At 36.3% G+C, this 64,195-nt stretch overlaps 1 protein-coding gene and 1 long non-coding RNA gene across 3 annotated transcripts; both read left to right on the top strand.

Moving 5' to 3' along the window:
- The first annotated feature begins 1,177 nt into the window (after positions 1-1,177).
- On the top strand, positions 1,178-2,237 carry LOC136251910 (uncharacterized). The gene is made up of 3 exons (XR_010699258.1): positions 1,178-1,722; positions 1,873-1,957; positions 2,138-2,237. It is a non-coding gene; the product is annotated as an uncharacterized lncRNA (long non-coding RNA).
- Positions 2,238-14,010: 11,773 nt separating this feature from the next.
- Positions 14,011-47,856, top strand: LOC136251911 (uncharacterized). 2 transcript variants are annotated; one of them, XM_066044303.1, is made up of 11 exons: positions 14,011-14,382; positions 18,222-18,338; positions 18,392-18,451; positions 18,537-18,598; positions 18,843-18,927; positions 33,919-33,937; positions 34,944-35,147; positions 38,570-38,758; positions 39,028-39,222; positions 42,962-43,093; positions 47,570-47,856. In XM_066044303.1, exons 1-8 carry the CDS (start codon positions 14,062-14,064, stop codon positions 38,707-38,709), a joined length of 1,008 nt encoding a protein of 335 aa, XP_065900375.1. In that variant the 5' UTR covers positions 14,011-14,061; the 3' UTR covers positions 38,710-38,758; positions 39,028-39,222; positions 42,962-43,093; positions 47,570-47,856. The 2 variants fall into 2 exon arrangements, with proteins under 2 accessions (XP_065900375.1, XP_065900377.1); XM_066044305.1 differs by lacking the exons at positions 42,962-43,093; positions 47,570-47,856 and adding an exon at positions 42,646-42,727.
- The last annotated feature ends 16,339 nt before the right edge of the window (positions 47,857-64,195 follow it).

The following is a 64,195-nucleotide window of genomic DNA, read 5'->3' on the forward strand; positions in this document are numbered from 1 at the left end:
TTTTACTTTAACAAGGAAATGATGTTACAACAACAAAAATTCCCTGTTGTTATTTTAATAAATGAAGTGTTTGCTGTTTTTTTGCAGCAGGGATAACAAGTTCTTTGTTAAAATGAAAAATCCTTTTTTACAGTGTGTAGATTATTTTCTTGATGTCTTCTGACTTTTGTACATATTGATTTATTGGCTCATCTAGCTGTCTACTGCCTTATTTGTCATGGATTTTCATCTCACATTTTTATAACAAATGACTTCATTTCTCCATAGTGGAAATGCTATTGATTTGAAAATACACAAGCTGGCATACTGTACGTTCTTTAGAATAGTTGAGTTAAAATGACCAGATTTGTGAAAAGGTACCTTTTCCACACATTTTACATACCATCAAACAAAATGGTGTAACACTTGACTCCTTACACTGATAAACTTGCTCTTAGTATCAAAATGCTGCTAGATACTATAGTAGCTACTGTACACTCATGGATAATTATAAGGTATATGTTCAAAAACTTATGAAACCCCAAAGTTCACGCATGGGTTAAATTTTGTGTGTGGAAATGTACATTTTTGCAAATCCGGTCACAAATTATCTAGCTGTTGCATAGTAACTGCACACACTGACAACATAATTATAGTAAATTTTATTTTTTGTTTCTTCTTCCACACAGTACATTTTGGCTGCAATTGCTACACATATGTTGCTTCCTATTGGATTCGTGGTCCACTGTTTAATTGATATAATGAAAATTCAAAACTAGGCCATTATTACATAATGTTATGTAGAGTTAATGATGTAATGTAATGATGTGACATGATGTAATATAATGTAATTTATGCATATATACCTGTAACATTAATATTGTGTATATTGTAGTTGTAAGAGTTAGTTGTTATTGTGTACTTTCAGTTATTGATTAATAATCTGTTTTGCCTATAAACGGTCTGCCCAAGAGCCTATGTTTCCCTACAATTAGAACAATACCCACACATATGTGTTTACAAATAGACCTGAAGATGGTCAAAGATTAGTACAATAATTAAAGACTATAGAGCGATATTACCCAAAAAACTCTACTAGGGGCTTCTCTATACTTGTATATATGGACTTTGTAAAAATGTGTTTGGGTTTAAAGGTACCCAATTATCCTATCAACATAAAACAAGAACAGCATGCTCCTTGCCTTACTCAGAAACTGAAATTTGAAGTTTGATCTTCTAAAGCATTATTTAGGACAAAAGACATTGATTTCTGTTAGGCTTTAGAATTGTGCCAGCATATTGGTATTCACGATTTTTCAATGAATATAACAGGAATGCATGGTGATATAAACACTAAGCCTGCAGTAGAGGTAGCATTGTAGCTAAATATAAACATAAGATTTTGATATAATTATCCATATAAATACACATTAAAATACTGCATTCTGATTGGTTAAAACATAGCAACCATATTAAATAATTTACATCCATTGGCAAATCAAACCATTTTTTTCAGGGCATATATGTATGCATATTATTTCATTAAATATTTTATTTTATTGTTGCTACATATAATCTATTGTTTACCTTTAATTTGTTACTTAAAAATGGATATTTATGCCTGGTGGCACTAAAGGAGTGTTGAGCAGACAATTACAATCAGATGAGCTCAAGAAGTACATTGTAATGATTGCTCAAACAGAGGAAGACCTGGAGAATGCTGATACAATAACATTGAGGGAGGTAGGAAAGAGATACAATAACTGTAGAGAAGTAATGTTTCAGTTTGCAAACCTACATGGCTGTAACTTATAGCAATTATATTAGACATGCTATACTCTAAGACTGATGTGCATAGCAATTAATTGTGCAATATTTTTTTTAAAACTGCAGTTTGCTGAATCTTTGCTATTGAATGAGGCATGCACATTGCCTAATGAGATGAAGTAGGAAAACATAACATGGCAAAGATTTTATGGTGAGTTTATGAGTTCTAATGAATAATTCAGTAATGCATGAATGTAGCATTGTTTAATTGTTATAAGTGTGTTGTATAGCTACTCACTACTTACTGTCATGCTTGTGGATGGGAAGACAATGTGTTTAGCTACTCTTATCTGAATTTACTCTTTAACATCCACATTAATTTTTGCTGTAGGTCCAGTGTGATGAATGTGAGTGGTGCATGGTATTATTTACAGTGTGTATAATCAAGAAAAGTACGTAAACAAGAAATTGGATCCTCAAAAGAAGAGTGTACATAGTATATCAAAATGCAAATACAGTGAGGAGCCATGCATTGCATGTTGCACAACTGATGACACTTACAAAGTTCATTTTTCAAGTTATTAGCTTTGCACAAGCAGTATATGTATAATTCAGTTAGAACCTACTATATAGCTACCATGCACATTGTAATTGCTCTCCTCGCTTATTTACCTACTTGTGTTGTAAATTGTCATGCAGTTATCCACATTTATACTTGAGTATGAGACCATCTGCATACATGAATGGTACTGTGTATGTATGCTACTTTATAGCTATCAGAAACATGCAGATGGTCTCAATGACATACTCAATTATAAATGTGGATAACTGCATGACAATTTACGTTTCTGATAGCTATAAAGTAGCATACATACACAGTACCATTCATGTGAAGTTCTGCATGCAGACAAAGTGAGATCATGTACATAAGATTTAGGTACATCAGTGTAGGACTATATAGTGGGAAATGCATGGGCATGGCAAGGATAAAATGCACGTGTGTGCTGATGAATAAATCTACATAGTTACAGCTCAGTATAGTAAGCAGATTATTATGTTGTGTTCTAAGTTTACTCAGCTAGAAATGTTTGTAAAGACAGCCCATTGTAGCTAGGTGATGGCAAGGCTAGAAGACACTGAGAAAAGGCATAATACGCATATGGTACGTACCATACGCGTATGTCCATACCGTACGCGTATGGTACGGAAAATCGTACCGTACGCGTATGGTACATACCATACGCGTACGGTACAAAATACGCATATGGTATAGAACAGTTACACAATGTTGGATTTTTCGTTGTATCTTCCTGTTTTTTAGCTCGATTTCTTTCAAACCACAAAAGGTTTGAGGATCAATGGTTAACCTATTCACCCACCGATTTTCATCTTCTTCCCATACGCGGTTTGCCCTGTAGGCGTGACAACATATTGGCGTTGTTTTTCGCAGCTGGGCTGTTTTTGGCACAGATACTTATTACTACCTACGTACTTAACTTAACCGGGTATCACTCTTTTCACCCTATTTCATAACCCTATAGAACTTAGAAAAATAACGGTGAACCAAAAAGTCGAAAAAAAAGTTTAGTATTGAAGAGGGATCGAACCCAGGATCCCAGTGTGATGGTCCAGTGTGCTACTGATTATGCTACCGCTGCTAGCTCCCTTGATTCCCTTCTTTTGTATCTTATAAATGTGACTAACGAAATAAGCTGTATATAGTAAGAAGAACCTAACCTGAAGGTGAAGAAGAAACCAAAGCTGAACTCTAACCCTAACCCTAACACTACTAGACGCTTCCCCTAAAGTCTACTACTCGTGGCAACTACTGGACGCTTCCCCTATTATATAAAAGTCTACTACTCGCGGCAACTACTGGACGCATCCGGATGCTTTTGAACTTAATATTACGTAAGGGTTATGAAAGGTGGTGAAAAGAGTAAAACCCTAACTTAACCAATGTTGCTCATGAATAATCGCTCATAACTCTTCAGCTTCTTCAGCTGGGCTGTTTTTGGCGCAGGTACTTATTACTACCTACGTACTTAACTTAACCAATGTCGTTCGTGAATAATCGCTCATAACTCTTTGCCTGTTTATCGTATTCCAGCCAAAGTTGGTACCGAGAAGCGCCTTTATAGCCCCTTCTGTGTGCCAAATTTCAAGGCAATCGGATGTGGCGTTCGCGTTTTATAGCAGTTTTTGTAAGTGTGCGACAAGAGGTAGAAAAAAAACGAAGAAACTGAGCCAATTTTTGAAGTCGCATATCTCGGGAACGCGTGAAGCGATTTCGCTCAAATTTGGAATGTGGAGTGCTGAAGTTGGAGGACATGTCCACAGCAAAAATCGTCTTGTTTCATCAAGGCAACACAGAGCTACGGAGGTGTGAAAATTGCGTTTTCTTTCTTCCTGTCAATATACTCACGGGTGTTACGCGCCGGCTTCTTGGGCCGCACGACGCACTACCGTGTGTCTTGATATTTATATAATTACTGATAAAATCAAAAACAGTTGAAGTATTAAAAATCTTCCGTCTTTTTATTCTTCCTGTGGTAAAGAAATAGGATAGGTTAAGAAAGCCTCAAAGCCAGCCTATGGTAGGGTCCGCAAACCGAAAAACGATATCTTCAAATCGACTTACAAACTATAGTCATGTGTAGGGGTAGGTATAATCAAGAAAACACTAGAGTGGCAGCAAATTTCGTCCATCTCTTCTAGTGAAAATAACGCGAAATACCTTGAACTCGATCGATTTTTCACCGTCGTAATTTGCAATGTTATTCTTTTGGGCCAAAACTCTCTCTCAAGCTTTGAGAGGTTGTCCACTCTTACTATGGAGTATAGATAGTTTAAAATAATTAATTAATATTTGGTGGTGGCGTCGCGCACATAGCCGATCGGCGAAGAAAAAGACGTTTCCTGATCTGGAGCACAGCAGACTTGCAGGAAATACTGCAACATTTACTGCAGTGATCACCTCCGAGTCAAGTACCTGTGTGCAGAATATGGTGTGGATTGAAGTTTGTTGACCATCTGGCTGAGACCAGCCTCACCCGATTTAGCGAAAAATTCCTCCATGATCCAACAAATACTGCAGTCTCGTGCAAATTAACGCCTTTAAGTGTGCTGGAGTATGGAAATGATTGCTCAGAGCAAGTATAAACTTACATCGATGGCTTGATTACTGACGGTAAATTTTACAGTTAGCTGATAATGCAATTTATTGTGCAAAACTAAAACTCTTGTAATGAAAGTTTTACGGCACTCAGCATAATATTGCTGACTTGATATGATTATAAATCACTGTGAGTACAGTAAGAAGATCATTTCTGTAGCAAGGATGGAGTCCAGAGGTTTGAGTGCAAGCCCAGACCTATATAGCTATGTACATGCAGGTCATGCAGCATAGTTATAATCATGCACACCTTTTTATAGTTAAATCAGAGCTTATGATTATTGATCATCTATTTTCATGTGATACTCAGATGCAGTAGCATGCAAGGTCAGATGGTATGCTCCCCAGACAAGTTTTTACATGCCTAGATATCACATCTGCATGAAAAACTATATTATACAAAGCCATGATATTTCCTGGTAGCTAATTTTGTACTAAAGTACCAACTTATTCAGTCTCAATCATGTATAGTAGCTATTATCATATCCTGTGCAAGACATTAAAAACATAGCATTACTTCCATGACACAAAATCTTTAAAACTAAAATTTAATTATTTGTGATTTGGAAGAAATTTGATTTTAATTGTTATAATGAGATACCAATCAGATGATTTGCTGGAACTTGAAAATTGACATATAGTTATAATGGATTAGATCAAACATTTAATAAGAGCAGTAGTGATATGAATTTAGAGTAATTATCACAATGACTTTGTTGTGTTAATATATTAAGATCTTTTCGCAAAATTCAAATAGTTCTATGGAATTGGAGCTACTATAATTATTTCTAATACTGCCCCCATGCATAAGTGGGCTCAGTATATACATACCAAAATAGTACATTGCATATCAAAATGAAAATGCAGATGGTATGTCTAGACTATATACCTTTTAGCCCTGTTGAGTATGAGGAAGAAGATATTTTTCAGAAAAAGTCACAATGATTTTATTATATATAGCAAGCAATATGCCAGCATTAAATTATATAGGTCAATATATACCAATACAACATAGCTATGTATAACTTGAAGGAATCTCTCCAATAAAGCAGTCAGATATTCTTATAGAACAGTCAGAAATTGATTTTTCGTACATAATGTCACTTAAATTGATCAACAATCACAAAAATTATTATTTAACTACACTCAGAGTAGTTGTCTAGTATATTCCACAATATTTTTGTAAAATTATATCTAATCAAAAACAGCCAGCTGTAAAAAAGTGTGCGGCCCTCAAAAAGGCTATGGTGAAAAAAGATGTGAAATCCAAGGTGGCGGCCAAGAAATGGCTGTGATGGTAGGTTAATGGTAAAAATTTTAATAACAACAATTCAGGTGAATTTTTGTGCCGCTTGGTCTTGGCAAAAAATTCATCTAAATTGCCGTTATTAAAATTTTTACCATTAACCTACCATCACAGCCATTTCTTGGCCGCCACCTTGGATTTCACATCTTTTTTCACCATAGCCTTTTTGAGGGCCGCACACTTTTTTACAGCTGGCTGTTTTGGATTAGATTTCACTTCTTTTTGTATTTGTATACCCCAAAGCCGGCCTATCCGGCCATAGGCCAGCTTTGGGACTTTTTTAACCTGTCTTTTTTTCTTTTCCACAGGAAGAAGAAAAGATGAAGCAGATGTACTTTAAATATTTCTGATTTAATCAGTAAATGTACAAATTATATATATAATACATATATTTATTACAGAACTCTCCATGGTGGTTTCTTTGTAACTGAACACTCTACAAAGTGACTTCTTCTTGCTGCTCTCTCTATAGGGTAAATTGTTTGTAGCTGAACAATATACAAGTAACTTCTTCTAGCTGATCTCTCTACAGGATGGTTTGTTTGTAGCTGAATTCTATGCAGGTGATTTGTTTGCAGCTGAGCTCTTTACAGAATGGTTTCTTTGTAGCTGAACTCTCTACAAGGTAACTTCTTCTAACTAATCTTTCTACAGGGCAATTTGTTTGTGGCTGAATTTTCTACAGGGTGATTTCTTTGCAGCTGAACTCTCTACATGGTGGTTTCTTTGTGACTGAACTCTCTACAAGGTAATTTCTTCTAGCTGATCTCTCTACAGGGAGATTTGTTTGTAGCTGAACTCTCTACAGGTGATTTGTTTGCAGCTGAACTCTCTACATGATGGTTTCTTTGTAGCTGAACTCTCTACAAGGTAACTTCTTCTAGTTGATCTTTCTACAGGGTGATTTGTTGTAGCTGAACTCTCTACAAGGAAACTTCTTCTAGCTGATCTCTCTACAGGGAGATTTGTTTGTAGCTGAACTCTATACAGGTGATTTGTTTGCAACTTAACTCTCTACATGATGGTTCTTTGTAGCTGAACTCTCTACAAGGTGACTTCTTCTAGCTGACCTTTCTACAGGGAGATTTGTTTGTAGCTGAACTCTCTACAGGTGATTTGTTTGCAGCTGAACTCTCTACATGATGGTTTCTTTGTAGCTGAACTCTCTACAAGGTAACTTCTTCTACCTGATCTCTCTACAGAGAGATTTGTTTGTAGCTGAACTCTCTACAGGTAATTTGTTTGCACCTTAACTCTCTACATGATGGTTTCTTTGTAGCTGAACTCTCCACAAGGTAACTTCTTCTAGCTGATCTCTCTACAGGGAGATTTGTTTGTAGCTGAACTCTATACAGGTGATTTGTTTGCAGCTGAACTCTCTACATGATGGTTTCTTTGTTGCTGAACTCTCTACAAGGTAACTTCTTCTAGCTGATCTCTCTACAGGGAGATTTGTTTGCAGCTGAACTCTATACAGGTGATTTGTTTGCAGCTGAACTCTCTACATGATGGTTCTTTGTAGCTGAACTCTCTACAAGGTGACTTCTTCTAGCTGACCTTTCTACAGGGAGATTTGTTGGTGGCTGAACTCTCTACAGGTGATTTGTTTGCAGCTGAACTCTCTACATGATGGTTTCTTTGTAGCTGAACTCTCTACAAGGTAACTTCTTCTAGCTGATCTCTCTACAGAGAGATTTGTTTGTAGCTGAACTCTCTACAGGTGATTTGTTTGCACCTTAACTCTCTACATGATGGTTTCTTTGTAGCTGAACTCTCCACAAGGTAACTTCTTCTAGCTGATCTCTCTACAGGGAGATTTGTTTGTAGCTGAACTCTATACAGGTGATTTGTTTGCAGCTGAACTCTCTACATGATGGTTCTTTGTAGCTGAACTCTCTACAAGGTGACTTCTTCTAGCTGACCTTTCTACAGGGAGATTTGTTTGTAGCTGAACTCTCTACAGGTGATTTGTTTGCAGCTGAACTCTCTACATGATGGTTTCTTTGTAGCTGAACTCTCTACTACTACTATAGGACAGCATTCCTGACCCTTGAATCTGGAAAGGAAGATGGGGGGAGGGGGGCACTTGGTATCAGATGCCCCACACTGGATCAGCCATGCCATTGCCATTGATTATTCTCTTGTCTTAGAATGGCTTTCCTTTCAAGACATGGGAACAATAAATGGCAAATCCATCTAGAATAAGTACCCCCTCCCACCCTCCATGCTCATGGTGCAGCAGCACTTTAAGGGTATGCATGGTACTATTATATACTATTTTATGATTAAGGGGTCCTGTTCAGCTTAACAAGGTCACTACAGTAAACAATTGAAATACTCTAATAAAGCATTCAGTGTAGTACTCTAATAGAGCAGTCTATCTAATAGAACACTCAGCTATGTATCAGTTAGCTACTATAGTTTTGACAAGTGATATTACAACCTTTTCTCATCATGACAAAGTTAATGATTTATTGTGAATGGCTTATCATATTATAGGTACAAAAGAGAATTTCAAGGGTTTCAGGAAACCCTTTTTGAAATTTAGGTTTCTCAGTAAGGTTTAAGCAAGAACCTAACACACTAAGTAAGTTACAGCATACATGCAGTACAGAACAAAAAATTATAGTAACATAAAACTTGCATTCATTTCTCAAAAAGGATCCACAGATAGGCTTTCAAAGATCAAGATACTCTAATAGAGCAGTCACCTATACTTATATTATATTGAAGAAGGACTGCCACTAGACTTATAGCATTATAAGTGTGGGTGAAGCAAAACTGAGTATGTCTATAAATTGAACCCAATGGTTCTAGTTTTACTGGTTGGGCCTGCAAGGACATCTAGTGCAGTGCCTAGACTGGCTTGGTTGATGGCCACAATGTGGGTGATTGTTCACTCAAAGCGGCAGATAGGCCTTGGCACATGCTATATAGTGCATCATGCGCAGTTCTATAACTGCTATATATATACACCTGATATAGAACTGTGATCTGTCAATGTGTTCTATAACTGCCCTATATAGAACTGTTGTGTTTTGTATGGCTATTATAGAACAGTTTTTGTTTTGATCCTCCAGGTTCTTTATATATATATTTTTTATTTTTTTTTTGAAACCATCAGAATAATGATGAAATGACAAAATTACATACAGAGCCTCGGACACATGCGACTACAAAGATAAGATCCGCGTAGGCATGGCAAGGATACATACAAAAATAATTAACTACAAAACTTAACTTAAAGTGTCCAGGTTGGATTACTACGTGCATAAAAGATTCTCTGAGAGGAAGTTATAGCCACAGCAGCTGCTCTATCAAGCAATGCTTTCGTCTTGGAAAAACTCAGATTTGAAACTCTTTTCATAGATGTTACTGTCTCTGTAAGGTAATGGCCAAGGCAACCAATTTCAACTGTGTGGTAATGACTAACAAAACCCGAGACAAAACCCAAGCGGTCAAGCTCAGCAATAATTTGCAGATATTCTGGCTTCTCCTGCTTACGTTCTCGTGCAGCAGAAAGGTCAGCACGAGAATTAAATGGGCAGGTAAGTTCCAGAAGTACAACAGATTTCATTTCTGCATTATATATAACAATGTCAGGTCGGTGAGAACACACTAGTACAGCAGGGGGAATGGTGGCAGGAGGAGAGTCAGACGCACGTTTGCCATCCAAATCAGCAAATATTTCTACATTATCCAAACAAGCTTGCAACTCAGACATCAAACATAATAAAACAGCATCATGACGAAAAGTAAACCTGCCTTGCTGCAAAGCCACAGGACACCCATTTAGCACATGGTGACAAGTTGGACGAGGTGACAAACAAAGTGAACAAGTTGCACCAGTTTGTATATGCCAGCGACGTAAATTTAACGGAGTTGGTAATGTATCTGATGAAGCTCGCAGCACAAACGAAAGCTGGCCTGGATGTATATTGGTAGTCATTGTCCTAGGCTGAAATGGGTATATGCATATCAAAGCATCACATTGCTACAGCTCTCTCATTGTAGTGAACTATTATAGTTATAACATGGTTACAAGGGATATGACAAAAAATATGCACACAACGGCACGAGTGCATATATTTTGTCTTATCCCAAGTAATCATGTTATAACTGTTATATTCTACACCCCAGTAGATGAAGCGATTATAGATATGTAGCAATTTATAGTGAAACAGCACCTGTTGAAGATCAAAATTATAGTAGAAATCCTTGATGGATCAGACGTTTTAGATTCTTTAGTAGTTCCACTCCCATCTACTTTCAATTAACGAATTATCCACGAAGGAGACAAGAGTTCATGGAAAGTTCTCCTTGCTCAGGTAAATAATTCTTGGTTTCATGCTCTCTGTTACATTATTTTCCAATGTGTAAATTTACGATTATGCATGTTAATGTTACTGTCTTAAGGCAAGAGGATTAATATACGTACGTATACTACAGGTATTTCCTGTAGTTATTTTTTCACACCACATAGTGAAGATCTAGGACTTCCTTCCCAGTCAACTGACAAATTTAAGAAGCTATTTGACAACTGCAAGAACAATGACATTATATACGTAAGCTTAGCACAGATATATTCTAGGAGCAGGGTGTACAGGCTCTGTCTCATTTATTTCTGTATTATTATACGTATAGACTCATATCCTGTACATGTTTATTCATATTCTAGAAATATATGTATGGACATTTCTGGCATCAAAACCATACTACGATACAGCATGCTTTCAAGCTGCATAATATTTTACATACATCATACACTCATACTTGCACTTAATTAACAGTTGCTTCAGTTTCATTGTATACCAAAGCAGGAGCCTTGCGGTGCTTATAAACTCCTGATCAAGTCATAGCTAATTTGTCTTGAAAATCTATCAATGGTAAAGCCAAGAAAAGTTAATAATATGTTTCTGGTTCCCTTCCTTGTCATTTTTTGCTGAATAAATTGTGCAATCACCATATAATAATCATATCTGTTGAAAGGTTTTCGTGTCTTGTAAACACTCTTTCCTTATAAGGATATACTACTTTATAAAATAACTTTGTTTTCCCTATAATTCCATGTGCTGCTATGAATGTAGTGTATCACATCAAAAAGTTGCCAAAAAAGCCTGGTCACCCGGTCAATTTTTGGGAATTGGTAGGACCAGAAACACATAATTAACTTTGCACTGCCTAATCATATTCATAACGATACAAGTTTCACACTTTCTTAACAATTCACAAAGTGTGAATTGAAAATAAAACAAGTCTTGATGACTCCAGTGCATCTGTCATTACCCAGTAGTGGAATTTGCAGCAAATCACAAAAATCACCATGGTAATGTTACAGCAAAGTATAACAAGAATTGGCAAAGAAAGCAGTAAACAACTGCACTTTTAAACATAATTGTGTTCTATTATGTGGCTATTCATTTTCTTAGCTAGCTATTGTTGATAACCAAATGTCTGACAATAGTGGAGGATTCTATTTTTGTATATACCTCAAGTGACTATACTTATGCACATTGAAGCAGTAAGTTAATGTCATAACCGAAATGTTATCATTATACTACACAGTACATAGGCTCTTTTGAACAAATTATTAATCTTATACATAGCTAGCTATAAAAATATGAGAAACATAACTTTTGGGGAATGCCACATCCATTAGTGCTTATCAATTGAGCTATGCATGTACTATAAATAGATACGCCAATTCAACACTTCTTTAGTTGTGACAAACCACATAATTGTGTAATTGTATTGGTTACACTTAGTGGTGTTCATTTATAAAATGTGGTGTTGTAGTTTTACTACTGTTTACTATAATTAGTTACAGTATGTGTCAGCACAGCACTTCTGTAATTGTGGCAAACCACATAATTATCAGTGTTGGTTACACTTGGTGGTGTTCATTTATGAAGTGTGGTGTGGTGGTACTTTAAGGTGATAGTCACAAAGTCCTGTTTCATTTTCAATCTGTTAAAGGTGACTCAGAATTACTGTGTTAATTTTATGGTTCAGTTGTGCTGTTGTGGTAGTTTATGGTGACAGTCACAAAGTCTTGTTTCATTTTCAATACACTTAAGGTGAATTACTTTGTTAATTGTATTGCAACTATATATTTTCTTTCAACTTACTGATGGCCAATGACTCTGGCTTCATATCAGCACACTTTACCAGCATACTAGCCATATCAGTTTACCACACAGTTTTGAAATGAGTTGTACCATAATCTAAGGTTGTACATTGGCGGTCCATTAATTATATGGATGGTAGTCACTGGCAGCCCACAAGTGCATGTGATGTGTTTATAGTTTTCTTAGGCTCATCTGAACCATCCAGTACTGACCACACATTTTAATTTAGAAGCCCTTGTGTCCCTGGGTTCTAAAAAAGCACTTGGCAATAATCTCCATGATTTCTCCAAAGATTTTCCAAATTTGTGCACTAGACTGATTTTAATTTGCTGTCATTACACCACCTAGCTATTTACAACATCTCTTTAACATGCAAGTATTCCTGTGAGCTGGAAGATTCACAAGATTGCCCCAATTTTTCAAACTGGCAACAAAACCTTGGTCAAGAACTATCAACTGATTTCATTACTTTCCAGTACATCCAAGGTACTTGAGTGACTGGTATTCAATGAAATAGTAAACCACTTAGTTACTCAAATTAGTCCCTATCGGTTTGGCTTCATAAAAGCTTTCACGTTACAACAGCTCTTAATATTCTTTGACTTCTTGACCAACAGTCCAACACAAATTGATACTATATACTTGGATTTACGTAAAGCCTTTGATACTGCTTCTCTATTTTTACTAAATGAATTTTGGTCCTTTGGCATCACTGGCACTTTGTGGTCATGGTTTGAATGTTATCTCACCAACCAAGTACAGCAGGTGTCTCATCAATAACACATTACCAGTCTATGTGGAGTCCCCCAGGATATTAGGACCCTTGTTAACATGAACAGTAGTCTAGCTGAGTGTTGAAATTTACTGATGACATGCAATTAAGAAATATTTCAAAAGTATTACGTCTGAAGAGGAGTGCGCTAAGCTGCAGCGAGGTGTTGATTCTATTTTTACCAATCTTCCTTCTCTCACCTAACTCGCAACTTTACCAAATGTGTACGTACATAATCCTTTATTCAAATTAACCTCCAACTCTATAGATATCTTATTTCATCTAATAAAGTAGAGTGTCATTAGACCCAAAAAGACTTAATTGGGACTGATAGGTCAATCATTAAAACTTAACAGTATCCAAAACATACAAATCACTGACTCCGTACATTAGCTTCAATCATTGTTTATTAGGTAAACAAGTTTGTCCCCACCTTACTTACTACTCACAAATATGGCGATCGTACCTAATTAAGGATATCTTAAATACTCAGTGCTGTGCAGCAAATACATTGTACACAACTACTTATAAATCCAGGCTACTTGAACTGCGGCAGACTATTACAAACTATTTTTTGAGATCCAAGATATTTTGTTTGTGATTTAGTCACTGAAGTCACCCACACAGAATTTTAATATAGCTACATTACATTTACTCATGGACACATCAGGTCTTCTTCCACAAGCAAATTTATACATCATGTATATACTAATAACCTAAATATAGGGGTTCCTATTTTGATTGCTTGCCTTGTTTGTGGAATGTTCTTCCACTTCGTCTATATATATTATATGCAAAACATAAACACGCGAAAATTTAAATGCGTTAATTGGCGTACAGTGTTTCTTTGTATGGCTTCGTAACAATGGTATAAAGTGTGGGTTTTTAAGTAGTTTCAGAGACCTCCAGCTAGATTCGTATAAACCTGTAGAAGATGACCTTCGTGCTGTTCATATCATTGATTTTTCTTGTCAATGCACCTCTTGAGTGTCTTAGTGGAAAATATGACAATATGAATGATAGTATGAGTGTAGATGTAGATGCGTCTGGATCAGGATCAGGGAACGGCGTAACTCCTTCCCTAGAATGTGTCAATGCCCAACTAGCTGTTGCTGCCAACCAGCCATGTTTCAAAGCTGTGATGAGCGTTGCAGAGAAACTTCCTAACTACCAACTACCACTGAACAGTGACCTGCGAGAGTTCTGCACACCAAGCTGCAGAAAACTCAACCTTCAGCTCTCAGATGCATGTACAGTAAGATACTATTGTCTACTGTACTTATATTATTATTATTATTAGATTACATTAATTACTGTGCAACAGATTATATATGAACAGGTGTGCTACATTGTACGTAAATTATTCAGTACAAAAGTGATCAAGGGATGGGGCCGAGTTAATTAACCGAGAGGGGTAAAGTGTTATAATAGGCATTCCAGCTCAATTTTAAATTTTGGATTTTTTATATGCTCAATAGCCATTGACTGCCAATCTCAGAAATACTATGGAGTTGGCTTCTTTGGCATTCACAGTGCTTTGGCTAACTGAAAAGGGTAATTTTCTCCAGCTGAGGGCTACCTGTGGAAAATAGAATTATGAAGCCAACTAGTAGCCTGGACTATCTTGAAATTACAGCTGCTTCTAGTAGTGTGGTTCCTTATGGATTTGAACGTGACAGAGTGGATTAAAGCACCAAATTTGGTACAGTGATTCTTTAGGATGTATGAAGTGATATCAGAAGGGGCGTTACCATGAACTCATCCTGCACCCCTTTGTATGGACAGCTAATTTTGACAATCTGCAAAATTAAAATTCATTGCATTTACTATAATGAATAACTTTTTTTCCTAACCACATTCCCGAAGGTTAATAGTTCCTGTTTGTAAATGAATAGTCCATGACATCCCATAATAGCTTTATAAAATATTATATCTATACATTTGCACAATCCTATTTGCTAATGGAATGCGCATATATTGCTGTTCTGTTATTGAAATTCTTTAAAGAGTTGAAAAATCAGATAAAAGTGGGACCACTGTTTTGATTTTGTCATCTCTTTATAAAGAATTTCAATAACAGAACAGCAATGTATGCTTGTATACAAATGTACAGCTAGCTATAGCAAAATTCTGGCTATAGCTATCCGTACCATGTGCCCTAGTAATCAATTACTGAAACATTAAGTGGCCATGCTTCATTTTCAGCTATGTTCCACAGCGTTACAAATGAAGAACAGTACAAGAAGCATCTCTACATTCGATCCATTCGCTACAAGCAATAAACATAATAGTCAGGGAAACCATATCATGCTACCATGAATTGACATCTTGTGTAAAGAACTGGAACACAAAGGAGGGTAAAGGGAAGTCCATAATGTGTGTATTGTACGTACTGCAGTTGGCAAAACAGCTCATCTCAGGACAAAACTACGTCGAACAGTGAAGAAAAAGCCAAGTGGAGAAATCAAGCCCATAGCCTAATCCATTATCAAGTTATGTTTGGCTGGAGGCATCAGTTAGTTAGTTAATTATTTATTTATTTATTTATTCAGTCAATCAGCACAGAAATTTGTAGAAAGGGTTTAAGGTCACTCTGAAGACGTTTATGGGCTTGTCTATGCACTGCCAAGCTGGGCTGTTTTTAGGGTGATATTGTTGGACAAGAAAGCCCAATTTCAAACTACCATGATCCCTAATATACAGTAAAGTGCATGCTAAAAATAAGATTTCCAAATAATTATGGACAAACATCATATCGATTTTTATTCCCATAGGGGTTTGGATGGTGAAGCAATTCCAAGTTAAACGCACAATGTTATTTTGTGGCGAGGTTCTATTGGACATTAAAAATTTTTCAGATCTGTAGAAAGTAGCTAGAGCTGGCCACCACAATCATGCCAGCCAACTATACAGAGTTGAGCTAGGAATAACTGTCCAAAAAGTAACTGAGTTACAATAGTAACTAGTAATCATGCTTTAAAAGCCAGGACACTCTTCAATATCATACATGCTACAGTCACGTTAAGTATACACATTCTGTGTACTGTTCTTCATAGTTCAGCTTGTGTAACAGAAGACAGAACAATAGTTAAAACTGAGCTGAAATGGCCACAGAATTATTATTTTCAGGAAGTGAATTTCTTCCCTTGCTAGGGAATATCTGAGTATAATAGTCATAAAAACATGTTACAAAAATTAATAAACAAGCACTTGAAAGTAACTAGTAATGTAACTTCTAGTTGGGATAAGAGTAATAAGTAACTAGTAACTAGTTGAAGTTACTACCCCAACTCTGTATATACATATACCATCACTGCAGGTACAATAACAACATATATTTCTGATATTGGCATGAGTCTAAGTATTTGTGTGCTATTTGTAAACTAAAAGAGCCTGAACAACTCTTACAATATTGTACAAATAAACTAAGTAACCATTTTATAAGCTCTCTGTGCTGTAGGGGACAAGAAACAGAACTTCGTTGAAATCATCATTCTTTTAACTACCCTACCAGTATTAAAATTCTATGGCTGCATATTAACTGCTAACAGTAGCACCTGTTAACATAACCAGCACAGCCCAGGCAATTACTGCTGTCTCTATAAGGACATGTAGCTACAAAGGCATTTCACAAAAGGTAAAACACAGCTATATCCTGAGTGTTACGCTCCTTTGCGCCTTGTGGCGCTTATGAACTCCTGGTCTTACATGCAATCATCATGTAAATCTGACATTTTCCTGCATGGAGTGTTTTACCCTCAGACCCCACAAGTTTGGCATGTTTTTCGTAGTGTCAGATCAACTTTCACTTTGATCTGACATATATGGTTTCCTTTTATAAACTAGTATCATAAACAGCTTGAAGGTGATGATGAAATAAACTACTGAGCAGCAGTGAATATGAATGCATTAATTTTATAGCTGAAATGGTCAGCCATTGTTATCTGATCCAGTATATAGGTAATCAAACAGTGTTTGAGTGAACTGGCTTTTATTCTGTGTGCATATTACAAGTTTTTGAACAGGGCTGTAGGACTGGGTGTGCTACAGACCTTCAGCACTTGTGCTTTAAAGCCTTAATAAATAAAATAATGTCCATTTGGTTCCACACGGGGGTGCTTTGAGATAATAAGTCACTCTCTATAGGTTCCAGTAGATACAAATACATGAGAGAAAACATCCTGACTGTCTGGCCGACTCCTGTAAATGTTCGAGCATAAATCGGATGGCTGCAGGATCGCGGCTTCCCAGGACCAGTCATTGATTTTTTCTCCTTTCTGCAACTTCTCTAAAATACTTAATGTAACACCTTTAAACAGGCTGTAGGACCAGATGTCTTACAGACCTTCAGCACTTGTGCTGTGAGGCCTTAATAAACAAATAAGTAAATATTCAGAGTAGCTATTTATTGAGGTAGCTAAAATGCTAAATTGCCAAGTTTTGAACCATGAAAACTTGATCATGAGTACAAACTGCTAATATCTGATTTGAGTTTTATAGTACACAGGTGCATTTACTCCCCTTCCTTACTGCATCACAGTTACACTGTAATTTCATTTGTGACAGCATACCTGGATGTTTTGGGAGGAACTGTCTTCCTCAATGAATGCATTATGCAGCTTAGTAACTATTGCTAGTTTGAGGTTGTAAACTTGGGTGTATTTGTAAGTCATTTAACTATACAGCTATCATGAAGCTAAATTAGAGTTCCCATCTAGTTGGTTATGAATTGCTTGTTGCCTTTGTGCAGATTCTTGTACAGCTTATTTGTGCTGTATATTATTTCTTTCACTTTCAAGCTCCCAAATTTAACGTTTGTGTAAAGTGTTTCTGCTACTAGCTTGTAAACTAAATAACAAGAAGAGGGAAGTTACAGAAAGCCCCTGAAACCCCTGATGCCCCTGATGTCCCTGAAACCTGCACTTTTATTTGTAATATATTCACAATGTAATGTAACATGAATAATACACCTACTAGTTACTTAATGAAAAGTTGAGCTAAGTGAGCAACTTAAAGCCATCATGCAATTACCAGCATCAAATACTGTCTGGTTTGTTATTGCAAACACTATTAATTTTATCTTTTACAATACAGTCTGATGATGACGATGACGATGATATACCTATTATGATGTCATTTCCTTCATCACTGGACTTAGTATGTACTGTCAGAGGCAGTCAAAGTTGCTATTCGTATCTCTTACAGCAAGTTGTAAGTTACTATCAATGATTGTTAAATAATTTATCTGCTTTATTTAATTATAGAGTACACTTGTTCTGTGTGAAACTGTTAGACCATCTAGGTGTTCCTTAGCATGTAAAAGGGTAAGATTTGCCGCACAAACTGTTATTTCTACATGCTTCATATTGCACATCAATGTGGCATTGTAATTATATTTCCTTTTTACAGAACCTTCAAAAGTTTGTAAATATAGCTGGTTGTTGTGCTCGTCATCTGTTAGAATTTAGCCGGTGAGTAAACAAATAAGCAAGAGTTTATCATGAACATTTGATACAAGTAACTCTCACTTTTTAAATTTTGTTTTGTAGTTAATAACTGCATTCTCCTTTTTTAATGCTATGATATGACATGCACTGTAACAGTTACAAATTGATTTGATACACATGCTCAGATGTTTTGAGTGTATAGTTACACAGTATGTGATGTACATGTTATGGAGCTGCTTGCTATTTGTTTTTTTCTTCCTAACATTAGTCAATCTGGACTACTCCAACCAACTGTTATTCGGCTCTTCTCAGTTTGTCGCATAAATGAGCGCCAGCGTCAATCAGCCTGTCAAGTATGTACTAGTATAGTTGCATACATACGGCCTTCAAAAGTCTGGGTGCAAAAAGTTGTGAAATTAAAGATGGTGGCCAAGAAATGGTGCAATGATGTTAATGCTTGCCTAATAAATTTTAAGAATGCACAGCCATTATTAAAATTTATATCATTGCAGCCATTTCTTAGCCACCACTTTAATTTCACAACTTTTTTTCATCTATAGACTTTTGAAAGCCACACCATAGCTTGATTGTTTTGTGTGGATTTCAGTTCTTTTTGTACTCTTCAATAATCATCATTGTGTCTATAGATAAGAAGAAGTATGAGTAAAAACAAATCTCAAAGCCAGCCATAGGCTATATAGAGTTATAATTGTAATGCATCACTTTCATACCTCAGATCAAAGGAACCACCTGGGCTACATTCGCAATATAGCCCCGGCAGTTGGCAAGGTGCCTAGACTGTAGCCTGGACTACAACTGTGTAGCGACAATGGTCATTGGTATGCACGACTTGGATTTGGTCATGAAACCACTCACACAGAAAGCAGTTTGTTATCCTCACTACAATACGAGTTGAAAAACATTGGCCTACAGTGAGAACTACTGCTATAGCAAGTGTTTCCACATGTTTTTGAATACGGGCCACACCCACATTACTGATAACATGAAATTAGCACTCTACAAGAAAAAACTACTTTACAAGTAAGCTTGCCCATCTAGGCCTTTAGTAATTATTATTATGCCATAAATCATTTAATAGCACTGATTAAAACATTAAACTCAAGTAACCAAAATAGTCCAATTCCATGCAAGCTAAAGTGTTCATGGTATGGTAATGAATACTAATTTATTACATGTTGTGCAACATCTGGTGTCCTTTGAAAGGCCTTAAAATGTATTGAAACCTATGGGACTAAGACCTTTACACTTCATGGGAGCCCAAACCATACTGTTTATTCTTATTATAAGAACATACTTTTATAGCAGCCACTATACTACAACAATGACGTAAAAATTGGAAAGATACGCTGTGTTATGATCGAGAAATCAGCGATTTTGTGTCAAATGATAGTGATGTCTTAAGTTTTAAAGGCTGCATCTTTCCTAAAGCGAGGTATTTTTACTCTTGTAAGTATAGAGGATTGTTAAGCAGCAAAACATCCACTAAACCGACTGTAACAGGTGAAATAATCGCCTAGAATTGATAGAACCACAGTGATGAAAGATCGCCTATTTCTGTGATAAAATTTTGCATAGCATTGTTTCCAGCCTTGTAGAAACGTAGTAACAAAGTTTATCTCACTAAGTAGACTTTCTAGATGCTGAAAACAATGTCACTGGAGTCTTTAGCTAGGGTGCTAAGACCTTTTTTGTGAACTTTTGGATAAAAGCATGAAACTTGCCACATAGTTTGTATGTATCATAAAGGTTATTTTTTGATAGGGAACCACCTCAGATTTGATCTTTGGTGACCTTTACACCCAATTTAATGCTTTAAAATGGTCAGTTTTTCATCTGTCTCACCTATAAATGGTTCAAAATTTACAAACTTGGTGTCAAATTAATGCTCTTGCTCTGAAGAGTACACTAACATTTAAAGAAAGTCCATAGCTATTACTATTGCTAAGTTATAGCCATTTATAAGAGCAAAAAGTAGCCATATTTTCTCCCGCCCACGCACATCATGCAGTATGGTACTTATACATAGTGCAGATTTATATTTCCAACATAATTATTAGATACTGAGTTAGATATGTGATATCATTTACAATTGTAAGGTGGAACCTGTCATATAGTTACCACCTATGTTAAGAGACCACATTTCTATAAAAGTTAACTTCAAGACATAGAATGTACATTGTACAGTAAAACGCACTGCATACTTGTCTACATAAGATAGAACACTTGGCTAAAATAGTGCTAATGCCTATGGAATATAAAATAGCCAGTAGCTACACTTAAGCATGCAGTATATGTTTAGTTGTCACCCTGTAACAATGCCCCATTCTATGTGTATCCTTAAGTTGTATATACAGTATACCAAGCATTATGTTGGTGTGTTGTGATTGATAGTACAAGGAGCTAGCATTAAGTAGTGCTTACTAACCTGGTGCAATAAGATAGTAAAGGAATTGGTAGTGTATTTACAATAGCAGTATAAACACCACTAGCCAAACAGCATTATAATATCTGTGCATATTGATCACCCCTATTGACATTACACAGTAAACTGTACAAATAAGAATTAAGAAAACTACTAAGATACTACATTCCAGACAATGTTTTTTTAATGTACAACATAAATAGTCACACTACTTTAATTTTGGACAAATGTTTTGATTTTAAAACCTGCACCATGACCAGTACCTATATATGGTATGTATGAGCAATAAATCAATTTTACTTAGTTTAGTTGCCTGTGTAGAATTTTCCTATTATATATCAGTTACCGTATCACCAATTATTTTGCTGAAAAACTGTGTGGGGATGTTGGATTATCAAGCAATATCAAACAGACAAAGTCTTATTTCATTGGTGCAGCCGGCAAACGGTGTCAGATTACAGAGATATTCTGGATTAGATACAGGTGTTGAATTAGAGAGACTTCACAGTAATAGCTTTAAAAAATATAATAAGAACAATGCTTATAATATGATATGCACTAATATACTAAGTTGCTATTGTATAGGGTGGTTTCAATATTCTTCAGTGATCAAGACACACGGTAGTGTGTCGTGCGGCCCAAGAAGCCGGCGCGCCACACCGTGAGTATATTGACAGGAAGAACGAAAACGTCATTTTCACACCTTTGTATCTCGGTGATCACTTATCTGATTGGAACCAAATTTGCTACACAGTTGTCCGCCAGCCAAGGGAGTCTACATTCCAAATTTGAAGGAAATCGCTCCAGCCATTTCCGAGATACGAGCTGCCAAAGTTTCGTTTTTTTTTTCTTCGTTTTTTTTTTTCTTCTTCGTCTTTTCGCACACTTGCAAAAATTGCTATAACACGCAAACGCGTACTCCGATCGCCTTGAAATTTGGCACACAGAAAGGGAGAACAAAGGCGAAACCTAGCATCAAATTTGGTACAAATCCGATGAATGGTTCAGGAGTTATGACCGATTATTCGCGTAAAACAAGATCGATTTGTTGTCACGCCTACAGGGTAAACCGCTTCATGGAATGAGTTGAAAATTGCTATGTAGATGGAGTAACCATCGTAGGAGTGCCTTTTGGTGGTTTGAAAGGAATCGAGATAAAGACCACGGAGATATGACACAAAACCCAACCTGTGTCACAATTACGCGATCGATTTTTATGAATAAAAAAGTATTAGTTTTCACGCCTACTAGGCAAACCGCTTAGAGCAATGAGCTGAAAATCGGTGTATAGCTGGAATAATCTTCATAGAAAGTCCTTGCAGTAGTACAGAAGAATCGGATTACAAACCACTGAGTTATGATTCGAAAGCCAACTCCGTGTAGCAAATGCGAGATCGAGATACTCTAATAGAACAGTCACCCTAATAGAGCATTCGGCTAATTTATTATAGAATTTTATTACATCACAAGTTATTCTGTAGGGAGTTCAGCTGCAAACAGTTAATCTTATAGGCAGTTCAGCAAGAAGACAGTCACCATGTGGAGAGTTAAGCAAATATATCACTATAGAAATTCAGAACATTATTACAAGTCACCCTGAAGAAAGTTCAGCTATAAACAAGTCATGCACTGTGTAGAGAATTCAGCTACAATTAAGTCACTCTCTAGAGAATTCAGTTACACAGAATTCAGCTACACACAAGTCACTGTGGAGAGAGTTCAGCTACAAACAAATTACCCTTTAGAGTGATCAGCTACAAACAAAACACTTTGCAGGGTGTTCAGCTGCAACAAATCAACCTTTAGAACAATCAGCAATGAACAAATCAACACAAATCTACCTGTAGAGAGATCAGCTAGAAACAAATCACCCTGAAGAGAGTTCAGCTACAAAAAATCACCCTGTAGAGACATCAGCTAGAAACTAGACACAATGTAAGGAGTTCAGCTACAAGCAATCACCCTGTAGAGAGTTCAGCTGAAACAAATCAACCTACAGAGAGATCAGCTACAAACAAATCACCTTATAGAGAGTTCAGCTACAAACAGATTACCTGTAGAGAGATCGGCTTCAAACAAATCAACCTGCAGAGAGATCAGCTACACACAAATCAACTTGTAGAGAGATCAGCTACAAACAAATCACCCTGTAGAGAGATCAGCTAGAAACTACACACAATGTAAGGAGTTCAGCTACAAACAAATCACCCTGTAGAGAGATCAGCTACAAACTAGACACAAAGTAAGGAGTTCAGCTACAAGTAAATTACCCTGTAGAGAGTTCATCTACAAACAAATCAACCTGTAGAGCAATCAGCTAGAAACAAATCACCCTGAAGAGAGGTCAGCTACAAAAAATCACCCTGTAGAGAGATCAGTTAGAAACAAATCACCCTGAAGAGAGGTCAGCTACACAAAAATCACCCTGTAGAGAGATCAGCTAGATACAAATCACCCTGAAGAGAGGTCAGCTACAAACAAAACACTTTGCAGAGAATTCAGCTACAAACATATCAGCTTGTAGAGAGATCAGTTACACACAAATCAACCTGTAGAGAGATAAACTAGAAACAAATCACCCTGTAGAGAGTAGCTACAAGCAAAACACCCTGTAGAGAGTTCAGCAACAAAGAAACCACCATGTAGAGAGTTCAGCTGCAAACAAATCACCTTATAGAGAGTTCAGCTATAAACAAATCACCCTGTAGAGAGATCAGCTAGAAACTAGACACAATGTAAGGAGTTCAGCTACAAGCAAATCACCCTTTAGTGAGTTCAGCTACAAACAAATCAACCTGCAGTGAGATCACCTACAAAAAAGCACCTTGTACAGAGTTCAGCTACAAACAAATTACCCTGTAGAGAGATCGGCTACAAACAAATCAACCAGTAGAAAGATCAGCTACACACAAATCAACTTGTAGAGAGATCAGCTACAAACAAATCACCCTGTAGAGAGATCAGCTAGAAACTAGACACAATGTAAGGAGTTCAGCTACAAGTAAATCACCCTGTAGAGAGTTCAGCTAAAACAAATCAACCTGCAGAGAGATCAGCTACAAATAAATCACTTTACAGACAGTTCAGCTACAAACAAATTACCTTGTAGAGAGATCGGCTGCAAATTAATCAACCTGCAGAGAGATCAGCTACACACAAATCAACTTGTAGAGAGATCAGCTACAAACAAATCACCCTGTAGAGCGATCAGCTAGAAACTAGATACAATGCAAGGAGTTCAGCTACAAGCAAAATCACCTTTTAGTGAGTTCAGCTGCAAACAAATCAACCTGCAGTGAGATCACCCACAAAAACGCACTTGTACAGAGTTCAGTTACAAACAAATCACCCTGTAGAGAGATCAGGTAGAAGAATTCACCTTGTAGAGAGTTCAGCAACAAAGAAACCACCATGTAGAGAGTTCAGCTGCAAACAAATCACCCAGTAGAAAGATCAGCTAGAAGAAGTTACCTTGTAGAGAGTTCAGTTACAAAGAAACCATCGTATAGAGAGTTCAGCTACAAAGAAATTACCCCGTAGAGAGTTCAGCTAGAAGAAGTCACCTTGTAAAGAGTTCAGCTACAAAGAAAACATCATGTACAGAGTTTAGCTACAAAGAAACCACCTGTACAGAATTCAACTACAAACAAATTACCCTGTATAGAGATCAGCTAGAAGAAGTTACCTTGTAGATAGTTCAGCTACAACAATTCATCCTGTAAAAAGATCAGCTAGAAGAAGTCACCTTGTAGAGTGTTCATTTACAAAGAAACCATCATGTAGAGAATTCAGCTGCAAACAGATCACTCTGTAGAGAGTTCAGCTACAAAGAAACCGCCATGTAGAGAGTTCAGCCTCATACAAACCACCTTGTAGAGAATTCAACTACAACAAATCACCCTGTAGAGAAGAAATTACCATGTAGAGAGTTCAGCTACAAAGAAACCATCATGTAGGGAGTTCAGCTACAAGAAACCACCATGTAGAGAGTTTAGCTGCAAACAAATCACCTGTAGAGAGTTCAGCTAGAAACAAATCACACCTTAGAGAGATCAGCTGGACGAAGTCACCTTGTAGAGAGTTCAGCTACAAAGAAACCATCATGTAGAGAGTTCAGCTGCAAACAAATCACCCTGCAGATAGTTCAGCTACAAACAAATCACCCTGTAGAGAGTTCAGCTAGACGAAGTCACCTTATAGAGAGTTCAGCTACAAAGAAACCATCATGTAGAGAGTTCGGCTACAAAGATACCACCATGTAGAGAGTTTAGCTGCAAACAAACCACCTGTAGAGAGTTCAGCTAGAAACAAAATACCCTGTAGAGAGACCAGTTAGAAGAGGTTACCTTGTAGAGAGTTCAGCTACAAAGAAACCATCCTGTATATAGTTCAGCTACATTTCAAGTCACCCAGTAGAGAGATCAGCTGCAAAAAATATCCTGTGGGGAATAATGGGCATGTAATAAATATATGTATATAATTAATTTTGTATAATTACTAATAAAATCAAAAAATAATTGAAGTACTAAAATTCTTCTTTAAGTTCTTCTTCCTGTAGTAAAGAAAAAAACACATGGGTTAAAAAAGCCCCAAAGCCAGCCATAGGCCGGCTTTGCAGTATACAATACAAAAAGAAGTGATATCTAATCAAAAACAGCCAAGCTGTAAAAAAAGGTGCGGCCCCCAAAAAGGCCATGGTGAAAAAAGATGTGAAATCCAAGGTGGCGGCCAAGAAATGGCTGTGATGGTAGGTTAATGGTTACATTTTAATAACGACAATTCAGGTGAATTTTGTGCCGCTTGGCAGTATACAATACAAAAAGAAGTGATATCTAATCAAAAACAGCCAAGCTGTAAAAAAAGGTGCGGCCCCCAAAAAGGCCATGGTGAAAAAAGATGTGAAATCCAAGGTGGCGGCCAAGAAATGGCTGTGATGGTAGGTTAATGGTTACATTTTAATAACGACAATTCAGGTGAATTTTGTGCCGCTTGGCAGTATACAATACAAAAAGAAGTGATATCTAATCAAAAACAGCCAAGCTGTAAAAAAAGGTGCGGCCCCCAAAAAGGCCATGGTGAAAAAAGATGTGAAATCCAAGGTGGCGGCCAAGAAATGGCTGTGATGGTAGGTTAATGGTTACATTTTAATAACGACAATTCAGGTGAATTTTGTGCCGCTTGGCCTTGGCACCAAATTCACCTGAATTGTTGTTATTAAAATGTAACCATTAACCTACCATCACAGCCATTTCTTGGCCGCCACCTTGGATTTCACATCTTTTTTCACCATGGCCTTTTTGGGGGCCGCACCTTTTTTTACAGCTTGGCTGTTTTTGATTAGATAGATACTAAACATTAGTGATCTAAAGCTGAAAAGCTGTCTGTCTATCTGTCTTTCTCCAACGCCCGTAACTCGACAACCAAAGCATGTATCGACACGGGACTTTAACAAAATTAAGCGCTAATCATCTGGCAACTCCAAGTTTGTTGTTACAAACCGCTATGTACTTCCTTTCGTTCTCTATAAAGCATTGAAGGTGTTGGTGTAGAGGAAAGCTTGAGCTACATTCCTGTCAAAACCACAAACAAACAGCCAAAGCGTTACCGCATAGAACTGTTAACCCAGAGGTCCCAGGTTCAATTCCTGCCCATGACAATTTTTTTTTCTTCTCAGTGCCACCTTTTCGTGACACACTTTTTCATGTGTCAGCTATTGACGATGATTACTCGGCAATCTGTGCACGTATCGACACAATTCACAATGCTCACCATCTGGCTACGTCACAAAGTTTATTGCAAGCTTCTACGTGCATTACTTTGTCTGCTACACACATTGAAGGCCATGATGTAGAGAAAACTTCAGCTGCATTCCATTGCTAACCACACGATAAACAGCTCAGCTGGTAAAGCACCTCCCTGAAGTTGTTGTGGTTACTGCTGTGTAGTGTGTGGGTTCACAACTTGCTTTATAAATACTGTTGACCACGTTATTGCAGTGCCTGCATGTTAGGATAGCACCACATAATTCTGCTGTTTAGTTAACTCCATGTTCACATCACTTTAATTATTAGGCTTGCATGGTGGTGAAATAAGGTTCATGATATCACCGTGCATGCTACTCAGTTTAGGACATGATCTTTAATGCTTCATTCCTAAAGCACTGATTCATGTTATTGCAGTTAACGTGAAAATGTGAAATGGTCCTGCACGTAGGGCAAGTACCATGAATATAGGTATACGTATTGGTTTGTCTGTGTGTTTGTCCCATGCACAGTAAGTGTCTTCTCTTTGTAACTCCAATTCTCTGTGATGTCAATTCCTAAATTATAGCCTGGAAGTGTGTACCTGTGCATTAAGTTAAGTTTGTTCAAACCTTTGCTTGCAGTATAGCTACGACCACATTATTACAGTGCCTGCATGATAAGGACAGCACCACATAATTTGCATATGTCTTGATAATTATTGGTTTAGCAATTCTGCTGTTTAGTTAACCCCATGTTCACAAGTGCTTGCATGATGGTCGAATAAGGTTTATACAAGAAATCACCATGCATGCATGCTACTTTAGGTCATGATCTTTAATGTTTCATTCCCAATGCAGTGGTTCATGCTATTGTGGTTAATGTGGAATGTGAAATGGTCCTGCACGTAGGGCAGGTACCAATGCTAGTACTATATATTTGCAAGTTCATATAAAATCTAAATAGTCTACAGCAGAAATTTCTGCAATTGCAAACTTTAGTCTACAAAACACAAGCAGGTGTCTTCACTATATATGACGATTCAATAAAAGTAGAATCCAGAAAGCTTAGTTGAAATGTGTGAATTTATACAAAAACATGCTGCTAAAATTTTGTGGATCAAGAATTTGCAAAATTTACACAAATTGTACCTCATACATAAACCTGCCATTCAGAATAATGACCTGCATGGGCGTAACCCATGGCAGTCAATTGATCTATCCCTAAGTGTCATGCCTATTTAACATGTCAAATTGTTATATAGAATAAGTACACTTTATGTAACAACTTTAAACAGGGTGTAGGACCAGGTGTCCTACAGACCTTCAGCACTTGTGCTGTAAAGCCTTACTAATGTCCATTTGGTTCCACCTGGGGTACTTTGAGATAATAAGTCACTCTCTAGAGTTCCTATGGATACATATACATGAAATTGAACATCCTGGCTGCCTGGCAGACTCCTGTAAGTGTTTGAGCATTAATCAGATGGCTGCAGGTTTGAGGCTGCCTAGGTCATCCCAGTCATGGATTTTTTCTCCTTTCTCCACCTTTTCAAACACAACAAATTTCAACAGGCTGTAGGGCCGGGTGTCCTACAGACCTTCAGCACTTGTGCTATAAAGCCTTAATAAAAAAATAAAAAGGATTGAAAAAGTAAACCTTCTTTCTGCACATATTTCAAAATTGTGCATGGGTGGGAGACAATAGTGGCATATTTTACCACAAAAATCATTGTAACTTTATAACAGAATAAGCTATAGACTTTCTGTAAAAACCAACTTATTCTTTAGGGAAAATGTTTCAATTTGACACCAAGTTTGTGAATTTTGGATCATACAAACATGAAATAGAGACAAAACCGACAGTTTTTGAACATTAAATTGCCTGTAAAGGTCACCAAAGGTCAAATCTGAGGTGGCTCCCTATCAAAAAATAATCTTTGTCATACACACAAACTTTTTGCCAAGTTTCATGCTTTTATCCAAGAGTGCACAAAAAGGCCTTTTTTGGCTTACAACCCTGACTACTTCTGCCATGCTAAATTTGCTTCTTTCCGCTTTACAACACAGTGAATCTTCACAAACTATATACCATCGTGATGCTAACAACCTGAAGATTACAATTTCGTTCTCATAATAAGAATAAAAGGTACAGTTTAGGTTCCCGTGAAGATTTCTTACCTCACTCACATAGGCTTCAATACATTTTAAAGGATACCAGATGTTGTGCAATCACAATTATTAACCACCACATTCCTTAGCCCTTGTGTGAAATGGGCTATTCTCTGCTATACCTCTAGGATTTGTCAATCAGACTTGGGGTCAAATACATGAGTATTTGTATTAAATTTATTTTATCATACAGTACGATAGTACTATATAGTAGGGACCATAAAGGAGTAGGCATGGCCCACAAAATAATATCACCCAAAAAACAGCCGACAACAATGAGGCAGTATTGGTTAAGTAAAACTAAGCCCAAACAAGCTTTCAGATCAACCCAAAACTATTTCAACAAGTTGCTACGGAATTTTAAAAATAATCTATTTAACGGAATTTTCTACTGACTGCCTGACTGACTGACTGATGCCTTCAGACAAGCGTAACTCGATAACGGCTAAGGCTTCACTGTTCAACGTTGCTTCGGCCCAACAGGTGCCTTTTGGCATACCGCAGTACATACAATGCATTCGTCATGGACTTACCAGTGTCCTCCTTTGTGTCCCATTCATCTTTGCTGACAGCGAAAAGTGTCAATTTGGCGGTAGCATGTGATGGCTTCCCTTCGTAACGGAAATACACTATCATCCACATTTGTCATAGTAGCTATTTTGATAACAGATGTTCTTTTCAAACAGTTCTTGATTTGTACTGCTGTGTAATGGGTCGAACATAGCCGACAACGAAGTGTAATGGATATTTCATTTTCAGACGATAATTAATATAACTGGGGCGCTCGGAATCATTTCTTTCTTTTGGTATGCGTGGATTGCAGAGGTGCTTTTCAAACAGTTCTTGATTTGAAATGCTGCGTAATGGGTTGAACTTAGCTGACAATGAAGCGTAATAGATACTTCACTTTTCAGACATTTCAGATGCAGTATGCGTGGGTTCACCAGTCATAATAATTATTTATAAAAAAAGTTAACAAACAAGTGCACAGAAAAATTAGAATTTTCAACTAGAATAGGGGCCATAACACATCGATAAAAGTACTGAAACAAGCTGGAGTAGTGCACAATATTAAATCACAGTAAAACCATATGAAGTGTTATATCCCTACTGCGCTCAAGATGCCATATTGGAAATGCACAGTAGGGATATAACACTTCTTATCAGGGGCGGATCCAGACTTTTAAAAAGGGGGGTTCCACTTTGGAATTGCAACTTCAGCCTAGCTGTAGGTTGAAGACCAAAAAAAAAAAGGTCATCACCTACTGACAATAGCTGCCCCTCACCATAAATGCCCTCACCAACTATACCTCCTTATTTATAACTAGATACATAGCTTGCTACACTGCTCTTCAAAAGACTACTGTGACTGCTCTATTAGAGTATCTCGATTTGACTGCTCTATTAGAGTATCTCAAGTAAGACAGGCTCTCTCAAAAGGGGGGTTCCATGGAACCCTTTGAACTCCCCCTGGATCCGCCCCTGGATCCGCCCCTGCTTATATTGTTTTACTGTGATTTAATATCGTGCACTACTCCAGCTTGTTTCAGGATGTGTTATGGTCCCTACTGTAATTGAAAATTTATTTCTGTGTACTTGTTTTATTTTATTTATTAAGGCTTTACAGCACAAGTGCTGAAGGTCTGTAGGACACCCAGTCCTACAGCCTGTTTAAAGTTGTTGCATAAAGTGTGTTTGAAAAGGTGGAGAAAGGAGAATTGCAATTAAATACAAATTATGAGTAATTGTATTTGTAATTGTATTTGTAGTTTAGAAACTGGATGTATTTGTATTTGTAATTAAATACTTTTCTAATGTATTTAAATACTTACAATTACTTCAAATGCTTTTACCAGAATAAGATCGTAAAATTAACTGAATCTTTGATCATAAGTGATGTCATTTGAATATCAGGAGTCAGAGCCTCCAACCAAGAAAATGACATTTTCAATGATTTGATAGATGAGACAATATCTATCTTCTAATACTATCATTGCTACCAATAACATCACTTCAATGGTTGAAGAATATTTACTTACCACAGGATCCACTAAAGTTTTAAATGTTCCCTGTTGGCTAAACTAGCAACCCAGTTTTTGTGTGTGCCGGCTTTGTATGCACCAACTTTTCAGTATGGCACCGAAAATATTTTAATCCGAGAGATGCAGGCTAACGGATAAAAGATTAATGTATTAGATGCAATCAATAGGGTACAATACACATACACCCCCTGTACATACATAGAGCTAACATGTTTCCTTAAAATTTGTGACCAGATCTGTGAAAAAAGAACATAATCGCACAAGCCTAAATTTACAGTATAAAGCACTGAATATATTGGGTGAAATACTTGCGTATCATTGAAAAAATTCCGTTAATTTTTTAAACCCTCTTTCTTAGTGAAGGAAAGAACTAACAAGAAAAACCTGGATATTATCTTATTCGCCTGCTCAAGGGGAGTTGTAAAATCTTTGTTTTGTTGCAGTAGACCAAAGGATACGTAAGTTACGAGGATTTGTTTACGTCATGTCGAAGCGACAGTAAGCGATCGATTTTTCTTCACGAATTTCGTCTTTGTATGCAGTGAAGAAGAGGACTAAAGGAACAACTTACCCAGTAATTGATTCCCTATTCATGGCAAATATGATGGTGAAAAGTTTAGCTCTGAACCTCAATCCGTTGGTAAGTTAGAATGGTTTTAGTAAGTGCTTGTAATTTATTTTCCCTATACTTGCTGTACAAATCAACTTTTCTGTTGTTGCTACTTTGTAGGGCTGTAACTCCCAAAGTTATTGGCAAACAAAGCTGCAACTTTGCCAGTGGGTACACTTGGCTAAGTGGATTATAAATATTTAATAAACAGGAATTCAGGAAAAATGCGATTATGTCCTGTTTTTGCAGATCCAGTCACATTTAATAACAGTGGTTATAGTAACAACAAAAAGAATGATATTAGGTGTAGAGATTAGAAGATAACATGTGTACAGTGTAGATAGACAATTAAGTGGTTGAGTCACTAAGTATTTGAAATTGTATTTAAATACTTTAGAAAGTATTTGTATTTGTATTTAAATACTGTCCTGACAAAAGTATTTGCAATTGTATTTGTATTTGGAAAAATTCTAGTATTTTTAAATACTATACACTGACTGTATTTGACCCCAAGTCTGTGTCCATTCATAATTATGTAACGTAGCCAGAACATACAAGCTGCTAACCCATAATTAAATTTTTCAGATATGTATATATCCAGTGATTGCACTCATATTGGCTTGGGTGATGGATCACTCAGTGCAGGCTATTAGCCTGCTACAAATCGAAAGTGTTACATATAAGCTGTAACATGGGGCATTTGGGCTTTTGCCTGATATGTATGCCCTCAACCCATGGGCCTGGGCTATCAGACGTACATATCAGACAAAGCCCTCATTCCCATGGACTATTGCTTGTATTGCATGTTTTATTTGGTAATATTGTTGTAATACTCTGATAAAGAATTTGTATAGATAATCACACACAATTGAGTGCAATTAGGGAATAATTGTACAAGTAACAGTCAAAATTGCACGAGGCAAAGCCGAGTACAATTTTGGCTGTTACGAGTACAATTATTCCATAATTACACGAAAATGTGTGTGATTGCCTACTAATGTATGGCAAATTAAATCATTATGTGATTACTAATGAAATTATAAACTTTACTTTTAAGGGTAGAATTGTATAATTTTCATTTATAAAGTAGAAATTAAGTGAGGTGAACTACTGTGATAGCAGTGGCTCAATGGTTAATGATTTGGGTGTTTGGTATAGAGATTGAACTCTGGTAAATTTTTTGACATTTCATGCTCTGTTTTAACCTGCAGTGACTGTTCTATTAGAGTATATCAACCCAGCGATTTACAGTTGTTTTCTTTTTGATTTGTAACTCTGTAGCTGTTAATCTTTTGTTTTTCAAACCATTAAAAAGCACTGTTATGATGGCCAGCCTATGTACACCCTAAATTTCAAGTTATTTCCATAAGTGGTCTACCCTGTAGCTGTGACAAAAACTTGATCCTGGTTTGCAAGAATAAATGTTTGTAACACTGTGGATATCTATCAGATTTATTAGAAACTTAGTATGTGAATTAACATTTATATATTTTTCTTTATCTGTGCCAAATTTCAAGGCAATTGGATATTAAATTTTAGTTTATAGCCATTTTGTAAAGTGTGCAAAAAATTATATAGGCCTTTTAAGAAGAAAAAAAAATCGAAACTTGGCTGCCCATACCTCACAAATGGCTGGAGTGAATTTAATCAAATTTGCTGTGTGTGCTACCCTTCCTGGCAGACAGCTATGATGCATAAATGGTGTGCTACCATCAGGCATGAAACATTTTCCTGTCAATATACAATGGTGTGACACACCAGCTTTCCACATTATAATAATAACCAAAAAATAATCAACAAGAGTTGTGCTGGTAACAAAGTTATGTAGTTATTTACATAATTATCTTTATCATAGCCAGTACTCTCATTTCAACAAATACTCACACCAATCAAAATTTCACTCATAAAAAGCAGTAATAAGAGTTTTCATTCCTGAAGAACCTCCCTACTAGTTTCACCTCATCACATATAGCATATGCCCAAATTTAACTATGTAAGTCACTGAAATAAAGAAAACGAAATGAAAACATGATCATGTCCTTTAATCATGTTTAATCTTTTGCATATAAAATGCTTCTCTGAAACCTTTTATAGAATGTATGATACAAACATGCATATTGGTAGTGACATAACCCTGCACATAGTTGTATGATGCAAAACCATTTAAGCAGGCAAGCATGTACCCACAGTTGTTGGGAACTTGCCCGCGTGCTGGTATAATAACTTGTCGAATAATTTACATATTGCACCCATGCTGATTATAAATAGTTAAGTGTAGTGTGAAATCATGTACATATATAAATGAATGACTGTATTGTTTATATATCTTTGCTTCAGGTTCTTAATGAAAAAACAGGTATGAGTTTTGAGTGAAGTTAGTTACTGTTTTTGTTCACTACTTGCTCAGATGCCTTAATGACTATCCATGAACTGTAACTAACTTTAAGTATGTGTGTTTAGTCATTTGTATACATTGTTTATGCCATAAAAAATAGTTTATTTGACTTTCGATTACAGACAAGAGCCTGCATTACTATTCTTTGAGTAAACATTTCCTACAGACATCTACAATTACATACAACCACCTGTATCAATAACAAACTATGTACATACCAATTTACTGGGCTGAGTATATGAAATCATATGTTTAAAATAAGCCATGATCATGAGTAGTTAAAGGTCTACTATGGATTTGAATATCAAGCAAACATTCACTATAATTATTCCATTCTATGCATAGACAAAACACTACTGGACAGTAATCTATGCTATTACCATGAAATTCCCATTATCCTGTGAAATACCCATGAAAGTTTCAGTTGATAAGTTTTTCATGGGCATTGAAATACCCATGAAATGCTGGGGTAAAATATTGTACCCATGAATGACCCATGAACGAGTGAGTTTTCATGGGTTTGTATGTATGTACAACCCATGAAAAACCTGTGAAATCACACCAATGAAAATCCTGTGGAAAACCTATGAATGTATTTCATAGGCTTTCCACACATTTTTCATTGGTGTGCTTTCACAGGATTTTCATGGGTTGTACATACATACAAACCCATGAAAACTCACTCATTCATGGGTTTTTCATTGATACATTATTTTGCTCCATGTATTTCATGGGTATTTCATTACCCATGAAAAATATCAACTGTAACTTTCTTGGGTATTTCATAAAGATCATGGGAATTCCATGGTAATAGCATGGATATATTGTCCAGTAGTGAAAGTGGTGTTTTATGTCTATAATATGTATGTGTACTGTGTACCATTGGTAAGAGTGTCCTAATTTATAATACTGTATTCATAAACCTATGTGCACTTGTATGTAAATATGTGTGTTAATTTTAATACAGTACATGTAGATTGCCCTTATGAAGGACAGATTAGTAGAGAGTGTGCTCCACACCCTAGTTGTTTGTCAACATGTGATATTTTAAATGGGGTTGCTCCTGCTCATCCATGCCCTGAAATATGTGCTGTTGATGGATGTTTTTGTCCCAATGGAACAGTTTTCAATGAAGTAAAGAAGAAATATGTGGCACCAAGTGAATGTGACGGTATGTAGAACATACATTGTATAGACTTTAATGCATGCAATGAACATAATTGTATGGAGGTGTTTGCGTATTCCTAAATATTGCTTACCAAAAGATTTCTCCCTAATGCAAGTCACAAGGATGTTTAGTGACTGACATCATAATGAACTTATAAGATTTCTGTATGTATAAGTTTATCAACATATACAACATTATGTATGTATTACTGTATTAGGGTAACTGCTAACCAGGGGGTGTGTCACTATTTCATATTTTCACTGCTAGCATTATAAATATGGCTAGACCAATAATAAGGGATATGGTCATCATGATCTTAAGAGGAGTATGCTAGATCATTGTTAATCCATTAATGGGCGTGGCCTCACTGACCAGACAACTCGACCAGTAAGACTAGAATCGCTGGATTCAATTTATAGACATACTTGAATATTTTGATGTTTGTTGCTTGTAGTTAGCAGCAGTGAAGTGGAGAGAGCTTGTTTTTCTCCTTTAGTTTTTGCAGCCACTGGAGGCATGGGACCTACTGCAACAGCTGTCTTTTGGAAGGACCTACTGCAACAACTGTCTTTCGGAAATTTGCCTCTATGTTGGCTGAGAAGTGGAATGTGAATTACAGTCGTTGTTTATTCTGGGTTTGATGTCAGTTGTGTTTTTCTTTGTTAAGGTCTGCTGTAATGTGGTTACGGGGCCATCAGTCTTCGACTAGTCATCCGTCATCGACTAGTCATCCGATACCATCTATGGCTTATTCCGAGGATCATCTTGAGTCTGGCACCCTCAAGTGAATTGTTTCAGTAGCTGGCACCCTCCAGCTGTCCAGCACTTGACAGCCAGTGCTGGGGGTGGTAGGCAAGGGCAGTTCATCTAGCCCAGGAAAAAAAAGCAGTGAACATTCTTACTACATTTTGTTCACATATATAAATGGACGAGTCCTAGGGATATCATGGAGATATGTTTACTAAGTAACACAATTAAAAACTTTTTAGCTGTTAGGAAGATGGACTAGACTCATCCAAGTCCAGAACAAGATTATTGTAATGCAGGTGTAGTTAAGACTACTCCATGGGTTTCTAATTGCTTCATGTATTTTGTGAATACTTCAAGTTGATGGTTCTTTATAACAGTTAAAGGTTCGTGCTATACATCAAATATAGCACTGAAAGAGTGGTCTTGAGACAAAATATAGTGCTTGGTTTTACCTCATGCTATATTTGTCTTTTGCCTACTCTCTTTAACCAGGTGCATGCCCTGCATACCCCACAGTTGGCTGTAGGCTGGCTGCGGGGTGTGCTCCTAATTGTTTTGGGAAAAACTCTGTGTGCGTGCGTGCGTGCGTGCGTGCGTGCGTGCGTGCGTGCGTGCGTGCGTGCGTGCGTGCGTGCGTGCGTGCGTGCGTGCGTGCGTGCGTGTGTGGGAGAGAGAGAGAGAGGCTGTCATGTCACCCACATGGGCAAACATTTTTGTGTCAAAAGCAGCCTGCCTAATATTATGTGAAATGAAGGCTTTATAAACATTATATTACACTTTCAAGAAGCTAAGCTTTATGCTGAGGCTGCTATTTCAAAATTCAAGTTTAACAGGTTAAAGAACATGTTGTGAACAACTTTCCTAATAGGCTATATGGTTGTAAGGCAACCGAGAAACAACGTAATAGGCTTTGTTGGATACTAGAAATAATGAATTCCTTTGAATAGAGAAAGGGGACATGTCTTGTACTTACACGAACGAAAATAAAGGGAAGCTTAGAGGTTTTTTCTAAACAATTTGCATGAAGAAACAAGATAGACACACTATAAAACAGTTGAGAAGGTACTTTTATGCGTAATTTGCAGTTTAAAGTGGCCTGTTAGAGGTAAATTACGTTTTCTTTAGACTATAGTACAGCTCATTTAGAGATATACTAAATCACTTAGTTACCTGACATGTTCACTTAGTCACCTACACATGTTTACTTAGTCACCTTGTGCCCTCAAGAAATTTTGTACATGATAAATTATAACACAAAAGACACACTGCAGTACTTGGTGTACGTGTCTTTCTATATCTTACTCCACCATTATGTGCATCACTGGGTGTTGAACAACTCGGTCTTTAATTTAGCAGAGCCGGTCAAGAAGCTGACTATCATTCGCTGTCATGAATTATCAAGTAGTGATTCCTTATTCTTGGGAGCAGAATTAAATTTCTATTTTCATTTTTAATGCTTATTGCTAATACTGTAGTAGTCTTCTTCTCTGTGTTCGACAAATAATTTTGAACAAATTGTAGACTAAGCGCATCTGGCTGTAGCTGTTACCATATAGCCTAAATATTTTGAGGGGGAAAATTTTTGCTGATTTTGTGGTTTTGGGGGTTATCAGCGAAAATTTTAGCCTTGAAATATTTAGACCTCCATATAGTCTAATACATTTTGGGAGTGTTTACAAATCCGCGAAAATTTTATTTTTAGCAACATTGCTCAAGCTCAAAATATTTGCCCCTCGAAATATTTAGGCTATACGGTACTCTGGTTACAGGTACCCACCCCTCGAACAATTATTTTTGTGGGCACCATAGGAACTTCAGGAGGAGTGTTCAGCTGTTTTTAATTGCTTTTTCACCCCATACTCATGTCTTGGCTATAAAGGTACATACATTAATCCATTGCAATGTATAGTATAAATAAGTTAGACACCGCAACCTACAGGAACTAAGCAATTTAATAACCCCTCAGGCCCTTAGTAGCATGTACAGCCTCATGCCTTCAGGGTTAGTAAATTGCTTAGTTCCCTTGGTCTTGGTGTCTAACTATTATTTAGTACATAGCAACGTAATTAGTGAATTACAAAATATGTTAAATTACAGTATTTACAAATCTAGCTGAATTAATAATAGCAATAGCATGAATATAAACTAAATTATATACGAAATACCGATTTAGAATGGGGTAGTATTAACTGCATGGGCACCTGGATTTTAGAAGTAGCATATATAACATCAACTTGTTCGTGTTATATTTGATGTATAGCACTGGCGGCAGTGCTTTAACTCTTACATATATATGTTAGCTTAATATGCTAGCCACAGATTTATTCTACTGGACTGTTTTCACCTGTTTGCATGTGCTGCCAGCCTTTTATATCAGTTGTTCTAGTGCAAGCCTATACATAATTGAAGGAGGTGTACAGAAACACCAGGAAATGTCTCTATTTAAAAACAACTTCCTTTCTGAGTTGAAGGATGTGTGAATCCCTATATTGGAGCAATAACAGTGCAATAAATTTCTATAGTAGAGTAGTTGATTACTAACTGGTTTGTATAATCAGACTAATACAAGCCTAATTAGTTACAAATTTTATAGCTTCTCATAACTCTTCCTTACTATATCATGAACAAGCATTCAATTGGCACTTTTAACAGTTGATATATGTTTATTTTCACAGCATGTCCTGTCAAAGGACAGATAAGAAAAGACATTGTTCGAGATCCACATTGTTCTTCAACATGTGAATCGGTAGATGGACTTATGCAAGGACCATGTTATGAGCAAGATGTTCGTTATGGATGCGAATGTCCTGATTGAGAAGTGATAAATAAAGATAAAAATGAGTGTATCTCTCCAAAAGAATGTGGTATGCACATACCCACCTGTACATACTGTATATAGAGTGTGCAAGCAGCTATTGCTATATCAATACAGTCGTTGCAAAATTTTATGCTTAAGGGCCTTAATTTGGTAAAATCTTAGTATTATACATACATATTGTATGGGTGGATCGCAATAAAGCATATAACGATACTTTATAGCCCTGTAAATAATACAGTGTGTAGAATTGCTTAACGTAAAGCAAGATCAAGTTAACCAAACACTTGATATTTGTGCCTTTTTCATTGTTTTTAGCTTGCCGAATCAAAGGACAGATTAGAGAAGATTGTGCCCCAGATCCTAGTTGCTTTCAAACATGTGATATCAAAAATGGAATTACTTCTGGACAGCTATGTTTGGAACGGTGTGTTATTAATGGATGTGTTTGTCCTAATGGAACAGTGCTCAATGAAGAAAGAACTGAGTGTGTGACTCCAGATCAATGCAAAGGTATTCATATACCATTATAGTTTGTGCTGGTGTTAATAATTAAAAGCCCTATCTCTTGCATATACATGATGTTGTTCATCTACAAGTAGAAGATAAAATTAGGAATTTTAAGTTCATAAAGGAAATAAAAAGTGGTCTCCTACACTTGAAGATATACTAGTGGACTTTTAATCCCTAATTCAGTCTATACCCATGACTGAATTATATTAATATTAAATGTCCACTAGTATATCTTCCAGTATAGGCAGCCTCCCTTGTTTTTATTTCCTTGATACTAATTTTTCCTTCTACTTGTTTGTTTAATTTTTGTAACATTGTTATACTGTAGCTGATGAACCCGTGCATACTGAATTAGAAGAAAGAATGGCACCACTTTATTGTTTTCATTTGGATGCACGCCCCAAATATCAATTTCTGAAATAGCAAAGCAGCCATTACACTTTGTTTTCAGCTATGTTCTGTTACACAACATTACAAACTACAAAAAGGACCTCATATAATCAATCCAGTCACAATGTAAAATTTGGACTATTCCTGTTACAAACGTAGGGAAGCCATCACGTAGTGCTATTGTGAATTGACACTTTGCGCTGTCAGCAAAGATGAATGGAACACAAAGGAGGGTGCAGGTAAGTCCATGAAGCATGCATTGTCCATACTGTGTTATGCTAAAAGGCACCTGCTGGGCTGAAGTGATGTCGAACAGTTAAAAAATTTAACCTGTAACCTTAGCCTTTATCAAGTTACACTTGTCAGAAGGCATTAGTTAGGCAGGCAGTCAGTCAGACAATTAGTCAGTCAGTCAGTCAGTCAGTCAGTCAGTCAGTCAGTCAGTAGAAAATTCCATGAAGGCATTGTGAGGCTGGTTTCTGGTCAATGTTTATTTTGTGAGAAGGTGCGAACTTCTGTGATCCCTAATATAGAGTACTATCTCGTAATGTATAATACTGTGGCTACTTATTCCTATGTCCGTAGGAACATGCATGTGCATTTTGATTTTATTGCATTCCCCAAAGTTTGATATTCCTCTCACACAGTGGAGACATCCATATGGGACACACTGCTCACAACATATCCAAATTCATGGCTCTTAAAAGTAAAACATTTTTATGTTCGTAATCCACAATTTACCATCTTGAATAGCTAGAATAAATTCATACAGTACAATAGTACTGTATAGTAGGGACCACAAAGGTGTGGGCATGGCCCATGAAAAAATATCACCCAAAACCAATCTCACTTTTCCCTGACGATGATGAGGCTACGTAAAACTAAGCCCAAACAGCCCTTCAAATTGACCCGGAAACATTTTCAAAAAGTTGCTACATATTTTTTTTTAATTATTAAACAGAGGTTTCTATTGATTGACTGCCTGACTGACTGCCTGATGCCTTCAGACAAGTGTAACTTGATAACGGCTAAGGCTACGGGCTTGATTTTTTCACTGTTCGACATCGCTTCAGCCAGACACATGCTTTTTGGCATACCGCAGTACATACAGTGCATTCTTCATGGACTTACCAGTGTCCTCCTCTGTGTCCCATTCATCTTTGCTGACAGCGAAAGATGTTGATTTGGTGGTAGTACGTGATGGCTTCCCTTAATTCGTAATGGAATTTGTCAGTATTTTTCATAGTGGCTACTTTGATTGCAGAGGTGCTTTTCGAACAGTGATTTGGTGGTAGTACGTGATGGCTTCCCTTAATCCGTAATGGAATTTGTCAGTATTTTTCATAGTGGCTACTTTGATTGCAGAGGTGCTTTTCGAACAGTTCTTGATTTGTAACACTGTGTAACAGGTGAACATAGCTGACAATGAAGCGTAATGGACACTTCACTTTTCAGATGATAATTGGTAGCTGGGGCATGCGGCGCCATTTCTTTCATTTGATGCCGTATGCATGGGTTCACCAGTCATAATAATTTTATTTTACAGAAAAAGTTAACAAATAAACACACAAAAAGATTTGGAATTTTCAACTAGAGTAGGGACCAAAGTACATCGATAAAAAAGTACTGAAGCAAGCTGGAGTAGTGCACGATATTAAATCACAGTAAAACAATAAGAAGTGTTATATCCCAACTGTGCTCAATATACCACAAGGAAGAGCACAGTAGGGATATAGCACTTCTTATTGTTTTATTGTGATTTAATTCTAGTTGAAAATTCCAATTTTTTTTGTGTACTTGTAAAACGGAGTTTCCTACTGACTGACTGAGTAACTGACTGATTGATGCCTTCAGTCAAGCATAACACGATAATGGCTAAGGCTACGGGCTTGATTTTTTCACTGTTCGACGTCACTTCAGCTGGACACGTGCCTTTTGGCATACCACAGTACATACGAAACATTATTCATGGACTTACCAGAGTCCTCCTTTGTGTCCTATTCATCTTTGCTGATAGCGAACGGTGTTGATTTGGCGGTAGCGCATGGTGGTTTCCCTTCATAAGGAAATTGTCTGTATATTTCATAGTGGCTACTTTGATTGCAGAGGTGCTTTTCGAATAGTTCTTGATCCATAATGCTGTGTAACAGTTGAACATAGCTGACAACGAAGCATAATGGATATCTCACTTTTCAAACTATAATTGACAGCTGGGGCGCGCTGCACCAATTCTTTCTTTTGGTGCAGTATGCATGGCATGGGTTCACCAGTCACAATAATTTTATTTTACAAAAAAAAATTAACAAAAAACTGAAACAGTGCACGATGTTAAATCACAGTAAAGCAATAAGAAGTGTTATACCCCTACCGTGCTCAAGATATCATAATGGAAATGCACAGTAAGGATATGACACTTCTTATTGTTTTAATATCATGCTGATTGTGCACTACTCCGGCTTGTTTCAGTGCTTTTTGTTGATTTACTATGGTCCCTACTCTAATTAAAAATTCCAAATCTTTTGTGTACTTGTTATAATTGTGCTAACAAATTAAATATAATTGAAGGTTATGTACTGTACAATAGCTGGATAAACTTTTGTTTTGAGGCATACGGTTATATTGATAGGATGTCTACCACTCAAATGTCCTATAACTATTTATGAAATGTGTGGAACTTGTATCCATAACATATCTGTGCATGAGAAACCTGCACTTGTAATGATGAGCTCAATTATCAAGTGGTAATGAGCTATGTACTTAGGCATGTATAACAGTGTTGATGAGATGTGTAATAGTTTGTAGTTATTGTGTTGTATGCTGCCAAAAACTGAGCAAATGAAATTTAAGGCCTGCACAAGCTTTGCGTATGGAGTTCTAAAATGTCAATAATATGGAAAGATCTTACTGCTTTTTTTATTATGGATGAGATCTACTGTTGGATTAGTGATCATAATTTTATGTTATTGCACGCATACAGTAGTGTGTGAAACACAATGAATGTGTAAATGAAATTGGTGTTTTTATTACTTTTAGCACCAAAAAGCTACTTTTTGCATGGTTTGCCTTGTTGAACAACATAAAGACATAAAGTAAACTGATAGCCACTATTGTTGAGAGTAAAGATTTACAATTGCTGAATATGCAACTATAAAATCTACATGCTTCAAAGATGTATACACATAATATACTGTGTTGGATTGTCACCATAATCATACATGTAACTGTGTAGTAAACACTGCTTTACTGTACTTATTGAATTAGAATTGTATAATTATATTTATGTTGATGCATGGTTATATGTATACTTTGTACATAACTATATCTACAGTGCTCTTGTCTATGTGTACAGGTAACTCTTGCAAGATTACACAGATAAATGCAGCTTTCTCTCAAAGAAGAAGAATGGTCAAGATCACATTCTCAGCTAATGAACCAACTGCAAGGTTTAAATGTAAACTTGACAATGGACCCATAAGGCCTTGTAAGTTAGCATATATAATCAGTTAAACATTTATCATCAATATTATATGTGTTCACCTGGCCTCTTGTTTTCCTTACTACAAGAACCAGCTGCCAAAACTTTTAGCAGTGCTAAAAAACTCTTTAAACACTGTAACTGTTTATCAATTTACTGTGAGCAAGAACCAGTGATTAAGAATAGCTGATACATTTATAATATAGACAAATCCAAGCACATAAATATGTAAAAAACCATTAGTAGGTAACACATGTTCACCTCTTTGATATATATTTTTTGAAAGTGCCACATGAATGCAAACCAATTATAGCCGGTGTATGCATTCTGTAACAGATGTACGTAGTGAAACATAATATTTGTTTAGCAAAGAACCAGTCTGACTGGTTGATCATGTTTTGACCAGACCACCTTTTGACTACTTGACTTTTCGCATCTAACAAAGTAGTTGTGTGAAGATACTTTAATAGAGCAGTCGTCTGTTCTATTCAGTAGTAACTGTGCTATATTATAATGTTTTGATGAATATAACCTGCAAGTAACTTTATTCTTAACATGACAAAGGTTCTTTAATAAATTTTAAGGCAATGACTATTCTTGAGCCACTAGCTATATTGGCTTTAGCCATGCATGGCTTTTACAACTTGTAGCTATTGGAAATTTGAAATTGCTTCCAGATTTAATCTAAAGGCCAAATTTTCAGAATTTTCCTGTGGGAGACTTGAGCATTGGAAACTTGATTTTGTTTAATCAAACTACTAGCCATTGCACCATGCAAAGTTATCAGAATTGACTGAAATGCATTTTAATGTTAAAAATGCCAACATCTGTTTATCTGGGGGAAGTGCATATAGACCTCTGACACATGCTTTGCATTTCTGAGTGTGCTGAAGTATATAATTGTGTTGCACACTCTGAACTAACAACTCAATGGAAAATGTTTAGGTTAGCAAACCAATTCAATTAGAGTACACACCTCTGCGTTACAGTGTATAAGATCATGGGTGGTGCAAGTTTTGGAAAATCAAAATGTTTAATATCGGTGTTCAACGATATGAAAAAGGGCTGTAATTGGTTACAAAATTTCAGTTCACTATTCTACCAGCTATTCTTCCATGATGGGAATCTGAATGAAGCAGCCTTCTTTCTCAGTTTGCCTTTCCTCATTCTGTTGGAAGTATTAGAAAATCAAACTGTTTAATATCAGTGTTCAACAATATGAAAAAGGACTGTAATTGGTTACAAAATTTTCAGTTCACTATTCTACCAACTATTCTTCCATGATGAATGAAGCAGCCTTCTTTCTCAGTTCGCCTTTCCTCATTCTGTTGGGAACAGATGCATAACCCAGAGGCTTTTATCTATACCATTTCTCATAGGGAGTTGATTTCTTCTTCAAGGACCTAGTAGCTGTCCTGTTTCTCAGATAAGCAGCAGTAGCCAATGCTCCTGCCATATTGCTCAGGAGTCATAGCTACTTAAGCTATCATAGCACATGCAGACTCTAACAAGGTTCCATTAAACCTCTCAGCAACTCAATTTTGTACAGGAGGTGAGTACAATGGGGTCGTAAGCTCATGGCCAGTTTGCAGGTAAGTTTCAAACTCCTTTGAGAGGTACTTTCCACTATTATCTGTGCAGAGTTGAATTACTACACTCATTAGTCAAACACAGCTCAAATCTCCTTAAATTTGTCAAATGCTTCTTAATGAAGTACACCCTACAGCATCTTGTGTAATCACCTTAGTAGACAAAGGTCTACATACATTACTATGCACACACTGCAACTCTTTTACCCAATGAATATTTTCCCACTGAATCGTGAGGTCTTTGGACATCTATTACTCATCACAAGAAGACAGCTCAATAGATTTGGGTGCCATCACTCCTTTCACCATTCCATAACTAGACATTACTATTAGCCGACCTCTATTTAAGTGACCCAAATACTAATGCCAAAGCCAAAGGTCACCAGTATTCCCAATATGTGTGTCCCTGATACTGTGGTAGCTGTATGCTCTCAAGCCACTATGTGAATATACAACTCATTGATCAATTCTTAATAGATTTCCACTTTTCCATTAATCCAACATTAATTTGGTTTAACAACATTGCTCTTTGTGGTAGCTGCTCTAACTGAAAACAGATTACTCAAGGCTTACTCAAGACCATAGTAAAGATTATCTAAAGGCTTCAACATTTCAGCCATCTCCTAGACAAACCTGTCAAATTCTTGATAATCTATCATATTTTCTCTCATTTATGTCATATGACTTTAGCTCTGGAATCAGCAATCCACTATTAGGAGTCACATGGCTTAGCTGATGCCCAAAATACTCCTTCATCAGGATCACATTTTCTATCAAAGTGAGATGGGCTTAGCTCCATGCTTGGTAGAATTCTGCCAATTGCTTGGATTATCCTTACAAAAGTGACCAGTTTCCCCACAAAAGAAACATACCTTCTTGTATCTCTTCCCTTTGTCAGCCCGCTTCCCTGGGCTACTCCTTCTCCTCCTGTGTCCAAGCTTACATTAGACTCACTTTCACCCTTCATCCTCTGTTCCTCTTGAATCAGAGCTTTCTGAACATAGCTGAATGTGAATGCATCTTGAGCTTCTAGCACAGTTGCTTTCAATACAGTGCAACAATTTGGTCCTCTTCAGCTATTGATGCATTAATAGCTAACCTGTCTGTCAGCTCCATCATTTTCTTGATGTGTGTCTCTATGGAGTTGCCTGTCTTCAGGATTCTCAAAATGATCGTACTGCTGCCCAAGCTTGGTCAGGGTGTTCATAAGAGGTTACCAGGTAGAGTTTCAAAGAACTTATTGCCATTACTATCATGGAGAAAGCCATTTGGGATATATTGCTGAAGTCTGCTTGTTGCTGGGGGTTTGCTTCAGCCTCTAGAACCTCTGTTCCATTAGCTAGCCCCTCACCCTCAGCCCTCTCACCAACAAAAGAAGCTTCATCTGAAAATTTTCAGCTCTATGTACATCTGCAAATCAAAACATACACAGCCATAGTGCAGTGGGTATGGGTGAACTGAGCCCATAACCTGTTGTTTCTTTAGCAAATGATAATTATTATCACAGCTGGAATAAAGCAGACTGACAATTGTACAAAACACACACTATACATAAACATACATAAAACACAATATTTCACGCATGTAAAATTCTATTCACTCTCTGCAGCACTTCAGTTGTAGCATAGCTTATGTTTTGTAGTGCTATGGGTTGTATGTCACTTGCAGTACATCATACAGTACAATAGTACTCTATAGTAGGGACCACAAAGGAGTAGGCGTGGCCCACGAAATTACATTACCAAAAAACCAGTCTCAATTTTTCCCTGACGACAATGCGGCAGTATTGGTTAGGTAAAACTAAGTCCAAACAAGCTTTCAGATTGACCTGAATCACTTTCAACAAGTTGTTACGGAATTTAAACAAAATTTAATGGAATTCAGTTCTACTGACTGACTGACTGATGCCTTCAGACAAGCGTAACTCGATAACCACTAAGGCTACGGGCTTGATTTTTTCGCTGTTCGACATTGCTTCGGCCCGAGAGGTGCCTTTTGGCATACCGCAGCACATACAATGCATTCTTCATAGACTTACCAGTGTCCTCCTTTATGTCCCATTCATCTTTGCTGACAGCAAAAAGTGTCGATTTAGCAGTAGCACATGGTGGCTTCTCTTCGTAACAGAAATTGTCCGTACTTTTCATGGATATTTTGATTGCAGAAGTGCTTTTTGAACAGTTCTTGATTCGTACTGCTGTGTAACGGGTCAAACATAGCCGACAACGAAGCATAATGGATACTGCACTTTTCAGATGATGATTGATATAGCTGGGGCACGCGGCACCATTTCTGATGCGCTATGCATGGGTTCACCAGTCTTAATAATTATTTACAAAAAATGTTAACAAACAAGTAATCAAAAATTTGGAATTTTCAACTAGAGTAGGGACCATAGCACATCGATAAAAAGTACTGAAACAAGTTGGAGTAGTCCATGATATTTAATCACAGTAAAACAATAAGAAGTGTTATATCCTTACTGTGCTCCTGGGATATAACACTTCTTATTGTTTTACTGTGATTAAATATCATGGACCACTCCAACTTGTTTCAGTACTTTTTATCGATGTTCTTATGGTCCCTACTCTAGTTTAAAGTTCTAAATTTTTTTGTATACTTGTTATACACTAATCTTTTTTTTTTTGCTGCATCGTGTTGTTCTAGCCAACGTTAAGTTACATTATACTTACTAACACTTCTTGTAATACTATTCTGTCAACATTAACTTTTGGCTATTTCTACAATATTAAGTATATTATAGAAACAACCAGAATGTAAACAAAAAGTATAAGCAAAAGCAAGTTTATAAAAATATGTATACGTTACTGTATGTAGTTTATATTTAGGTACACTAAATTAAATGCAACCGGTTAGTTTGATATTGTTATAGGTAAAAGTCCATTAAGAGAGAATATGAGAGACTTGAGGAGAGGAAGACATCGTCTGATTATAATTGCAAGATGTGCTGGAATTGATGATGCAAGCAAAAAGAAGACATTTAGATTTAACATTAGATAAACACTTTATACCATGCTTTAAATTTGGACTGATCTTTGGATATGATTTCTATTGCATACACTAGGCTTTGTTCATTTAGCATTTTGTAGGTTAGGATTTTTGTAACCACCATTAGTATGTATTACTGATAGTATTGCATTAGATAACAAGCTGATTATAAAAGCTACATACACGCTGTTGGTTTTCATGGCTCCAGTGGCCACAAATACTAATGGTGAAAAACATGCTCATTCCACCTCATAAATACATTCATTGCTTAGTTATATAGTTTGACGAAGCTTTATGCTCTTGTGTCTATAGCTATTACATAAGCTTACTATCAGAAGATGTGTCAAAGATTATGTTTTGCTGCACTGTTTGGTCATAATTTCTCTGCAAAGTTGCATTAGTGTTACATAGGTCTATTTATTTAGCAGCGTCAATATTAATGCGCATGTGTAACATACATACAATATAATTTACAATATGATTGATTATGTGGTTACTGATTGGTAGGATAAGGTAAGAATAGTTTCAGTTAGTGCTTAAAAATTTGTAGTGATTGTTGTTGGATTAGGTTGGATCGGAGTGAATTTCACAATATTATTGATCTAGAGTTACTGTACTGATTTGTCCTTGCATTAATATAATTAAATCTTTGGGGTCGTGGCCTCTTGTGTTAGATGTGACAGGGATTAAATCAACAGGAGATATATCAATGAGATTATGGACAATTTTGTAGAGGAGGGTGATATTGGATACTTGTCTGCAGTGTTCTAGATTGGTAACATTGAAGTCAGTGAACATGTTGGTTACATTGCTGAAATGCGAGAAACCAGCCATGATGAATTTGACAGATTGCCTCTGTACTCGCTTGAGTTTATCAATGTCTCTTCTGGTGTGGGGTCAGCAGCATTAATCATATACACTGTATTATCTATCCATGCAAACTGTGTGACTGTGAAAAGTGTGAGGTGGTGGCAATAATTAATGCCACCTTTTATTCCACTTTTTTTGCCCCCTTGGGGGGGTTGAAGGCTGAAACTTTTTTTTACAGTTTAGCTGGTTTACACTTCTTTTTTGCATACACTAAAGCCAGCCATAGGCGGGTTTCTGTTGTTTCGACAGAATACCCCTTAAATTTAGCTCACAGGCAATCTAACTAGCTTTAATATTGCTGTATTGAAGCCAAAAATTATGTATATATTTCATGCAATTAACATCCATTGTAGATATTCAGCAACAGTTTGCTTTCATATTAAAATGATCTAGATAGTATATCTAATAGAGCAGTCAAATAAAACTCAAGTTACTATACACTCTAATAGAGCAGTCAAAGCTACAGCTTTGTCACAACCTTTCCTGGCAGTTATTTGATAGTTTAAAGCATTGCATTTACTGTCTTTGTTAACAAAAGTAGCCTAAATTCAATGTCAGAGCTTTAATTTTCTGGAGGCATATCTGTATTATTTGTGACCATGCCTGGAAGAACCAGCACAAGCTACACCTCATTACATAACAGATGTATCTCATTACTGGGATATTAGCACTCTGCAATTTGTATTATAAGTGAATTACTTGTTTAATAAGGGCTGAAATTTGTGTGACCATAGCATATATGTGAAATATATACTAGCATAAAGTTATATGCATAGTGAAAAGTTTCAAAAAGTAGGCCTCTACTTTGCAAGCCTGGTCACATTTATGCCTTATCTACAATTAATTTCTCAGAAGTTCCCTTGTAAAAATCCTAGATCCACCACTGAGCAGCTAGTGTGTGGTGAAATGCATGCAGAGCTGCCATGATCACTTTTTTTAAATCAAAACAAACATGCAAGAATAAAATGTCTACTATATATCGCAGTTATATCTATGCAACTTTGAACACTTTTTAAAGATATATCTACACATATGCATACCTTAATAATTAATATTTATACACACAATTATCTACCAAATCTTTACATGGGCTTCCTACATCTATGTGAGATCCGAGCAATAGCATTTCTAGGTCAAAAAAAGTTCAAGTTTATCACACTAACAAACAGTCCCAAACTGATGGATATTACCAAAATAGCAGTTGCAGATTCTTTAAGTGACCCACACCCCTCGTTATCACCACCAAGTATGCAGTATACATGATCAACAAAAGCAGTTAATGGTGTCCAAGCTATGCAGAGAAACAGAATCAGTGAGGAGAAGTAAAAGTAGTGTTAATAATTATCCCATAGTAGCCTGTCAGTATAAATAGTTTCACTTCAGCAGCTGAAAATGTTACAAACAGGATCTATGCAGCTGGGTGGAGGATAAGAATTTATTCATAGTGGTTTCACGTGCTATACAGCTAGTGTACAGATAGCTCTTGTCCAAACAGACATGTAAATAATGTGATTATAAACTGCATGCATAAGTACTAATTCAAAATTCTGCCTGAACTTGGACTTTTCTCCAGTATATTAGCAGAACCCAACCCAGCAATGCAATTTTGACATAGGGCCAATTTCATGTCACATTTTGTTATTAGTTTGTTATTATCCATGCAAATTAAAGGTGGCAGCTAAGAAATCACTGCAATGATGTTAATGTCAATAAAACGTAATATTGTCACAACTACGTACATAATACTGCTGAACCTGCTAAAATTGAAATACTTTAATAGAACAGTCAACTACTAGAGCATCCAATTTGAAATTGAATTTCTTCTGTGTCTGCTATCTCACAATTGTGCCAACATAATGCTATATCGATTGTTTAAAGTCGAAATATACCTCATAATGAGTTTTGAAAGATTAATCTGAAAACAACTCTTGAGCTAATTATATTATTTTCACTGTTTGCTACAAACTTGATGCCTGGGCTGAAATGTTTCCTTTCTGTTTCCATAAACCTAGTAAAATGATAAGCATTGTTATTAAGCTTAACAGAGCTACAGTGTCTGGGGGCATATTTCAAATGAGCATACAGGCAGATGCAAAAAGTGTAATATCAACAATATGTAGCTACATTATGTACCACAACATGTTATACAGTCCAGCAACTATAATACTAAGAAGTTTACAAAAAGAACAACTAAGTAACTAATACATATGTAAGCAAAGTCAAGTTCACACATACATAATTGCATTGATTTCTAGTTCCAGCATGACTGCTGGGATGTACATTTATAGTAGGTAGCTATAGCTAATGGAGTTGTTTATTTATTGGTCACTCTAATAAGGTTGTATTCTCTTTTGCAACCAGTAGCTAAATCATCTGAAATTTCTTGCAGACAAATAAGTGCTCTTCCAATTTTGTTCTTTCTGTACAGCCTTGAACGTTTAAAGTAGAGTTTGATCTGTTCAAAGATAGGTATAGTATCTAATTATGCCTCTACATATGGTACAGGGTTAATCATAATTCATGCACTGGATGCAATATACCAACTAAGTTTTTGACAACATTGGCATGTAAGTGTAGGATTTATTCAGGATAATTTTTGTTCCTAATAATTCTCTCAAACTAAAATAATAAAGCCCCTGTAAATTCACAAGTAATGAAGCTAGATCCTTATAGACAGTTTTCAAAGTTTATATCAATATTTGGAAGGCAAAATATAATTTTATGCACAAAACTTCACATCACACAATAATTAAATTGCAATTCAAAGGAACAACTACTTGTTAAAACTCACTAACAATTGTAAAGATGTGATGTAAACATATGTAAACATGATGATTGTATAGAGTAATCTTTATGTATAGCAGTGCTTTTGAAGGTTATACAGTAGTCCCTCAATTATCCGAACTCATTGGGCCCTGAGGGTGTTCAGATAATCGAAAAGTTTGGATGATAGAATCCCATTCATTTATACACAGAGCCTATTACAAATACTCTAATAGAACACACACTTTAGACAAAATACTCTAATAGAACAGTCACCTCCATAGTTTGGATAATCGCAAATTTGGATAATCAATGGCCGGATAATCGAGGCACTACTGTGTATGATTTTATGGAAGACAAAATTAAGAATCTAACAATTTCTTTTCTAAATCAGTTGCTATTCTAATGCTGCAAATGCACAACATAAGAATGAATGCATTCAATATTTTGCTCTGCAAGAATTTCTTTGCAGTTATATTATACCTGTAATATATTTCTGTTCTTGCTCACAGTTGTAAATAAGTAGGAACTTTCAAACTGAGGCAAATTTGTATCACATTTAGCAACATGACTCATCCTTCTTCCTTTGATAGATATATTGAATATGTAACCTACAGTAGATATATGTTAGATAGGAGAATATCAGGTAACAAAAATAACACAGATATGTATGTAGTATATGTGAAGGGATCAGTATTAGGCTGCTGAAAGTCTAACCATGATTCATGATGAACATGCAATTTAGCGAACAAAATATTTATATAATAATTATAAAAGACTGAGTGATAATTATTGTGTGTGCGATAGCCATTTACTTGTTGCTAAATTCTATTGAAAACCCAATTAAATTCAAAATTTTTATTGTGTGCCATGGCCCTACTCAACTGTTAACTTTCATAACACAAAACCGATGACAATTTATGAAGATTACCAGTGAGAAGATTCTATGAAAGCTAATATAATGGTGTGTTTATTGGTAAAGTTACTGTGTGTTGTGTGGCCAGAAAGCCAGTGCATCACACCATGTATACATTGGCAGGAAGAAGGAAAACATGATCTTCACGCCTGCATAGCTCCATGGTCCCTTCTCCAAAGCACACCATTTTTGCATTATAGCTGTCTGCCAGGTAGGGTAGGCCACACAGCAAATCTGTTAAATTTTCTCCAGCCATTTGTGAGATAACAGGCAGCCAAAGTTTTATTCATTTTTTCTTCTTAAGGGTCTACAGGGCCTATACTATTCTTTTTGCACACTTTTAAAAACTTACCATAAAACGCAAACATGTGCCTTGATTACCTTGACATATGGTACAGATAAAGAGTATATAAAGGTGAATTTATGTACTATATATAAGTTTACAAGGAATTTGATAAGTGTCCATGGTGCTATGAATGTTTATTTGTGCAAAAGAAGATCAAACTTCTGTCATGACTACAGGGTAAACTGCTTTTGGGAATATAAATTTATCAATAGAAATTTTAGAGCATTCTGTGTGCATTCTATTAATTAGAATTCCTCAAAAAAAATGTGTGCTCTATTTGAGTATTACAATAATATTACCAAAAAACTAAATAAAACAAATAAAATTGTAATTTCTGTATTCAATATCATCATTGTGTCTGTAGATAAGAAGAAATGTGGGTAAAAACGAACCTCAAGCCAACCTATAAATGCCTTGGGGACACATAGAGTACAAAAGAAATGAAACTCACACAAAACAGCCAAGCTGTGAAAAATAGGTGTCACCTTCAATAACCTGGGTGAAAAAAGTTGTCAAATCAAAGGTGGCAGCCAACAAATGATTGAAGGTCCCACTTTTTTTCACAGCTTGGCTGTTTTTGTGTGGGTTGAATTTTCATAAGTTTATAGTCTATCGCAGTGAAATGTAATTTCCAATTTCATTGTATGTTTTAGGCTACTCAATGAAAATTTGACAGATTACATCACTGTGAACTCTAACAGTATGTTTATCATAAAGTATTTTGACAAATAAAACTATGAGGTTAAGAATCACTATGAATGAGTGGAAAATAATAGAAAATTAAACTTTTTAAATTAAATGCTATCCCACTAGGGACGGCTATAACTTTACAGTAGCTAGCATTTTCATTTGTTAGATATTTAAGCACAGCTATAGCTAATAGTACTTGATGAATTCTGCAATTCCAATGGTAGATCACGAGCAGAGTGCAGATTGACTATCAGTTGATGATCACTTTCAGCATACAGCAAACTGAGCTCAACTATTCCACTTATTTCTATACATAAACACAATAATTTAATATTCATTGTAGGAAACCTAACATGACACATGCTTTAGTTATCTATTGTTGGAAGTAATATACTTTTAATATGCAAGATTTATGCATACAGTTCATTGTACATTAGCAATAATTATTACCTGACAAAGGATGTTCAGGAAAAGGTAAGTTGAATGGTTGGCTCCTATAATAACAGGCATCCATTACTTAACATAACATGATTAATATAACATTATATGCTTAAGACACTTTTAGGAAGTTGTACATGTATACAAGATCAAAAAAACAACATCTAACATTGCAAATAGCTCAATAATGATTACAGTGTGGCTGTGTTAAGTATGGCTAAATTTATTGCTATAGTATAAACAAGAAATTCATTATACAAAGCAAGATTTTGATGAATATCCTTTCAGAAGCTTAATTGTTCACTATAATTATGATGCATTAAGCACTGTTTGATGTATATAGAAGTTGTATGGTACTTGCTGAACCATGCTTCTATATGTAAATTACACTTTCAAAGTTTCTTACATCATTTTGCGATTAAAGCGTAAATTCCCAGCTGAACTACAACGGCGAGACATCTATGAAGAAAAGAACCAGACAAATTCTATTATAAGCTATACATAATTATCATTAGTATGGCAGTGGTCAGTATACATTATGCTCCAAAAATTGAGCATTATGCTTTTGAGCAGTGCTCAAAAAATCACCTATTATGCTTTTGAGAATTGCCCATTATTCCCAAAATTATGCCCACCATAATTGGCTAATAATGCCAGTTCATTGCTGTATCAGGCCATTTTCATGATGTTTAAGCTTCAATTAGTCTTGAATTCTTTTAGCTGGTTGCTGTATTAGAGTATTTCATTTCAATGTGACTGCTTTATTAGAGTAAATAATATTCAGTGACTGCTCTATTAGAGTTTCTGACTGCTCTATTAGAGTATCTCGATTTTTTTTAACGGAATTGTGCGATCTGCAGATTTTCCTACTGTTAAAGCTTTATAATCACCTCAAAATGCTAGCATAATTCTTGATTCCCACACATACCTATTATGCCAGAAATTATGCCGGCATAATCGCCGCATCCCTACCTGTGTTCATCATAATTACAGAACTTCAGAGATGAGTATACAATTACAATATCTATTACATTAAGTACTTACTGTTGTAACTACCAACTGCAAGTATACTAATTGAGTAAGCTCAATTTTCCTTCAAAACTCAAATTTGAGCTACGTACTATATATACATATCTACATAGTACACAACAACCTTACTATATAATTTGTTGGAATTGATTGCTTACAACTCTGCAATTCCTTTTGATCACTCAGTGTATAGTACATGCACAGGCCGTAATCATTCTAGCTCCATTGCCATGCACTCATAGGGTGACCATTGTCCATAATTTTTCTATAATAATTATAGCCAACAATTACTTGTCTTTCTGTTACTGTTAGGCACAGGCTTTTAGCTATGCATTTCTGCTATATAACTTAATTATAAATGTACCTAACCTACCAGCAAATTACTCCTAGACCATTTAGGAGTAGACTTTCCCTCAGCATTATGCAGTGAACCTACAGTGTGCAAATATTAAGTTAGCATATCAAATATTTCAGTATTAAAAATTTTCTGTACCTATACACTCTTTTCTTTGTCGTGTTTGGTGCATCTGGTGCATCAACATTTTTCGTTGCTCTTTGGAACATTTTCGATTAAACTTTTTTTGCCTCACAGAATTGATGCCAGTTTGTTCATCAGAGGTATCACTAGCTGAAGAGCATTCTGAGGAGTAAGAATCATCTAGTGTAGACTCATCATCACTACTTGTAGTAACACCATCAGAATCAGTAAACACATTTCCATCAGACATATATGAAGCAGGTATATTATATGTAGTTGAAGCTTTGAATGCCATGTGTAAACTATGAGGAGTGGATCCATACATAGGAAATAGTGATACGGCATTGTCTTTCTGTATGTATGATTTGGTACCATCATCTTGAAGAGATAAGACTGACATGGAGCCATAGCTGGAGAGGGTTTTATTGGGAAGTATGCTATCTAATGATGTTTGGTTAGACAGTTTCAAGAAGTGAGGAACACTGTCCATGTACTGTGAGTCACTTAGCAAAATAACAACCTATAAAATTTATTTATATTAGAAATACATTTGGTATGTAGCTACCTCTCCAATAAATTCTTTCTTTTGGTTTATTCCAGGATTATTACCCACAATTACAGCAAGTTTCTTCTCCAACTAAAATCAAAGGAACAACCAATATTATTGTTTAATCTATGTACATTCTTTAACAGCTTTCCCATACTATTAACAGGGATGGATCCAGAAGCTGGCAAAGGGAGGGGCATGCCCTAGCCAAGATGGAGGTGTTCAAGGAAAAAAGGTCTAACTATACTCTATAGTTACAGTATATATGCCCCCCTCTCCCCTTCTTCCACCTACACTCAAATTACAGCTCTTTAATACAAGTATGCACAGAGAAGCTGTATTTATGATTTTCTCTAAATAGTACAGTCCTAAGGTACACTCAATTGTACAGTGGGATAATCAAACATCATTATTGCATCTGAGTCTTGGTTATCTGAACCCCAATGTGTATGATAAAGGTGTTCAGATAAGTGAATTGTTTGGATAACTGAAGCCCACATGCATTTATATACAGAGCGCTCTGTTGAAATACTCTAATAGAACATACACTTGCATTCTCTAATAGAACAATCATTTCCAATTTTGGATTAACGAGGGTACGGATAAACAAGGGTCAGATAACTGCAGGGTCTAAATGGGGTGCCTAAATCAGTGTTAGCTTTTGATTTTAAGTGTCTTGTTGATAGCAGGTGACCTTGTGCAAACACTGGTATTGCATTGTGACTTATGCTGGATCCACCATTAAAATAGAGTTGATTCACCACTGCAGAAGTGGTTACACTAGACACTCAGAATTGTCTGATATTAGTGAGTGGGTCAAATACATACGTACACATTTGACACATGTCAAACCTGAATTTAGCTAACTATGATTGCTTGAAAACACTAATAATCCATACTTTACAATTCAAGTTAGTACAATTGTATATACATGTCATGGCATGGCAGGAGTTCAGGAAGATGCTACTGCTGACCCTATTTAGGTATTTATAAGCACCTCGGGGCGCTTATAAGTGCCTACAGAGGGTCGGCAGTGCCAGACTAATAATCTCCAGGGTTGTCATTTGGTGTAGGCCCCAAGATGTTGCACTTCTCATAGTTAAATGATGCTTCTAGCTATAACAGTTGAACTTTAAGCGAGATTCTTTGGGTACATATATAAATCTTCTAAACTCAGCATAATTGCATGCTACAAACACACTTTACACATCATTATACAAACCATGTTATCATCATAAACTTCAAATTCAAACTTTGTGTCCCACTTTGGATTTTGTGTGTCAAATAGAGTTCTTGACTGGTGGATTTCTGGTTTACCATTACTGTGTACATAATAACAAGCATACAATATAATCAGCTACAATAATACTGTCATTCATAAGCCCTGCTATTACCCTGCACATATTATAATGAATGTTAAACATTTTGAATGCACAGTCCGACAATGGACAAATTCCTGACAAATAACCCATGTTTTGACCATAATTGGATTTGACAGGACATTATGTCCTTTCAAAGTGTAAGGGGAAGCCTACTGTCTCAGCTGGGCATCAACGTTGAAACCGGGTCACTACTGCTGACCCGGATGACCCACTGACCCGGATGTGACCCGGATTAATTAAAGCCGAGACGTGTTTCAGCTAGTCTCGAGCGAGCGAACGAGTCTACATTATGAGCGTTCCATTCGTGTTGAGTAAATATTGCAACTTCAGCCTAGCTGTAGGTTGAAGACCAAAAAAAAAAAAAAAAAAAAGGTCTTCACCTACTGACAATAGCTACCCCTCACCATAGATACCCTCAGTTTCGTGCTACATACTACACTTACTAACAAATGGGCGTGGCTGAGCGTATGTTGGTAATGCGATAAGTGGGCGTGGCTCACGAAAGAGCTACGCGATAGCGTTTATAAGTTTCCACGTCGTCAAACGAACAATTTCGTTTCTCACGTGATCCAATCCGGGTCAGACCCGGATAAATTGTAAACTGGGTCAGACCCGGATGACCCGGAGAAAATGTGACCCGGATGACCCGGATGACCCGGATGACCCGACCCGGTTTCAACGCTGCTGGGCATGACTGTTTATTCTACTAACAATAACTAACAGTTGGTTGCTAGGAGATGCTACATTCTTGCAAACCAAGGGAGGGACCACAAATATGCCAAATGCCAACACTCTGATGCACTGAAACCTAGCTATACAACAGTTTTGTGGCTATGACAAACAACACTCAGGCTACTTGGCAGCACAGGTAAAGTGCAGTGAATTTGTGTCTACACAGTGTATTGGTGTGTCCAGTCAACTTCATGTTTGTGTGACCAATTGCAAGTTTGTCAGGAAATTAGTCCTGACACTTAAAGATTCTTATCATAAGCCCTGTAATAGACAGTGGCACAGCATGATCATGATGTGCAGCAAATACTTTCATTCTAAATAATACTGTGTATTATGTATCATATACAATATTCACCTGTTTGGTAGTAGCAGTGCTAACTTCACAACTGGATTTATTGTGTTACTTGAAGTGTAAGGGAGATTGTAGGCAGCAATGAGGAACACCTCCAAGATGTTTGGAGTTCTGTTGTACTTCAGTTTAATCTGATTGTGAAGAAAATAATGACTTACATGTACTTCAATGCTGAAAATGCATGCACAAATGTTCAACACATCTAAAGTGAGTATAACTGGTGTGGTTATGTTACATAATTTAGAGACATGAGCTATGCCAAACACATATATTCAGCTTTTAATATATGATATAATGCTAAATTCCACATGCAATCTTAACTCCTGTTATAACAAAGCTAACAGTACAATGCATGCCTGTATAGTGTGGTTAACATAGAACTGGTACTTATACTTGTTGATGTACACTCCTCAGTTCATGCTTAGGTGAGTCATACACAAGGTAGATAATCAATTTCCCCACCTCTATGAGTTGATGAACAGGTTACAGGTTAGAGCAGTTTAACTATATACTTGTTCATAACTCACTGGGTAGTTGTATTAACATTGAAATGGTCAACTTATATCTGTAGGCATGCCAGTATGTATGCATGTGCATGTATATCATACATACATATAAGTATAAGCAAAAAAGTGCAAGAAAAAATAAAAGGTACATGTATGTAGTTAGGAAGGGAAATGTTCAACTAATATAAAACAGTACCAGACAGTTCATTAAAAAGGTGCTAGCTAAGTGGTACTGTACCGGCATATGACAGACAAGAACTTCTAAATGGTACAAACTCTACAAAACACTGATTGGATGTCACAGTTGGTGATCTCCAAGTTTTGACTGATGTATGTAGCACTTGACAAGAGTTTCAGCTTAATTTGTAAGTTTTTCATGTCTTCAAGAAAGCTACAAAAGCCTGCATATGGTGAGTTAGAATCTTGACACATTCTGCTTTGTAGGCTCCCTTGTTGTGTGGAGAAACAACATACTGAGCATGTATTACATGTATACTCCTGGGCATGCATAATCCTGACACAAATAGAGTGTAATGGCAAGTGTATGCATGGTATTGATAGATATAATGTCATTTCAATTCATACCTCAATAGCACCTTGAGTAAATGCCATCTTGCTATAAAATACCTACAAGCAGAATATTGGAACTGTGAGCACATGCTAATTAAACAAATAATAATGCATATATCATAATTATTGTGGAGTACAAAGAAATAGCTAATAAACTATGTATGCACATATTGAGTACTGGCTATGTGACATATTTTGTATGAGATCGCAGGGGCGTAGGGAGGGGGGTTCCAAGGGGTTCAGGAACCCCCCTGTAAAATTTTCTGAGTTTACAGCTAGGACCCTAACACACCATTTAGTGTGGCAGGACAAAATGAGCGAGTAATAGTGTTTGGCACAGCACTGTCAGCACAACAATTGATAAAACTTGCATTCATCTCTCAGGGAAGGATTTACAGAGGTAAAATGATCCTTGAAAACTTGTTAAAAACAGATCGATATACTCTAATAGAGTAGTCAGGTATATACTCTAATAGAGCAGTCACGTATGCTATAATGGAACATGCCTGCAAATATCCATGCATATGTTGAAGAACTTCGTTAGTGGAGTTTTTCAGACATTCTAACATTAATTGCAAAACTTAGCATGACCTTATACTGCTATAGCTTTGGTGTGTAGTGTTTAAAGACATAGAACTCCAGTAATTTATCACTTGGGCATGCAAAATGAATTCATGCTATGCATATTTGTAGTTATAATGTTTTGATTGTAAGTCATTCCATTTGTATCAGTGGATATTCATGGTTCTCATACCAGTGGGATAACTATCACTTACAGATGTCTATAATGTGTCTCTATGGTTATGCTGTCTGTTTCCACTAGGTAGCTTTATCTAGTACTAGCTTCATCCCAGGAGCACTTATATGATGCATTATAATTAATGTACTATATTTTGCATAAAATATAGCAATTTGCTGAGTTTTGATTTATTAAAATATTGAAAGTCTCTCAGCAGCTGGGGGCTGTGCCCCCAGATCCCTGCTTCTGGTAATTCAATACTGCTGTTGGAACCCCCTTTCAAAAAATCCTGTCTACGCCCCTGAGACCATTAGCTTTTCAAGCAACAGCAATGATAGGCACCATATTTTAGTATCCATGCAATGTCATGTAAATGTTCCTGACAAGCAAAGTTCATAAAACTCCCTCCACCGTTTTCATTATGCCGTTTCTTAGTAACATGATTATCTGAGGATTATCCGAGTATTTGCAGCATTTGTTTCAGCCCTATAAGTTTAGTGATAGCCATGTGCACTTGGAATCTGGTTGAATTGATAGCAGCTGCTTGTATATTGTGAAGAAGATCAGAAGAAAGCAAATGTGTATACAAAGGTATTTACACACATACATATACCTTTTCAGGAAAGCTTAGCACTGAACCATATGGTATTAAAGATTTGTCGTCATCCTCTGAGTTTGTTAGTTGCTACATACAATAAATGAGTACACAAGATAATTATAGCTGTATAAGACACCTTAGACAGTACAGTGCATATAAGCAACCACAAGCATCAATGGAACTTGAGGCTTTGCACTGTAGAGTAGCTACTTTGTGCATGTGCAACTACAGCACCTTGAAATTATAGAATTTAAATTCTGTACACAATAGTTGTACATATGAAAAGTAGAATTTATTTATTATTGCTACTACCTTCTCATTAACTTTTATGGCCATTTTTTCATCAAACCACTCCCCAGAGATCTGTGCAATTTTTCTCCTCCAAAGACATGGATAGCATAGTAATCCTTGATACTGTGTACAACAATATTCCAATGGTATAAATTCATTCACAAATACACATACATACATACATACATGTCATATAACATTATGATGTTTGCAAAACAGAAAAAAAAAGAGTATGCTTCTTTGTTAAGCACCTTCTAAAAATCACATATGCAAGAGCTACATAGCTACAATTACCAGCTTATTTTGCAACCACAAAGTGTGACCACAAATAGTTTAGGCTAAGCTTTAAAGGTTACTTTCCAATGGGTAGTCTACTAAATCAAAGCAAATTAAGGATTCCAATGGCACGCAACACTGAAACAAATTACTGCATTCTTTGGACATTTGTAATATAATTTAGTTTGCAGCATAAAATTGCTGAGGTTTGAGAGAATATAACAATTACTATGAGTACGTATGCAGTGTGTTTCAGTGTAGGGAACAGGTGTAGGAAGGGTCTACCTGTTTCTGGAAACCAGTCAGCTATTAAAATCATAATGTTCTCCTAATAGAAAGGTAAACAAATTAAGTACTCTGAAACAAAATCATTGCACTTCATTTATTAAAGCTAGCATTTCCCTTTGTCATGAAATCACTGCCTCTCCACATAGGCGGCTCCAGGATCTTTTGTGACTGGTTTCTGATCAGGAGCATAGCTAGACTTTTGGAGAAGACTAACTGTCTGCTGAGAATATCTACCCTCCACTAACTACATATTAATATCACTGATATAGTACATAAAAATTATAGCTACATAGCTTCCTACACTACTTCTCTGCTTTATTAGAGTGATTGACTGCTCTATTAGAGTATCTTGATATGACTTTGCAAATCCATTGACCAGTTTCTGGAACCTGAGAAACTCCCCTGGAGCTGCCCCTGCTCCATGTGATGCCCACAAACTGTCTCTGAAAATAATAATCATTTTAGCAATAGTTAAGGTTTCAAATCTTCGAATCTTTCTGCAAAAGTCTGGAATACAGAATCAAATATGAAATAGCTCCCTATTCAACTGTCTGGAGCTGTCACTGTCAGAAAGGGTTGACTATGTCCTTGCATAGGTAAAATCAGCTACTACTTTGCATCTGGAAACCTGCAGTCAAAAATTTTTCCATGGTAGGGGAAAGGGGACTATAATGCACAGCACGTATGAAGAGCTGAGAGAGAACACAACATGCATGCATGCAGGCAAAGATGGATGCATACAATTTGCTTAATATAAATAAATAACTAACCTTGATAGTTGAGATTATAGTGAAGCAGGTGTCACAAACATTTTTGCGGCAACTAGTGCACTTTGATAAAGTCTGAAATTGTCTGGGTGAAGATAAAATCTCAACAGGTTCTTGGCAAATCTAAGTAAAGATCATAAAATCACATGCACACATGCACACACACACATGTGCACACACATGCACACACACACATGTGCACACACAAACACTCATATTAAATAATCTAAAGAGTTGCACTGTTTTATGAAACTTGTGATACATACCTCAAGTTGTATACAAAGCTAATAAAATTATAATCAGTGACATGTGGAATATCCTGAATATGTACTTCCCTATTGTAAGCTTTTTCTATGAGCCATGTGAGGTTTATGTTAACCCACTTTAACATAATTTTTTTCATGAGTTGCTGAAGTTTAATTTTAAATCATCAGCTGCTGACGGCCAATTGTAGTTTAATTATTATTATATATGTATACAACAGACAATCACCTTGCACATGTATGTGTATATAGTAATAATATTCATACCATCTCACTCACCATACAGACATCATATGTAACAACTGCACTGGTACTTCTGCTGTCTTTTTTCCTTTGTTGGTTTTTTACTGTTACTTGGTTTTGAACTATGTTCAAAAGACGCAACCACACACTATAAAATAATCATATTGCAAATGAAACAATTGATGGGAAAGAATATGTAATTGCCTAACTTTTGTCTTGTTTGTTGGAGAATTACTGTTTACCACACTTACCTATACACTCAGACATTTGTCTGTTTTAATGAAGCGTTGTATGACTGCTCATTTACAGTGTGGTTATATTGACTGTCGTCTTTTTTATTGGAGTGTAAAATCTTTTCTTCTTACTTTGCAAGATGAATATGAGGTTTTACAGGTAATAAATTACATTTCAACTAATTGCTTATGGTAAATAATTTAATGCAAACTCTCAAATCAACATTTTAATGGATTGTTTAAGAGATGCGTTCTTGCTGCAATCTCACAGTTCATATTACACATAATGACATCAATGCTAGTACATTTCAGTATATCTCATGAAAAAAGGCACTCTGGTAGTCAATTTTATGATATTATATACAGAACAAAATAACTTGATTTGTGTATAGTGGAAGTAACACATCACACCTAGTCTGTAGGTAATATTTATCAGCTATGCAAACACTTACACTGCTTCTTGATGTATTGCATTGTTAAACTGAATATCATTTTCTTTAACAGCATTTATGATGTTTTGTTCCTCTTTTGAAAATTGGTAAGATGAACAGGGTTTCTTGTGACAAACTGGAAACAGGTTTCCCATTTCTGAAACAAAAGTAATTCTAAAATATTATTTGATCACTACTGCAAGGCAATTATTTGGACACTCATGAGGCTGTTTCTTATAGACATCAAACAAGGGAGTGCCCACTTATATAAACTATGGGTTACTGTATGGAGCCACACCCACTTATCAACTATAATTATGTGTTAAAACAATCTCTGGCGGCGGATATTATTTCCTCTTGCAGACATCTTTCCTATAGTGTAATATAGCATATGCTATAAATCGTATATAGCATATGAGATCAAAACTTTTAGACAACATTGTCCCCAAAACTATACCGGTTAACTACCATACATCTATGTGGCTGTTGAAGCATACCTCTCTTTTCATTAAACCAGGTCATGTCTGGGCAGTGCTCAAAACAGTGTAATAAAAATGATCTGTCACATGTCTGGTCATAAAATCACCTACCAAAGTATTTTACCTGCACAACACATTTATAGTTTTGACCCATACACCAGCTAGGGTGATACATGGAGCATGCAACTGCTAAAAAATAGTGAAGCAATGTCATAACATAAAGTACACACTGTTTCTAGCTAGATGCAACAGGTGCTTTAATCTATTAAAATGATGCTCCATG

Source organism: Dysidea avara, chromosome 3, assembly GCF_963678975.1.
Source record: "Dysidea avara chromosome 3, odDysAvar1.4, whole genome shotgun sequence".
Classification (NCBI taxonomy): Eukaryota; Metazoa; Porifera; class Demospongiae; order Dictyoceratida; family Dysideidae; genus Dysidea; species Dysidea avara.

What these genes read in the sequence shown, in the direction of transcription:
- LOC136251911 (XM_066044303.1), top strand. Translation starts at nt 14,062, where the DNA reads ATGACCTTCGTGCTGTTCATATCATTGATTTTTCTTGTCAATGCACCT. An exon ending in GTTCCTTAGCATGTAAAAGG is followed by an intron (nt 18,452 to 18,536) that starts GTAAGATTTGCC and finishes TCCTTTTTACAG; the next exon opens with AACCTTCAAAAGTTTGTAAA. An exon ending in GGCACCAAGTGAATGTGACG is followed by an intron (nt 35,148 to 38,569) that starts GTATGTAGAACA and finishes TTATTTTCACAG; the next exon opens with CATGTCCTGTCAAAGGACAG.